Source organism: Amphiura filiformis, chromosome 3 (assembly GCF_039555335.1).
Source record: "Amphiura filiformis chromosome 3, Afil_fr2py, whole genome shotgun sequence".
NCBI lineage: Eukaryota > Metazoa > Echinodermata > Ophiuroidea > Amphilepidida > Amphiuridae > Amphiura > Amphiura filiformis.
Genome location: NC_092630.1, coordinates 24,749,137 through 24,821,225, shown reverse-complemented (window position 1 = coordinate 24,821,225; position 72,089 = coordinate 24,749,137). Strand labels below are relative to the sequence as shown.

The window sequence follows — 72,089 nt, the reverse complement described above, 5'->3', positions numbered from 1 at the left end:
TACCCCCTCCCCTATGGTCATCTTTGACCGGTCCTACATCCGGGTCCTGGGGTAAAACTTTTATCACTTAAATGAGCGCAAAGGATGGATCTACGATTAGCTTAGATCGCTTGGTCGAAAACGCGTTCATTTTTTTGCGTGACGGATAAAAAAATCTGGGGGTGGTAGCCCCCACACCCGCGTGGTTCTAGATTTAATTTAGGATCTACCATCAAATTGTTGGCAGATTTATGTACAAAAAAGCATTTTGGAGATTTGTTTCTTATAAAAGCCCTTGTTCTCGCAATCATCAAGCGCTTAAAGGTCATGCTCTAAGCCCTTTGCTACATTGTAAAGCTATTTCACTAGTTTCAGTATCGAAAAGGGTTATCAAAATGCAAAAATATCCCATGAAACACTTCCTACCTTTTATAACGCTTACCCGTCAAATTACAGGTAGTGACGTATTACCTTTGTGGACTACTGAGCATGCTGGGTAAATAATATTTTCTTCGATCAAGCAAATAGGCACTCGCACGACGCTACAGAAGAAACCAAGATGATGTACTGATATATTTAAAAAAGGGAAATGAATCATGAAAGTACTCTGTCCCTTGGAGGAGACTTGGAAGTGTGCTTGCGTAATACTTGCATAGAAGTATTTTGCAGTAAGTTGGTTAGAGAACAAAAGTATTATTTTATCACCTGATACAACAAGGTATATACTATTATTTTAAGTGGACTAACGAGGTGGGATTTTTTGAAATTAGACATCCCTGAAAATCTTTGCTCGACATCAGAAGTAGAAGTAAATGAGTCTGAAAACTGCAGACATGATCAAAGATGTAATTGGTTCTTTGGCAATCCAAGGCGAAAAAAGAAGCAATTGCTTTCACAAGAATGACACCGTAACGGGTTTCTCAATTGACCGACTATACAATGAGTAGTTAATAACCAAATCGGGAACAGGAATGGTACCATTTAGGACTGAAACCTCGTTACCTTTTTCTCTGTGCCAATTCCACCTTTATATTGGACATAGCTAGTAATTGCACGCACGAGTTCTCTTCATTTATTACCTTCTCTCTAGTTACTATAAATCAATAAGGTCCTCTTTTTATTATTTGTTAAATCGCATTGACCAGTATTGTGGATATGTTTTAAATGCCACTCAAGATGAAGAACATGAAAATGTCATCTCCGGTCTAGGTTTTTTTCGCTGTCTAGGGCATTAGGTAATATCACATAGAGTTTGTTTGATGACATTGATGAATAGATTAATGACATTCGTTACAGGAATTGTAAGTGCCCATTGGGAACATCGAGTATTACATTTATGGAAACGGTCGTTTATCGTGAAGTGAGTATAAAATTGACCGTGATACTATCTATGAATTCATGTTTGCTCTTTATGTGAACTAAAATTAAATTTGGTTAAATTAAATATTCTATATATAAGTACCGAAGTACATTTTTGCAATCTTAACATCCTTTACATTCATACTGATACTGTATTACACAATATATACTATTAGTATCACAGACGAACTAACTAAACTAAATAAAATATTAACCTTTAAGGCTGGCCACTACTTTTTAAAATAAACATTTTTTTTTACATTTAAAAAATAAATAAAAAAATAACGTGGTACGAAAAAATTTGGGCAATAAAAGGTTTTTTTAGTTTTCTCCAAAATAAAGCATTTTGACCTAAATTTGACCTCACAGATGAATTCATCAAGTCTTTGCCATTCTAAATATGTATACATTTCCATACTTAAGACCAATAATTTAGCAGTTCTGAAGCCCAAAAGTTCCCATGGTTCCAGAGTTAAGACCACCCTTAACGTTCCTGATATATCAAATCCATTAGTGGATTAACAGCAGTGAAATAAAATATTTGGTCATGCATTGCATCGTTTTTCGTTATTCCTTCAATTTGAGAAGATCGATCCTACATCGTCAGAGAAAAAACACATTTTCAGAAAATGAAAAACAACTATAATATTCACTTCTATACAAAGTGCGATACAACCCCGTGAGTTCAAACAGAAATAGGTTTACGAGCTTGCGGATATATATTACACGAGTTTTGGTTTAAATGTGCACAAATCTATTTTTAAGTACTTTTTTTAATATACTTGTGAAAACGTTTATTCATGTGAACAGTGAGAAAAAAATACAAAGTAGACTTGATGTCAAATTACGGTAAGAATGACCCGAGGCCGCTCCTTACTGAGCTCGGTCGGCCTATTGTGTTATGTGAATCTCGAAGTATCTCATAGTTTCTCGCTCGTAATCCGTGTACAATAGTTTAGATGAAAACACGCTTAGCACTGGCTGACCTAAAAGATAAGGTGTATATTGGCATCTGTTTTGGAATAACAATTTTGTACAACCCTAGAGCAATAATCAGCAAAGAAAAAAACTGGCAGAACCATCTAAGTTATCAAAACAATTGTTTCCAGCAGTGATTAATCAAAGTAATCATTCAATACAAAACCATCAGAACATTAATTCTGGGTAAGAAACATCTGAATTCCTATATATATATAACATTGTCTGTCTCATATGTTAATAGAAAAAAATTGTAATTGTCTTGTCTACTTCTGTTGACGTTACGTCACAAAACTTTTAGGTTGCCATACGAAACTTCCAGTTTGCCATTTAGGCCAAAAAAAAAAAAATTGTTTGTTTGTCCTCCACAGCTTTGAAAGAGGACGTCGGGCGGGCGGATTTTTTTTTTCGGATTTGGCGTATTTCTGGACCTTGCTAGAGCTAAATGCAACAATCATTCATGGTGACTTAAAAAAAACCAACATTTTGTTTCTTTAATATGCAGTTAAAGTTATAATTTGTGTTCATGTCATCGTCTTTTAATGATTTGGTGGGCTTTTTTTAATTTTCAACCATGAAAGATCTTAGCATTTAGCTCTAGCTAGGTCCAGAGATTCTCCAAATCTGGAAAAAAAATTGAATTTTACTTGTTTTTATTAAAAAAAAATGAAAAAAAAATATATTGGTCAGGCCTTCATCTGAGAGCGGGCGGTGGAGGACAAACAAACAACTTTTTTTTTGCCTTATCTATATGGCCCATTCCATGTCAACTCCAGGGATGTGCACCGCAATACCTCTTCAATTTTTTCTTTTTCTGTGTGGTGGTAGATATTGATGAGAAAGTAAAATCCTGAAAATTTGAGCTTCATACTCCATTTCGTTTTCCCGTGGCATCAATTTGAAATTTAGGGGATCAGCGTAAAAATGTGTCGCAACGCGAAAGACGACGTTGGAGGTCCATAAATGTATAAAGGGAACCCTTTAAAACTTTGAAAAAAGTATGTATCCTGGGGTACTTTTTTTGGTGTAGAATTCAAATCTGCTATCAGAAAACTTTTAACTCCTTTACTTTAAAAGATATAGGGCCCTCAAAATGCAACTTCGTCCAACCAGGACCAACTTTGGGGGGGTCAGAACTCCAAAAGTAAAAATAATTTTAGCGTCAATTTTTTGCCAGTCAGAGCCCTTTGGTAGGACATTACTCTTATCAATATTGAGCATATTAGAATACATTTAGCTGAGATATTACCCATGGAAACCACTTTTTTTTTTGGCAAAAACATGTCAGACAATTTGACACCCCTGAAAACCAATGTCAGACATTATTTGCCCCACAATCTTTTCAGGAGTTATGTTGAAGATATCCTTCTTGGACAACATTTCTGAAGATATTGGCTTTAGTTCTTGATGGCCAACACTTTTAAAGTAAAGGAGTTACAAGTTTTCTGATAGTAGATTTGAAAAAAAAAAAAAAAAGTACCCCAGGATACATACTTTTCAGAGTTTTGTACATTTATGGACATCGTCTTTTTGATTTTGCATGACCCCCTATCAAAATGTATGAATTTCAGGATTTTACTTTCTCATCAATATCATGTACAACAATTCTCAATGTTGTCCAAGAAACATATCTTCAACATACCAATGGTGGGGCAAATTGTCTGACATAAAAATGTAAAATAAGTGGTTTTGTATGGGTATGGCTAAATGTATTCTAATATTAAGAGTCTAAAAGGGCTCTGACTGGCAAAAAATTGACGCTAAAATTATTTTACTTTTGGAGTTCTGACCCCCAAAAGTTGGTCCTGGTTGGACGAGATTGCATTTTTGAGGCCCTAAAAGGAGTTACAAGTTTTCTGATAGCAATTTGAATTTACACCAAAAGTACCCCAGGATACATACTTTTCAGAGTTTTAAAGGGTTCAAACTCCAAACATCGTCTTTCGCGTTGCGACACATTTTTTACAGAAAAAAATGCCAAAAAATTGAAGAGGTGCTGCAGGTGCACATCCCTGGAGTTGACATGGAATGGGCCATATATAATAATGTTTAGAAGGCAAAAGATTTTAATCAAACTCTACATTACGTGAGTAACATGAACCAATGTATATCAAGCGTAAACTAAACAAATTTCACCAGTCACATAAATGTTGTTTTGTTTCGATTTATGATCATATCAGTGTCATGTGAAATGAAAATCTAAGCCTGAAGAAAACAAATATCTCATGTTATTATGTTTCGTAGATACACAATCTGTCGATCGCTTTTTATAAGTAAACTGATGTAAACACACACAGACGAAAATCACTCTGTTGCAACTCATTTCAATCAACCTGGACACACACTTAAAATCACTTAAAAGTTACCGGAATTGAATATCGTTTAAATAAAACTTTAATTACATTTTTTGGCATCACAGTAGTGTTTCTAAAGTCTGCACAAAAAGTAACTCAGCTGTTATAAATACGCCTATAGCTTCAGAACTAATAATTATGTTCACAATATTTCAACATAAAAAGAAGGATGATTTATTTACGCGCATTTTGATACCCAATTTGTCCAATTTTGTTCAATATTAACAATGTAACAAAGATACCCGATTTTAAAAGTTGCAGCTATTTGTATTGATTTGAAGTAAGCGCGAAGATAATGGAGGGCTTTACGCGCTACAGTGCTAGCATAATAACCATTGATCGCTGTAAATTGCAACTTTTAAATTCGGGTATTCTTCTTTAATATCACTACTGTTTTGTTAATATTGAACAAAATTTGACAAATGGGGTATCAAAATACGCGTAAATAAATCACCCTTCTCTCTATGTTGAAATATTGTAAAAATAATTATTAGTTCTGAAGCTATAGGTGTATTTATAACAGCTGAGTTACTTTTTGTGCAGACTTTAGTTTTTTTTTTATCACTAGCACCTCCATTGACGCCTTAGCACTAGCCGAAAGCTGAGGTTAAAAACGGATTGTTTTTGTACTGTTTACCCCGGATCTTTTTCAGTAGATCCAACCAGTATGTTTTATAGAACACTGTGAAATTGTTTGTGGACCTTTTGGATACAATATCGATTATATAACATTTTTACTCCATTAATAGTAAACGTATATAAATAACATACAACCCTGTACTAAAACCCCATTATACATATGTTTTTACCAATGGATTCTCTTCTATCAAGTGATATCAATAGAAGTACCAACATTTTCCATATCACTACAACATGGATAATACCCTAAGTACACCCTTGGGAAATTCTATTTATTCAAAAAACATTTATCAAAATTCGTACAAGCATGTAATTTTTGTTCTCGTTACAACAAGCGCAATGGATGACACCAAGATTATTTGAGTCATTTGGTAGCTTATTGGAGAGTTTGTAGTGCACCAGGAAAAACTCCTATGCAAGATTAGTCTTAAATATACATAGAGATAAAGAGCAGTCTGTTGGTTTATTATATACTATACCTGAAGTAGCATATGCTAATGCAAGAATATCAAATTACTTAAGGCAGCTGTGTACTCTCAGACATGCATGTAGTAAAAGTACAATAACTTTGTAATTATTCGCGCAAGACATATAAAAGTATACATTTTTATAAAGGCAAGACATCAATGAATCTTAATATAAATATAGATTTGGTGTAAAAACAACAGTTTTGAAGAAAATCCCAAAAAGTGAGTTTTTGGCAATATTTGTTCGGTACATCATAACAAAAAACACTCTTTCCAAAATATTTTATTTTGTTTTTATCTCCATCTTGAGGCTCCATTCCAAAAACGGTTTCTTTAGTTTTTTGATATTGGCCTTATTTTTGGAGATATTGACCATATAAGGCATCAAAATGAACTTTTTAAAATTCACAAACGCCTATTTGCACAAAATGATGTCTAAAATCGGAAATAGACCAAAATATAAAAAAATGGGAAAACTGGATCATATATATTTGCTTACCTATAGATGCTGTATTTATTGAGTTATCGTGTACCTAAATCGTCATTTTACCGAGAAAATGAACATTGAAATAATGGCCGTTGAAGTTTAAAGTGGTCACATTTTGCACTTGGATCGGAGCTCACAGGAGAATGCGGCATTTCTCGTTTTTCTACCTTACATTACATGAACATCGGGTAAATACACGGCCCCTTGAGAAGTTTGAGCGAAATCCATTCATAACTTGATATTTAAATCGGGGGAAAGAACTTGAAAAAACCCACATTTTATCAACTAAAACGGAGCCATTTGACCACTAGGTTTTTGTGAAATCAGTGCTTCCGTGGTGTTTCCATATTGATGCGCCGCGCATGCAGATAAGCGTCGCGTATGCGTAGCGTATTTGTGCGTTAACAAATTGCGCGATACGCAACGCGATGCGTTGTTGCGCGCGTGTACCCTGGCTGGTACAACAAAGATTTTCTTTCTTTTTCAATTTCAAACACGAGTGGAATAGTGAAATAAAATCCTTAAAATATTGTAGTTGGAGTTTACAAATCTGGATTTTCATTCTTTGTATTTATAAAAAACATAACAAAGTATAAACATATCAAAAAAACTCAATTTCGCGAAAGAAACAATGTCTATAGTACACAGCCGCGTTAACCAAATAAAGAAACAACTATTTGTCCCTATTTGGCGCTTTGTATTCAATAACCCTTTTTGAAATATGGCGGGAACAAAAGAAGAGGTCGTACTTTGAAGTGAGTAATCGTTTGTCAGCTGAGAAGGCTTATTGCCATTTTCCTAATTAGAAGCATATACCGGGTGTCCCAAAAAAGATTACATGTAGATTTTTGAAAATAATCTTAATTAATGTTAACAAATATAAATATTCTTTTCATGACATAATCTATGTACCTCTACTAGTACCCCTGAGAATGTCGAGTTCACAACTTACGAACTTAATCCGCGTTCCACGCATTCCTGAGCAAGCTCTTTACATGACATAATGCAACACGAAGTTCATTATACCACCGTCACAGCCACCGTGCATTTGGCGGGGCACTTGAATAGAACTTGTTCAGTTTTACTTCAAGAGTTCAGTCATAAATGTAAAAACAAACAGCAGCGATTTCAAGTCAACAAAAGCCAAACAAGGCCTAAATGCAAACGATTGTTATTCATTTCACTATGTTGATGCCATAAGATACAGAAAATGTTGATGACATGCGTGCAGAACTGCTTTCACCAAAGAAGTCAAGAAGTTCTAAAACTGATTTATTTTCAGTGTAGGCCCTTCAATATTTTATTTTTCAATACGTTTCTTTTGTTCAATAAGTTCAACAATGAAAAATAAGAGAAACATAAAAGGCAATAAAGACAAAATCTGAAAACAAAGGTGGGCGTGTGCTCAACTTTCGTTGTGCGATATTTTGATGGTTAGCCACTCTTGACACCCTTGTCATCTAGCGCTCATAAGTTAAGTTGTTTTTAAGATACGGAATTGAATAATATCTGAAAAAATACATTGTTTTGTTGTACCGTACCATCACAAAATGCGCTTCATTTTTTACATGTAAACTTTTTTGGGACACCTTGTACTTCATAGCAAATTAAACTTTATCAGCGTTTTGACCATACAACCTTCATTTAAACTGAGGGGCTGTGCAATAATTATAAGCCCGGCATGTAAAATACGAAAAAATACGAAAAAAGTACTTGCCTCCCCCATTTGAACACGCACTTTTAGGGTTCCCAATATCATGAATATTCATTCAAACCTTAAATGGTCCAGATGCATAATATTGCGAGCGTATCGAGCATGATATTATGCATAATATTATTATAACGTGTTTGTACTATTTTCCTAAACTTTCTAGAGCGTATTATGCGCAAATTTGTTATTCACCCCCTCCCCGAATTTATAACCTTCCTCCAGGGCTCATAATTATTGCACAGCCCCTAATGAACAACTTCCTGGTCAGTCCCTTTTCCTGAACGTGTTTTTGTTTGTTGCAAGAAGACAATAAGTTAATTATCAATAGGCAAAACTTCTATCGGATATTCCCCTGAGAGTAACAGATAACAATTTCACGTTTTCTCCTAATACCTAGATATCTATAAATCTTGCACAAATATTCTTCTCGCATTCTTACTCGGGTGTCATATTACAATAGGACGAGTAAGTAATATGGCTCTTACTTGTTTAATCAAAGATTTGTATAACAAAGTATTTACATAAGTGATCAAGTATACTCCAATCAATGGTCTCTTGTATTGAATTGTCTACTTAGGAAGGTTAGACTGCAATAATCTATTGGTGAGTATAGACAGTTGGTAAATTTTGGAAGACACTGACCTGTCTCCTTCTGGAGTAGCTACGAGGTTTTATTTTTAATAATGAAATTGCTTATATGAAATGAGAAATTATCTGATTAAATGGGAACAAAGATTTACCTGAGATGACTTGCTTAGGCTACAGAGATCGGGTGTCGGTAAAACAAAACGAAGACCTCGAAAACGAAGACCCCGAAAACGAAGACCCCGAAAACGAAGACCTCGAAAACGAAGACCTCGAAAACGAAGATCTCAAAAACGAAGACCTCGTAAACGAAGACCTCGAAAACGAAGACCTCGAAAACGAAGACCACAAAAACGAAGACCTTGAAAACGAAGACCCCGAAACTTGGTTTGATATGCATGAAAAAGCATTCTAAACCTACACCAACACCCCATACACACCCCACGCACACACCCCACACCTTTTATATTTCCGTTGTGCACCCCCCCCCCGGTTCCGAAAACCGGGCTCATGGTTGAGCATTGATTGCTGTGATTACATAGATGTTTCATAGAAATTTCAGTTATCTAAGGCGGTTGCCAGGCTGTATAGCCCGGGGCTATAGGTTAAATACCACTAATAGGCCTGGGCGATACATTGAAATACGTCGAGTAACTGTTTGTTTTCATGGCATCTGAAAAGACTGCATTAAAATCGCTGAAATTGATCAAGTTATATAGCCAAAAAAGTACTTTTTGGGGTTCGATGCTTCAAAATGGTACATTTTCTCTCATTATATGACATTTTTGTTGTAATAGTACCAAAATTCATATGCACGGCTTCGGTTTTTAGTAAATATTCGCCCTACCATATTGTAACTTTTAGCTTCGAGGGCGTACTGTCATTTTAAGGTGTTTACGGTTCAGTGCGTTAAAACAAGAAAAGTCTCAGGTCAACCTATGTTGAATTTTTGATCATTTGGCATCTAAATCATATAGTTTCACCTGATATTAGTGACATTTAACTGTGAGAGTTCTGAATAATGAGAAAATTCCACCCGAAATTAGCCATTTTCCCATTGAAACCTATAGGGAAGTGAAATCAGGGAGGGCAGGATGCTCTCTTGGAAGAAATTGAGAAAATATTTTAGGTATGTACTTCTGTACAACGCTTTTAGGTGAGATTGGTTTGGGGCACCATATTATGTAGTTCTTATTACGAATGTGAAAAGATAACTAATATTTAATAATACGAGAAGGGAGCACGGTGGCTCTTTTGGAATTGACTATAGGAATCATAACAGCCAAAATGCTTCTAATAAACTACAAACGCAAGTCGCCATATTAAGTAGTAAATTCTTTCTACGTGGTAAATTAATAGACACAAGATGGATAGTGAAATGCGCGCAACCCGGAGAGTGTCTGATGCATTTTATATGTATGTCTATCTCAACCATGTTATTTGTTATTAAAAATGACTTAATCTGCATCAAATGAAAATCAAATTACCTCGAAAGAGCAACAATAATTTTCAATATTAGTGACTTAATATGTTTGCAAAAATAACTCATTATTTCAAATATGTGACAATAAATTAAATAACTTTGCTTTAATTTCATCTTCTCATAAAAAAATTGTATTGAAATGAAGGAGGTGAACTCCAGTTTCCAGTCACCATATATCCGTACTTTTATAAGAATAAATTCCCATAATTCCAAATTGTAAAGTTCTTTTTCTATCACCTTTTACCTCGTAGCAGACTAGACGTGCTTTATTCCCAGCAAGCAGAAAAATAATCTTAATGATCCACCAAATTCAAAAAAAATTCTTCAAAAATAAAATCACCAGAGTTGGTGCAAGATCAACCAAATTGTCCTCAAATCTACCCAATTTTGCATATCCAAATGTTATTTTTTTCCAAACTCCGCCCTCCCTCAAGAATAATCCTGGCTACGGTCCTTAAGGTTATTAATTATTTTAAACTGTTGTGATTTGGTAGTTCACAACATCTTACGAATTGTAGTGAGCTTTGGCAAAAACTACATTGCTCAATTCATAGCGAGCGTGTAGAAGAATTAAAATATCACAGATATACTTTTATAAGTGCTGCGGTTCTTGAGTTACGTTGTAAAGAGGGCTGAAACAACACTTTTGTAAAACGTTCATAACTCATTAACAACAATAAATTAAGCAAGTTGGCAAAGTATACGATTTTTAGAATGGACTTTTTCAAAACATCAAGGTGTTAATGTTCTATAATATATTGATCTAGATAATGAAAATCAATTTTTAGGTTGCTTCGACCAACAATACCTCGTCAACCCTTAACACGATTTAAAGTAGATTTTATGAAATAGAAAAGGTTTTATTGCATGGAACATACGCAGATTAGTTTCTTGTCTAGTATGTTTCTAGGGTACTTGAAATGTGTCTCATAAAGTGTGGTTGAACTTTGAAGTGTTGGAGTAATACCTTAGAATTAGTCTCGAGAAATTACGAATTCATGTGTTACCAAATTTCAAAATTGATTTCAAAAGTATGTTAGTATGGAGGACTTGACACTTCTTGTAGACTTAAAATTGGATGAATGGTGTATAAACAATTTGTTCATGATTATTTTGATTAATTTGAAATGATAATTGTCTTAAATCGGCATTGTGATTTAAATTTTGGGTGAGGAAGCTGATTTATTGTATGTTTAAACTACAAAATATCGTTGCATCATTTCGTTAAGCTTTAAATCCTTTAAAGAAACCATGATGGGCGATTTTGTCAAACCGACAAATGCTCTTAAATGGACAAGTGCATTGATAACATTACATTTCCAAGTACTTCAGCTTAACTGAACAAAACGTGAGGAGCATCAGCCTATATTTCGAAGGCGTATAATGTGGTCATATGGCCAGACAAGCAGTACTGAATGTGACAGAGAGTCCAACAAATGTCTGAGCAATTTGAATCGCTTAGTTAGTCCTGAGCCACTGCGTATAGTATAATATCAGTGCGTATCACATAATTTGGTATTTATAATGTTTTAAATGTAGGCTACTATTACACTAGCATCATAAAATAATGAAATCTTCAATTAAATTCTTTATTTTGTAAAATTAATTCCCAAAAGGAATAACACTCGAAAACCCTTGGCAATAGTGTAACATGCACTCTAATTTGTTTACAACAATGATGGTAATTTTATTTGCAGCGAATATGTCAATGATAAATTCAATAACGCACTATTGTAATTCAGGCAATATAAGCAACAAAACGACTAAATTAAATCAGTAGTGTCCGGGTCTCCCTATAATTTGTTAATAATAGCTAGCCCCGACATTTGAGGGTTACCGGTAAAGGCATAGTTTAGTTTACTTACTAAGTGGAACCATTAAAAACAAGTTGGATTTGATCCATATTAAACTGGATAGAAAGGCATTTTTTAAACATAAAGAACTGCTCTGAACTGTATTTTTTCAAAGATTAAAATAAAATTGTGCGTAATTACGGCAGCGGTTTTGATACAAGAAGCTGAAACGTGCCTAACAATGCTCCATGGGCCTGATAGGATAGTACATACACTTCATGTCAGTACGGCTTATGCCCTACACACCCATCAGACCCGGTGCCCCCAATCATGGTCGGTGCCCCCCCCCACCCATGTGATGACCCACGCTACGCCACTGCTTCCCGTTTGGTTACCACAATTCATCACGTTTTTGTTCACATCTTGTATATAAAACCAAACCTATCTGAGGCGTAAATATTTACCGGGGTAATGGGGAAAGTATGATCTTTCTTCTCATACCAAAATCTCACTTTCGATAGAGAAAAATGGGAGCTCATGGCTGTCGATCGGTTCACACCTTTTAATTGAGTAGGTTAAAGTACATTGTTCGATATACCTTCTGTTTTCAACATATCAGAATGAGAGCATTTCAAAACTGTCTTAGATCCACTCAACCTACTTCTTTAGGGAGCTGAACCGAATTTATTATGGTTGCAACGCGCTGTGCATGGATGATAATTAGAACCTTAAACAGGTGATGTGGTATCTCTATCTCTCTCTCTCTAGGTGCCATATCCTAAGACTTTGGCGATCATGTCATGCCACAATTCTCTGTTATAAGCCATCTCCAGAAGCTCTGTCGCTTTATGTTCAGCTCCCCTTTCTTTTAGCCAGTCTTTCAGATTTGATAACCACATCACTCTCTTCCTGCCTCTGCTCCTTGTTCCTTCTATTCTTCCTGTCAATACTAGGTTCTCGAAACCATCCTTTCTGAGGATATGACCAAGGAATTTCAGCTGCTTAACTCTGATTTCAAGTAACAGCTTCCTGTTCACATTTGCTCTACTTAGGACATCGTCATTAGACACTTTATCAGTCCACGGGATCTTCATCATTCTTCTAAGGAACCACATCTCGCAGCTCTCCAATCTTCTTTTAATGTCTGTTGTTATTGACCATGCTTCACTTCCATACATTAATACAGGGATGACATAGCAGTTGAGTACCCGAATTCTGGTCTCTATACTGAGGGCACTGTTTTTAGGATCTTGTCTAATTTTGAGAACGCAGACTTAGCCAGTGCAATCCTTCTCTTAACCTCCTTAATACATCTGGCATCTTCTGTGATTAGACTGCCAAGGTAGTTGAAGGAGGAAACTTGCTTAATTCTTTGATCTTTCACCTTCAATATGCATGTTGGGCTTTCAGTCTTTGATACCACCATACATTCTGTCTTCTTGCAATTTAACGATAAACCTTTCCTCTCACTTTCCTGAACCACCACATCAAGAAGCCTTTGCAGATCCTCCTCAGACTCAGCTAATATGACAGTGTCATCTGCATATCTTATGTTCGTGATGTTATGTCCACCTATACCGAGACCATTTTCCTTTTCTAGCTCCCTTAGGATCAGCTCACTGTAATAATTAAAGAGATCTGGTGACATCACACATCCCTGTCTGACTCCTCTCTTAATGCTTGTATATTCACTACAATCTCCATCCACCCTTATGCACGCTGTTTGGTTCCAATAAAGGTTCTGCAACAGTCGTAGATCCTTTCCATGCAGGTCTAGCTTACCAAGATCTTCAAAAAGCTGATCATGTCTCACCTTGTCAAAGGCTTTTGAGTAGTCAATGAAACACATGAAAACATCCTTCTGCATCTCTACCGCTCTCTCTGTTATCATTCTCAAGACATAAATCGCATTCCTGGTACCAGCATCTTCTACAAAGCCGAACTGCTCTTTACCAATCTCAGGTTTTATTCTACTTTCTTGCACGGAGTAACAGGATTCTTAGAATTATCTTTGTAACATGGCTCATAAGGCTAATTGTACGGTGTTGTTCACAATCCACAGCGCCAGGTTTCTTGGGAAGAGCAATAAAGATTGATTTGCTCAGGTCTTCCGGAAATATCCCATCATCATACATTCTGTTGATGACTCCTGCCAGTTTCTCAATTCCATGTGGTATATGTTAACGTGAATGCCAGCCATGCGTTGGAATGTTTGACAACTTTTTAATACCATATTCATGTTCTCAGTGTTCATAGTGTAGTTATGCTGCACAGCAAACACGATTCGACCTGTGCAGTACTTAAACCTGGATAACAGAAAATTACTGCAGCAAAATCAATCGATAAAGCCCATCCTCCACATTGAATGGTGGACTGCACTTATGCCCAAATGTGACACTTGCCAATCAATAATCACCGAATTGAAATCCCCTGACTCGCTCCACTGACCAAAGTTAAAGTTATGGGACACATAATGGAGTTGTTTTTGCTGTCATCTGTCATTTACATATCAGGGAGGTACGAACATTTGCAGATGCCCCACCTACTCAGTTTATAGCCTAAATGTAATGTCTACATTACTCTTGATTGACAGCAAGTACAAAAAATATCCGTCAAGTGGTTTAACTTTAATGCCTTTCGGAAGAGAGCGGTTCACAAGTGAGTGATAGTCACTAAAAGTTGCATTCGATTTACATAGGGAATTTTATTAAAACACCAAAGTGCGACTATTTCTAAACATCTAAATTAGCTAAACGTTTAGGACATGATACAAAACTATATTTTCTAGAATTTCAGAGAGTACAAAAAATATTGGCCGATTATTTTTTACACAGTGAAGTTAATTAGGCAATGCCCTATACCTCTAACATACACTGTTTGTAGAGGTCACACGTCAATGGTGAGAGCACTGTGTGTTGTGTATAGGAAAATGAACAGTAACTATAATATGATATACTAGAAAAAGAGTGTTTGAAAGTTTTCAACACGGTTACTTGAAGAGTGTGCCTTCTCTGAATGTGTATCTCATTACCAGAAGAAATCCATGATTGGGTTGACGATAGAGTAGAGTCGCTATTGATCTTCTCTTAATATTCAAATCTATTCAACATGTTCAAGACAAATTGAGGACATGACAACACACAATGTGCAATTCCCTAAAGCTATAGCGCCCAATAGGTACATAATGTACAGTAATACCTTCATTTAACATTCCTCTGCGCCATTCAAAAGAATCTCCTCCATAATTCCCAAAATGTACCCGAATTAAACACCCCGGGATCTATTTTTAGTACATTCAAATCTGTTTTGTAAAAGGCAAATTCGTTGGTCGTTTCATCTCACGCTTTTACAATTAAATCATGTTACGTGCTCGCTGTTGTTTTATTTAGAATTATGTTGATTACATAGGACATTTAAGGCTGGCGCCGAGTGTTCTGTAAAGAGACTTGCATGGAACATACGCAGATTAGTTTCTTGTCTAGTATGTTTCTAGGGTACTTAGGTATGTAAATAAGGATAGAGATTAACTTAACAACAGCTCTTAATGTTCTATTTGCAGCTCACAAGGGACATGAAGAGTCTTTGTGAGGATTAGATAAGATTGAGGCACATTTTAAACATGTTAAAGGTAATTTTTATCCTGTGCTTGAATTTTAATACAGTTGTGAAACATACAAATTCTACTATTGCTGAGCAATAAAACGCTATTATAAACGAATGTAATTTCGTCATTGGTATACTTCCTGTTCAGAAATGATAGATTCAATTATGCTCAATTAATTCCGTTAAAGGTTCTATCAGTTACCCCGCGAAAGATCAAACTGAGAAAAAAGTAAAGTTATGCCATACAAAATGTTCCGCTTGTTCCTTTCCCTCTTTTCTCTCTCACTTTCGACTTTTTTTCATAGCACCAAAATATTTAGTACTACAGATTAGCGAATCAATTGAGCCCAAGGTGATGTAAGAAACAGAATTGGGATATAATCTAGTAGTTGGTCACTTATTAGGAAAAATACGTAATTCCAAGGTCAAAGTTTTTACAGTGGTAAAATTTGACATTTTGTTAAAACTAATCCCAATATTTCCTATTAGTTGAGTTTCCTGTAGATAACCCAATGTCCTAGATAGGGCAAACGATTCTTTTTCTATTATTTTTTTCTATTTTTCTATTAAAAGACGAAAAATTTAAGACCATTTTCCTCCAAAATCGGAATAAATATTGACCTTCGACCTCTTTGCTCATAGCTTCGGAACGATAAGCCGTAGATAGGTCAAATTATACATTTTCTGAAACTTTTTGGAAATATTTAGGAATAAGGTTTAATAAAAATTTTGGGCAAGTTTAAAATGTTACCCCTGTATAAACTTTGACCTCAAAGTTTGGGATTGCATAAATGGCTAACGTTGGCTAACATACACATTCTAATTAATGACCCACAAAGATAGTATATGCCAATTTTGTTGCTTGTATCACTTTGGCTTAAAATGTGGCACCAGATTAATCTGCAGGTACTAATCATTCAAGTCGCTTAATAGTTGTCTAAAGAAAGTAACAATACAAGTAGCATCCATCTGAGAATGAAATTAGCCAACACGCTAATCAAAAAGAATTGTGAATAACACCTGTTTCGCGCCGCAAGTGTGCATCTGACAAACCAAGCATGTAACCATAGATCTTTAGTTTGTAATAAGTCGCTTAGCGACGAGCGATTGGCCGTTGACCTCTAAAGTGTAACGTCCTTTAGTCAAAAGTCGCTCGTCACTTGGCGACTGAGTATAAATTTACCTTAAGGCGAGTAGGATGGCAGGAGCTATATTTCTCCAAAACCTGCGTTGTGTTTTTTATTATTATGTTATATTTATTATTTGAATATTAAAATACTTTAATTTGATAGAAAATAGATCAAGAAAGGTGTATTTCCATAGGTGCCAAGGCCAATAATATAACTATATAATAATAATTATTAAAATTATATATATTAAAATGGGAAAAACATCATGCATATCAGGCGGAGATAACACCCCTCATAGCCTTGTGATATGTTTTATAGAACCCATACTATCCCTCTTGTATTTCGGCTTTATTTGTTTCTTTATTGGACAACCTTAAAAGGTGATATACTACAAGTTACAAGTATTGAAATTATGTGATTAGATTTGGAAAAGCTAAAATTTGGGAATAATTATGCAAGGACGTGTTTATCGGAAGTTCTAGTTGATGCTGAAAAATATATTATATTTTAATTTCTTAAAAACCGGTAAAGAAATGTATTTCTATGCGATTTTAATATGATAATGCTGAAGGAATGGGCAAAGGAATCTTTCCTTCACACTCATGAACCAACTTATACGATTTGCGACATCTGAAAGAAAACAAGTGCGTATAGGGATACCGGACCGGGGAGGGGGGGGGGGGGATTCCACAGGCTCGAAATACTTTTACCAATTAGTATTATAACAAACAATATACGCAATAATACGTTCTTAATGCTAAAATTATTAGAACCATTATGGTCAGTACAGGTTTTCATCAATTCTTCTCGGTATTTACATCATCAATTTGGTATTTTGAGCCGGGTGGGCAATAAGCCATCCAATCTGCTACGGAAACATTTTACACGATTTCAAAAGTATCAAATGCAAAGAGAAAGAGATAACGAGAAAAGAGACGAAAAAAAAGAGAGAATAATATCTATCGTTATTTTAAACGTTAGTCTAGCTCTTGATTAAATCACACGGATTCCTATTCCGGATATCAGTACTACCCCCCCTCCCGAGATAACCATGCAAGGTAATGTCAGTTAATGAATCCATAATGATATACATGGGCAAGTTAATGTCAAGTAAACGAGTGCAACGATACGGAAGACAAGATGATGTAACAATGTTCAGGGATATCGATTTTGCTTTTTGATTATCAAACTTAAACATACCCGCTGGAGAAAAGTAGGTTAACTCACAATCACCTGAAAATGTTTGCTCGTTACCACACTGTAGAAGTTACCAAAGGAGTGAAAACTGCAAACCTGATCAACAACGTCATTGGAGCTAGGGACTGAATGTGAAATTTTTATATTTGTTCCGTGTAATGGTTTGATTTTCACATCAATTTACTTTAGGCAAGAATTTCGACAAAATGGGAAAATGTCTGGCAACACTGCATAGAAAGATCCAAGTTGAGAAACACCTATATTTCAAATAAATGTTATAACCAACCCTGACACCTGCTGACTTTTATACTTTCAATGCAGCATCTAAGTATCCATCTATTCATAGCTTGTAACGAAAATATTACACAAATATTCTGCTTGTTAGTAACACAGGTTTGAACTTTGAATGATGGCAACGCGATATTTTTCCGAAATGCATTCCATGTGTGTTAGTTTAAAAATATAAAGGAAATCCATTTTCGGATCGTGTTTAACATTAACAGTCCGAAGCTCTTAACACTACAAGTCGGGAAAAAACCCGTAATTGGTCCAGGTTCGCGTAACAAATTTCGCGGTAACAATTGACCACCGCTGAGCCGTTTGCCATCCGTTAGCTTCCGTTGGTGAACACAGCTACCAATAACTTGCAAGTTAGCATAATCGGGGAACTTGAAAATAAGCCCTTCTTGTCGGTCAGTATCACCAACCACATGTTAATTTATCAGACACGAGCACAAATAACAGTGAATAGTAAAGACAGTTACAAAGTGGCTCCGAAAACTAATCGTCAGCTGACCGACTGTACAGTATACCACGCTGTTTGTACACAATATTATATAATAGAAGTAATGCTTTCACTGAATGTCACCGTAACCAGTTTCTTACCAGGTCGACCATAGTTAACTTTGTCTATGTCCAATTTCCAACTTGTTGGACATATCGCGTAATATCACGGGTTCTCTTCATACATTATCCTCTGTCCAAAAAGGTCGTCTTTTTTCCTGTTAAATCGCATTGACCAGTAAGTATGGAAGTTTTTTAAATGCCACTCAAGATGTAGTACATGAAAATGTCATCTCCTGACTAGGGTTGTTTCGCTGTCTGGGCCAAAAGGTAATATAACATGTAAACATAGTTTGTTTGATGACATTGATGAATAGATTAACGACAATCGTTACAGGAATTGTAAGTGCCCATTGGGAACATCGAGCATTAAATTGATGGAAAGGGCCATTCTATAAATGTGGTTTCATAGTCAGTAGAAAATTGACCGCGGAACTATGGATTCACTGACGATTACCATATTTGCGAATAGGATTATATTAACTGCTTCAGCATTTTCGGATGGATGTACCGTATATAATCTTGGCTGAAAAACTTGTCTGCACTTGCTAAAATAACTGAAATGCGTGCGTATTTAAAGAATATATGCGATTGAAACAAGTATGTCATGTATTCGAAAAACAGACACTGTCCTGTAATACTCAAGCTTCTCAGAGGCCGAAGGGTGTTGATGATGATGCTGCCAACATAGGTTTGTTAAACAATATTGCGTTGACAGAGATTCAAAACAGTACGCTCAATGTTTGCCAACATTTTACAACGATTGAAGACTATTGTAATATGAATCCATTAGAGCCGTTTAATTCCCCCAACTTGTTTGTATGATACTACTTTTTGTTGAAAAAACTTAAATGAAGCCGTCTTCTTTTAAAATATTCAGTTTAAATCAGTAGTAGTAACGGTTGCCTTTTCCAGAGGTCTATACTTTGAATTTGTTTCAGTTTAAATCATATATAGTAAAAGGTTATATACATGTGAATAAAGTGCGTTTTAGTTGTTATGATTGCCAACCCATTTTAACACTAAAATATTAATTTGCTTAATGTTATGTAAGTAACTAAAACAGATTAACATTTTAGCAATCTTAAACATCTTTTACATACAGTATTACACAATAGAGCTATTAGTTACATCCAAAATCTTAAACCATATTTTTGTTCACAAAACAGTGCTAAAATATTTACCGTTGACGATTCTGTTATATCAAATCCATTAGTGGATTAACGGCATTAAAATAGAAATTTGTCATGCATTGGTTTTGATATCCTTATTCGTTGTTACTTCAGTTTGAAAAGACTGATCCTACGTTGTCAGAGAGAAAAAAACATGTGATGACAAAGAAAAACAATTATGATACTCACATCTAGAGAAGGTAAGATACAGCAACACGATTTCAAATATAAATAGGTTGACAAGCGTATGGATATAATATTACATGTGCTTGGATTTAAGTGTCGACAAATCTGCCTTTTTAAGTACTTTTTTAATCTACTTGTGAATATGTTTATACATGATAAACAGTGAGGAAACACGATCAAAGTATTATGATCAAAGAAAGAATAACATTCATGACTATAGCGAGAGGCAAAATGACAAGGAGGATTTTTACCATTTGCACAAGCAGTTTTTTAATTAATGCCTCTCGAGAAGACTGACGCTCATTCTTGGATGGAAAAACGGGATGGTAGTAGTTATATGTAACTGAAATAACCCACAACGTAGCAGCTTATAGCTACTAAACTGGCCTCAAAAAGAAACTAATAATTTTTCACAAGGTTATATCTTAAAATCCTCTTCATAAACATGAACAAAAATTGCACACAGGATTACTTCAATCCTAAACACTATCCTAAACACTGGTCAGTAACCAAACAGTTGTCCAACTGACACAACAGCAAAATGCACTGACATGGAACACCTTCCTGGACCAACTTCACAGCACAACAGATTTCTATTGCTGGGTTCCAATTATTCGCCTGAAAATTGATTTCAAAAGTATGTTAGTATGGATGACTTGACACTTCTAAGTTCTTGTAGACTTAAAATTGGATGAACATGATGAATGGTGTATAAAAAATATGTTCGTGAAACTTTCTCCATGATTATTTTGATTAATTTGAAATGATAATTGTCTTTTAATTTTTGGATGTGGAAGCTGATTTATTGTATGTTTAAACTACAAAATATCGTTGCATCATTTCGTCAAGCTTTAAATCCTTTAAAGAAACCATGATGGGCGATTATGTCAAACCGACAAATGCTCTTAAATGGACAAGTGCATTGATAACATTACATTTCCAAGTGCTGCAGCTTAACTGAACAAAACTTGAACAGCATCAGCCTATATTTCGAAGGCATATAATAAAAGCCACGATTTCTCCCGGAATTCACGGAATTCGGGGTTTGCCTACGGAAATTTGAAAATTCCACAAAATAGTAAAAAAAAACACTATACGAGTGGATATTCATACGTAGTGGTAGATAAAATGACTAAAGAGTTTAACTTCAACACTACACTGTTGTGATGCTGTGATCAGTGAAGGTTACCCCGATCGTAGACAAGATATCATCACAGCATCACCATCTGCTGAAGACACTAGTCGAACTAGTGAAAACGTTCCAGGTGAGCGAAAAATAGTGCAGTGTTGAAGTTAAACTCTTTAATCAGTAAAAAAACTGTGTAAAATGTCTACCTTTTTTTTTGTTGATTTGCAAAATAAAACAAAGAAAAGTGATTATTTAGCAGTAATCAACCATTAAATTCTAGGCCTACTACAGTAAAGGGTAATACAAAATACACAAAACATGTTTGTTTTCACTTTTCAGTGCTTTATATGGGAAAAACGGAAAATCACGGAAATCGTTCAATTTGTAACACGGAATTGTGATTTTGTAACACGGAGATATCGTGGCTTTACGTATAATGTGGTTATGGCCAGACAAGCAGTACTGAATGTGACTTAGAGTCCAAAAATGTCTGAGCAATTGGAATCTCTTAGTTAGTCCTGAACCACTGCGTATAGTATAATTTCAGTGCGCATCACATAATTTGGTATTTATAATGTTTTAAATGTAGGCTACTATTACACTGGCATCATAAAATGATAAAATCTTCAATTAAATTCTTTTTGTGAAATTAATTCCCAAAAGGAATAACACTCGAAAACCCTTGGCCATAGTGTCAATGTTGGGTGAATGTGGCCACATACATTATTTTGACGTATTGAAAGACTGTTAGAATTGTTTTAGGTAGCATGCACTCTAATTTGTTTACAACAATGATGGTCATTTGCAGCGAATATATCAATGACAAATCCAATAACACACCATTGTAATTCAGGCAATATAAGCAACAAAACGACTAAATTAAATCAGTAGTGTCCGGGTCTCCCTATAATTTGTTAATAATAGCTAGCCCAGACATTTGAGGGTTACCGGTAAAGGCATAGTTTAGTTTACTTACTAAGTAGAACCATTAAAAACAAGTTGGATTTGATCCATATTAAACTGGATTGAAAGGCATTTTGCTCTGAACTGTATTTTTTCAAAGATTAAAATAAATTTTTTTTTTTGTAATTACGGTAGTGGTTTTGATACAAGAAGCTAAAATGTGCCTAACAATGCTCCATAGGCCTGATATGATAGTACATACACTTCATGTCAGTACGGCTTACGCCCCACACACCCATCAGACCCGGTGCCCCCAATCATGGTCGCCCCCCCCCCCCATGTGAGGACCAACGCTACGCCACTGCTTACCGTTTAGTTACCACAATTCATCACGTTTTTGTTCACACCATGTAAAACCAAACCTATCTGAGGCGTGAACATTTACCGGGGTAATGGGGAAAATATGAGCTTTCTTCTCATACCAAAATCTCACTTTTGATAGAGAAAAATGGGAGATGATGGCTGTCGATCGGTTCACACCTTTTAATTGAGTAGGTTAAAGTACATTGTTCGATATACCTTCTGTTTTCAACATATCAGAATGAGAGCATTTCAAAAGATCTTAGATCTTAGATTCTTAGATCCACTCAACCTACTACGTTAGGGAGCTGAACCGAATTTATTATGGTTGCAACGCGCTGTGCATGGAAGATAATTAGAACCTTAAACAGGTGATGTGGTATGTTAACGTGAATGCCAGCCATGCGTTGGAATGTTTGACAACTTTTTAATACCATATTCATGTTCTCAGTGTTCATAGTGTAGTTATGCTGCACAGCAAACACGATTCGACATTTGCAGTACTTAAACCTGGTTAACAGAAAATTACTGCAGCAAAATCAATCGATAAAGCCCATCCTCCACATTGAATGGTGGACTGCACTTATGCCCAAATGTGGCACTTGCCAATCAATAATCACCGAATTGAAATCCCCTGACTCGCTCCACTGACCTAAGTTAAAGTTATGGACACATATGGGAGTTGTTTTTGCTGTCATCTGTCATTTGATTATCAGGGAGGTACGAACATTTGCAGATGACCCACCTACTCAGTTTTTAGCCTACATGTAATGTCTACATTACTCTTGATTGACAGCAAGTACAAAAAATATCCGTCAAGTGGTTTAACTTTAATGCCTTTCGGAAGAGAGCGGTTCACAAGTGAGTGATAGTCACTAAAAGTTGCATTCGATTTACATAGGGAATTTTATTAAAACACCAAAGTGCGACTATTTCTAAACATCTACATTAGCGAAACGTTTAGGACATGATACAAAACTATATTTTCTAGAATTTCAGAGAGTACAAAAAATATTGGCCGGTTATTTTTTACACAGTGAAGTTAATTAGGCAATGCCCTATACCTCTAACATACACTGTTTGTAGAGGTCACACGTCAATGGTGAGAGCACTGTGTGTTGTGTATAGGAAAAGAGTGTTTGAAAGTTTTCAACACGGTTACTTGAAGATTGTGCCTTCTCTGAATGTGTATCTCATTACCAGAAGAAATCCATGATTGGGTTGACGATAGAGTAGAGTCGCTATTGATCTTCTCTTAATATTCAAATCTATTCAACATGTTCAAGACAAATTTGAGGACATGACAACACACAATGTGCAATTCCCGAAAGCTATAGCGCACAATAGGTACATAATGTACAGTAATACCTTCATTTAACATTCCTCTGCGCCATTCAAAAGAATCTCCTCCATAATTCCCAAAATGTACCCGAATTAAACACCTCGGGATCTATTTTTAGTACATTGAAATCTGTTTTGTAAAAGGCAAATTCGTTGGTCGTTTCATCTCACGCTTTTACAATTAAATCATGTTACGTGCTCGCTGTTATTTTATTTAGAATTATGTTGATTACATAGGACATTTAAGGCTGGCGCCGAGTGTTCTGTAAAGAGACTTCTTAGGTATGTAAATAAGGATAGAGATTAACTTAACAACAGCTCTTAATGTTCTATTTGCAGCTCACAAGGGACATGAAGAGTCTTTATGAGGATTAGATAAGATTGAGGCACATTTTAAACATGTTAAATGTAATGGATATTTATCCTGTGCTTGCATTTTAATACAGTTGTGAAACATACAAATTCTATTATTGCTGAGCAATAAAACGCTATTATAAACTAATGTAAATTCGTCATTGGTATACTTCCTGTTCAGAAATGATAGATTCAATTATGCTCAATTAATTCTGTTAAAGGTTCTATCAGTTACCCCGCGAAAGATCAAACTGAGCAAAAAGTAAAGTTATGCCATACAAAATGTTCCGCTTGTTCCTTTCCCTCTTTTCTCTCTCACTTTCGACTTTCTTTCATAGCACCAAAATATTTAGTACTACAGATTAGCGTATCAATTGAGCCCAAGGTGGTGTAAGAAGCAGAATTGGGATATAATCTAGTAGTTGGTCACTTATTAGGAAAAATACGTTAGCGTTGTGCAATCCCGTAATTCCAAGGTCAACGTTTTTACAGTGGTAAAATTTGACATTTTGTTAAAACCAATCCCAATAAGTCCTATTAGTTGAGTTTCCTGTAGATAACCCAATGTCCTAGATAGGGCAAACGATTCTTTTTCTATTATTTTTTTCTATTTTTCTATTAACAGACGAAAAATTTAAGACCATTTTCCTCCAAAATCGGAAGAAATTTTCTGTTTTGACCCATGTGTATTCTAAATATTGACCTTCGACCTCTTTGCTCATAGCTTCGGAACGATAAGCCGTAGATAGGTCAAATTATACATTTTCTGAAACTTTTTGGAAATATTTAGGAATAAGGTTTAATAAAAATTTTGGGCAAGTTTAAAATTTTACCCCTGTATAAACTTTGACCTCAAAGTTTGGGATTGTATAAATGGCTAACGTTGGCTAACATAGACATTCTAATAAATGACCCACAAAGATAGTATATGCCAATTTTGTTGCTTGTATCACTTTGGCTTAAAATGTGGCACCAGATTAATCTGCAGGTACTAATCATTCAAGTCGCTTAAGGTTACACGAAGAAACGTATAAAAAAGTATAAAAGACGTATAAAGTTGTTCTCTAAAACAGAGTTTTCTCAGTTATCAAATATCGCAGCAAGTAAAATGTTGGTGCATTGCATGTAGCTTAACATTTTTCTTGTGTGTTTATACAAATTTTTAGAATAAATGTGAAAATCCTTCGTTTAAAGCCGTTTTACGCACCATGTTCACAAGATCAAAAACACGTTCCATGACGTTTTTCTCAAATGCGCGCTCCGTATAAAACCACGCCGAGTGATTGTTTTCTTCTTTTGTATTGTACTACAAATCGATTAAAGAAATAATGTTGCCATGGGGAAGAACCAAATACAGTACCGATTAAATTTTAAAAGCCCGTTTTTGGGGAACATTTTCGAGAATCTTGCCTGGGAAAAAACTGTTTTGTGAAATTATCGATATCTTGATTACGGGACGTTAATTTAGACATCTGAATACCTACATTATTTCTCAACATTCTGCCAATTGCTATCCCATTTGATTTTCACTCCAAATTGAAGCTAGTATTGCAAAACACGAGGGTTTCCTCCATCAGTTCGTTCAAAATTTCAGCGCCGACATGCGTGTTTATTCTAAGAGCCATTGTGCGGACGCGATTGTAATCACGTAATTGCATCAAATTGTAGTTATATCACCGCTTCGAGAACAGGCAATTGTGTAAGCTGATGTATGGCCGAGTTGATAGAGCGTTGGACTGCGAATCTGTTATGAACCATTTTTGTGGGTTCGAATCCCCGTGTGGCTGAATTTTCTTTCTATTTTCTCTTTTCTCATTTTTACTTCCTTTCTTTTCTCTTTTCTTTCTCCTTTTCTTTTTTCTTTTTTTTTCTTTCTTTCTTTCTTTCTTTCTTTCTTTCTTTTTCTTTCTTTCTTTCTTTCTTTCTTTCTTTCTTTCTTTCTTTCTTTCTTTCTTTCGTTCTTTCTTTCTTTCTTTCTTTCTTTCCTTTTCGTTCTTTTTCTTTCTCTCTCTTTCTCTCTCTTTGTTCTTTCTCTTTTTGGGTGGGTGCGGCGTGCCGCACCCACCCTGTATTCTCTGACTATTGACCTACTTTTTCACATGCCGCAGTGTTGAGAAAATATTCGTGCCGGTTATATCCCAAACACCCACAGAGGTGATAGTTTACGGCGAGTTTTGTAATTATTACTTGATTTTGATATGTAATTAATACGATAAAGTCGTCATAGGCAGTAATGTGTTTGTATTAACAGAAATAACAAAAATAATTATTTAAGTAATAGAAATACTATTTGGAAATTGCAGCAAGATTTGCAGATGTTTTTATTTGAACAGTACCAGTTCACCAGTTTTGCTAGTTTTCCTAATCTTTGGGCTAAATTAATAGCATCGTGAAGGTCATATATATCATTTTATACTGACAGCTTCGGCATGTAATTAAATACAGCTTGTATGTGCATTGTGTTCAGTGTGTACATAGGCTATTTACTTTTCAAATCTTGTGACAAATAGTGGTTGCTGATGCTTGTATAAGGTATTATAGACAAATTATTAGAATGCATGTGCACCAGTAGAAATGGCCCAGGTTGAATAAAATAAATAAACATATGAATGAATATTTTATTCCCTGGATTATTTTTGTTGGGACAAAATAATGATATAGTTTGACGCTTTGAAATACAGTTATGTTAATCATAATAAAGTTACAAAGTTAAAAAATAATATCGAAATATTGTAAAATCAAACATTTCCCCTCATAAGTTGCAATACAACATATTGAGGAAATTGATATGACAGATTTTTAAACTCTGATATGGAAAGATACCCCAGCACTGTTGTCTCACCAGAGAAGATGAGCAGAAGTCTTTCTAGCTGATGATTAAAAAAACTCTAGGTATGATTACGAAAATGTTTTAAATAACGATTATCTACAAAAGTTTTATCATGTTTTATATAAAATGTTAACATAAAACGTCTTGTGTTATGATGTGAAGGGTTAATATAAAAACAGGGAAAATCTGTTCCAAATGACCAGCAGAGAACAAAGGATAAGCAATAGATCAGATTAAAATCAGGGAAATATGACACAACCTCCAATGGGGGCATAACAAACGTATAAACGTATAAAGTTAAAAACTCTTTTAACTTTGTTTATACGTTTTGTGTTATTCCCCTATTGGAAATCGATGTTGTGTCATATTTTCCCTGTTTTTAATTGTGAACTTGACTTACTCATTCTTTCATTTCTCTTGACAATTTTTCATTTGCCCACCCTATTCCTTTTAAAGGAATTTTTATTCAGCATTTCTTTATTCTTTCTTGCTACTTTCTTTTTGGTTTTATTTGATTGATTCGCTGACTGCAGTGAATCGTGATTTTCACTTTTTATAATTCAGAAATTTGTAGGCCTGCTAAGTCTGTCTTGTTGAATATTCTTCCCAAATTCGATTTGCAAATAATTGCTTTTTGATATTGTTGTTGATGTTATTGTTGTACCCTATTACATTGTAATCAGGGTAATAGCAGCATTGATTTATTTCATCAAAGATATCAAGGCTATACATTCAAAATCAACACATTTTCCAGGACGTAGCTTGACGAAAGTGCCCCCAATCAATTTTAAAATTTATAAAATCCTTATGAAAATTGCCGAAAACCCCGGCATCCGACCCGGCATGCCGCCCCTCATGACAACCCCCCAGACTCACGAGCTCCGGGCACGAGCTAAGCCAAGTTTCATGTCTTGACCGTGGATCGATATTCTATTGTAAGTAGGCCTACGTCCCGGTACGCTTGTTCATTTTCTGCATGGCTGTTTCTGTTATGAACTTACGCCCTCTGAAATCAAGCGCATGAAAAACTCTCGGCTAACCTTAATAGTTGTCTAAAGAAAGTAACAATACAAGTAGCATCCACCTGTTTCGCGCCGCAAGTGTGCATCTGACAAACCAAGCATGTAACCATAGATCTTTAGTTTGTAATAAGTCGCTTAGCGACGAGCGATTGGCCGTTGACCTCTAAAGTGTAACGTCCTTTAGTCAAAAGTCGCTCGTCACTTGGCGACTGAGTATAAATTTACCTTAAGGCGAGTAGGATGGCAGGAGCTATATTTCTCCAAAACCTGCGTTGTGTATTTTATTATTATATTATATTTATTATTTGAATATTAAAATACTTTAATTTGATAGAAAATAGATCAAGAAAGGTGTATTTCCATAGGTGCTAAGGCCAATAATATAACTATATAATAATAATTATTAAAATTATATATATTAAAATGGGAAAAACATCATGCATATCAGGCGGAGATAACACCCCTCATAGCCTTGTGATCTGTTTTATAGGACGGGGATTTGCCATTTGGTATAATACCATTTGGTCTAATATTAATTTCGTCTATATCCATTTCGTCTAAACCCATTAGGTCTATATCCACTACGTCCAATAATCATTTGGTCCTTTAACCATTTGGTCCGATAACCATTTGGTCCGATAACCATTTACTCTAATAACCAATAAGTCTAAAACCATTTAGTCTAACAACCATTTAGTCTAATACTCATTTGGTCTATAACCAATAGGTCTAATATTATTTGGTCTAATACCCATTTGGTCTACACACCATTTAGTCTTACAAGCATTTAGTTTATTAATAAATAGACGAAATTGTATTAGACTAACTGGTTATTAGACCATACGAGTATTAGACCTAACGGTTATTAGACCAAACGGTTATTAGACCAAATGGTTATTAAAGAAATATTAGCCCAAACGGTTATTAGACTATATGGTTAGTAGACATACCAGTTATTAGATCAAACAATATTAGACTAAATGGATATTAGACTATATGATTATTAGACTAAGTGGCAATTAGCCTGTCTGGTAATAGACCAATTGAATATAGACTAAACGGGAATTAGACGAACTGGTATTAGACCAAATGGCAATAGACCTATAGAACCCATACTATCCCTCTTGTATTTCGGCTTTATTTGTTTCTTTATTGGACAACCTTAAAAGGTGATATACTACAAGTTACAAGTATTGAAATTATGTGATTAGATTTGGAAAAGCTAAAATTTGGGAATAATTATGCAAGGATGTGTTTATCGGAAGTTCTAGTTGATGCTGAAAAATATATTATATTTCAATTTCTTAAAAACCGGTAAAGAAAAGTATTTCTATGCGATTTTAATATGATAATGCTGAAGGAATGGGCAAAGGAATATTTCCTTCACACTCATGAACCAACTTATACGATTTGCGACATCTGAAAGAAAACAAGTGCGTATAGGGATACGTCACCTTGGTCTGGGGCGGACATTTTAAAAATGAATTTAGAAGAGCAGCAACGACATCACTTGCATTACATTCCAGATGTTAAATCTACATCATATGCAAAATTTGAGGAAATTCGCACGAGTCCATTTTATCTTAGGGCCATTTGTCTATAACTGGTCTTTACATGTAGCCCTATGGAGAGAGTGCCCGTTGAGGGCGCTATAACCCCCATTTTAGGAACAAAATTGTGATAAAAAAAACCGGACTCGTGCGAATTTTCTAAAATGTTCAGAGTATGTAGTATGAACATGTAGAAATATAATCAAGTAGTTGCCCTACCTGCTCTTCTCCGAAAAAATAAAAAGTCATATACCTCAATGATAATGAAACCTAGGTGGGACCGGGGAGGGGGGGGGGACATTTCACAGGCTCGAAATACTTTTACCAATTAGTATTATAACAAACAATATACGCAATAATACGTTCTTAATGCTAAAATTATTAGAACCATTATGGTCAGTACAGGTTTTCATCAATTCTTCTCGGTATTTACATCATCAATTTGGTATTTTGAGCCGGGTGAGCAATAAGCCATCCAATCTGCTACGGAAACATTTTACACGATTTCAAAAGTATCAAATGCAAAGAGAAAGAGATAACGAGAAAAGAGACGAAAAAAAAGAGAGAATAATATCTATCGTTATTTTAAACGTTAGTCTAGCTCTTGATTAAATCACACGGATTCCTATTCCGGATATCAGTACTACCCCCCGAGATAACCATGCAAGGTAATGTCAGTTAATGAATCCATAATGATATACATGGGCAAGTTAATGTCAAGTAAACGAGTGCAACGATACGGAAGACAAGATGATGTAACAATGTTCAGGGATATCGATTTTGCTTTTTGATTATCAAAATTAAATATACCAGCTGGGAAAAAGTAGGTTAAATCACAATCACCTGAAAATGTTTGCTCGTTACCACACTGTAGAAGTTACCAAAGGAGTGAAAACTGCAGACATGATCAACAACGTCATTGGAGCTAGGGACTGAATGTGAAATTTCATATTTGTTCCGTGTAATGGTGAAGTTTGATTTTCACATCAATTTACTTTAGGCAAGAATTTCGACAAAATGGGAAAATGTCTGGCAACACTGCATAGAAAGATCCAAGTTGAGAAACACCTATATTTCAAATAAATGTTATAACCAACCCTGACACCTGCTGACTATTTTTATACTTTCAATGCAGCATCTAAGTATCCATCTATTCATAGCTTGTAACGAAAATATTACACAAATATTCTGCTTGTTAGTAACACAGGTTTGAACTTTGAATGATGGCAATGCGATATTTTTCCGAAATGCATTCCATGTGTGTTAGTTTAAAAATATGAAGGAAATCCATTTTTGGATCGTGTTTAACATTAACAGTCCGAAGCTCTTAACACTCCAAGTCGGGAAAAAAACCCGTAATTGGTCCAGGTTCGCGCAACAAATTTCGCGGTAGCAATTGACCACCGCTGAGCCGTTTGCCATCCGTTAGCTTCCGTTGGTGAACACAGCTACCAATAACTTGCAAGTTAGCATAATCAGGGACCTTGAAAATTAGCCCTTCTTGTCGGTCAGTATCACCAACCACATATTAATTTATCAGACACGAGCACAAATAACAGTGAATAGTAAAGACAGTTACAAAGTGGCTCTGAAAACTAATCGTCAGCTGACCGACTGTACAGTATACCACGCTGTTTGTACACAATATTATATAATAGAAGTAATGCTTTCACTGAATGTCACCGTAACCAGTTTCTGACCAGGTCGACCATAGTACCATTTGGGACGGAAACCTGGTTAACTACTTTGTCTATGTCCAATTTCAAACTTGTTGGACATATCGCGTAATATCACGGGTTCTCTTCATATATTATCCTCTGTCCAAAAAGGTCGTCTTTTTTCCTGTTAAATCGCATTGACCAGTAAGTATGGAAGTTTTTTAAATGCCACTCAAGATGTAGTACATGAAAATGTCATCTCCTGACTAGGGTTGTTTCGCTGTCTGGGCCAAAAGGTAATATAACATGTAAACATAGTTTGTTTGATGACATTGATGAATAGATTAACGACAATCGTTACAGGAATTGTAAGTGCCCATTGGGAACATCGAGCATTAAATTGATGGAAAGGGCCATTCTATAAATGTGGTTTCATAGTCAGTAGAAACTTGACCGCGGAACTATGGATTCACTGACGTTTACCATATTTGCGAATAGGATTATATTAACTGCTTCAGCATTTTCGGATGGATGTACCGTATATAATCTTGGCTGAAAAACTTGTCTGCACTTGCTAAAATAACTGAAATGCGTGCGTATTTAAAGAATATATGCGATTGAAACAAGTATGTCATGTATTCGAAAAACAGACACTGTCCTGTAATACTCAAGCTTCTCAGAGGCCGAAGGGTGTTGTTGATGATGCTGCCAACATAGGTTTGTTAAACAATATTGCGTTGACAGAGATTCAAAACAGTACGTTCAATGTTTGCCAACATTTTACAACGATTGAAGACTATTGTAATATGAATCCATTAGAGCCGTTTAATTCCCCCAACTTGTTCTACCTACGTATGCTTGTATGATACTACTTTTTGTTGAAAAAACTTAAATGAAGCCGTCTTCTTTTAAAATATTCAGTTTAAATCATATATAGTATAGGTTATATACATGTGAATAACGTGCGTTTTAGTTGTTATGATTGCCAACCCATTTTAACACTAAAATATTAATTTGCTTAATGTTATGTAAGTAACTAAAACAGATTAACATTTTAGCAATTTTAAACATCTTTTACATACAGTATTACACAATAGAGCTATTAGTTACATCCAAAATCTTAAACCATATTTTTGTTCACAAAACAGTGCTAAAATATTTACCGTTGACGATTCTGTTATATCAAATCCATTAGTGGATTAACGGCAGTAAAATAGAAATTTGTCATGCATTGGTTTTGATATCCTTATTCGTTGTTACTTCAGTTTGAAAAGACTGATCCTACATTGTCAGAGAGAAAAAAACATGTGATGACAAAAAAACAATTATGATACTCACATCTAGAGAAGGTAAGATACAGCAACACGATTTCAAATATAAATAGGTTGACAAGCGTATGGATATAATATTACATGTGCTTGGATTTAAGTGTCGACAAATCTGCCTTTTTAAGTACTTTTTTAATCTACTTGTGAATATGTTTATACATGATAAACAGTGAGGAAACACGATCAAAGTATTATGATCAAAGAAAGAATAACATTCATGACAATAGCGAGAGGCAAAATGACAAGGAGGATTTTTACCATTTGCACAAGCAGTGTTCTAATTAATGCCTCTCGAGAAGACTGACGCTCATTCATGGATGGAAAAACGGGATGGTAGTAGTTATATGTAACTGAAATAACCCACAACGTAGCAGCTTATAGCTACTAAACTGGCCTCAAAAAGAAACTTAGAATTTTTCACAAGGTTATATCTTAAAATCCTCTTCATAAAAATGAACAAAAATTGCACACGGGATTACTTCAATACTCTATCCTAAACACTGGTCAGTAACCAAACAGTTGTCCAACTGACACAACAGCAAAATGCACTGACATGGAACACCTTCCTGGACCAACTTCACAGCCCAACAGATTTCTATTGCTGGGTTCCATTTATTCGCCTGAAAATTGATTTCAAAAGTATGTTAGTATGGAGGACTTGACACTTCTAAGTTCTTGCAGACTTAAAATTGGATGAACATAATGAATGGTGTATAAAAAATCAATTTGTTCGTGAAACTTTCTCCATGATTATTTTGATTAATTTGAAATGATAATTGTCTTTTAATTTTTGGATGTGGAAGCTGATTTATTGTCTGTTTAAACTACAAAATATCGTTGCATCATTTCGTCAAGCTTTAAATCCTTTAAAGAAACCATGATGGGCGATTATGTCAAACCGACAAATGCTCTTAAATGGACAAGTGCATTGATAACATTACATTTCCAAGTGCTGCAACTTAACTGAACAAAATTTGAACAGCATCAGCCTATATTTCGAAGGCATATAATAAAAGCCACGATTTCTCCGTGATGCGGAAAATCGGAAAAATTCACGGAATTCGGGGTTTGCCCACGGAAATGTGAAAATTCCACAAAATAGTAAAAAAAACTATACGAGTGGATATTCATACGTAGTGGTAGATAAAATGACCAAAGAGTTTAACTTCAACACTACACTGTTGTGATGCTGTGATCAGTGAAGGTTACCCCGATCGTAGACAAGATATCATCACAGCATCACCATCTGCTGAAGACACTAGTCGAACTAGTGAAAACGTTCCAGGTGAGCGAAAAATAGTGCAGTGTTGAAGTTAAACTCTTTAATCAGTAAAAAAACGGTGTAAAATGTCTACCTTTTTTTTGTTGATTTGCAAAATAAAACAAAGAAAAGTGATTATTTAGCAGTAATCAACCATTAAATTCTAGGCCTACTACAGTAAAGGGTAATACAAAATACACAGAACATGTTTGTTTTCACCTTTCAGCTTTATATGGGAAAAACGGAAAATCACGGAAATCGTTCAATTTGTAACACGGAATTGTGATTTTGTAACACGGAGATATCGTGGCTTTACGTATAATGTGGTTATGGCCAGACAAGCAGTACTGAATGTGACAGAGAGTCCCAAAATGTCTGAGTAATTTGAATCGCTTAGTTAGTCCTGAGCCACTGCGTATAGTATAATTTCAGTGCGCATCACATAATTTGGTATTTATAATGTTTTAAATGTAGGCTACTATTACACTGGCATCATAAAATGATAAAATCTTCAATTAAATTCTTTTGTGAAATTAATTCCCAAAAGGAATAACACTCGAAAACCCTTGGCCATAGTGTCAATGTTGGGTGAATGTGGCCACATACATTATTTTGACGTATTGAAAGAATGTTAGAATTGTTTTAGGTAGCATGCACTCTAATTTGTTTACAACAATGATGGTCATTTGCAGCGAATATGTCAATGATAAATTCAATAACGCACTATTGTAATTCAGGCAATATAAGCAACAAAACGACTAAATTAAATCAGTAGTGTCCGGGTCTCCCTATAATTCGTTAATAATAGCTAGCCCAGACATTTGAGGGTTATCGGTAAAGGCATAGTTTAGTTTAGGTCTGGGTGCTTAATCTCGCCGATAAAGTCTGCGGCGTGCCCGCAACCCAAGACGCAGACCCAAGCCGATGCGCCTATGCTGAGTAGGGTGATTCACAAAAAATGAAATTGGTATTTTTCAACGGGACACCCCCTCATTTTGTTCATTTTGGTAATAAAATTATACCTGCAAAATATGAAAAAAAATTCAAAAAAGTTTAGGGGTGCTACCGGTCAATGAACTTTTGTACACAAAGTCAATGGGATTTTTTGTCAAAAATTTCAAACGCTTATTTCAGGGCCTAAAAAGTCTACCAGGCTTGCAAAACTGAAGTAAATGTTCAATGATATACCTAACTTTGTGAAAACATGGGTTTTTACCAAATTAAAGTTCATAGTGACAGAGGGAGTGTAGCTCAAGAAAAGAATACCCTGGGATATCCCCTGGAATCCCACCAGGCACCCCAAATTGATACCTTATTGAACTGAACTGTTGATAAAAAAAAGATTAAAATTCTTCACATATTAGTTTACCCCAATGGTGATACCAGCTTTTGAAATCTTATGTAATAGTAACTATCAAAATCCATACATCTGTTTCAGGGGTGGTCATTATGGCCATACCTGATGAAGATTTGTATTGTTTGAATTGAATGACCACAGGAAGGATTAGATTCACCATGGTTGAAAAGAAATGTATATAAATTGGGGTCACAACATTGGATAGTGGCCAGTTCAACACTACACCTTGTGCAAGGTACTGAATAGCCAAGTACCATAATATTTTGGCTGTTCCAGCAACTGCCTTGCCCCAAATGTAACAGTTTTCACAAAAATGCAATTTTCTGGAAAGCGAGTTAACATTTTACAATTTTCTTTAGCATTTATTTTAAGGACATTACTCACACTATGATCAAATATTTTTGGCACAATCAGGGAAAATTAACATGGCTTTTTTGTGTTGTAAAGAAAATGGCTCATAAATCCCATTGACTTTGTGTACAAAAGTTCATTGACCGGTAGCACCCCTAAACTTTTTTGAATTTTTTCATATTTTGCAGGTATGATTTTATTATCAAAATGAACAAAATGAGGGGGTGTCCCGTTGAAAAATACCAATTTCAATTTTTGTGAATCACCCTAATGCTGAGAAATAAAATACTGTTGCGATATGCACTGACAAAATGTGTGTCTGCTCGATGAAAAGCCATGTTCAGTCACCCGTTCATCGGCTTGATCGGCCCAACTCCTACATTTCTCGCAACCGGCTTATAACACTTGACAACAATACCCTTACAAATTAGTGTCCTTGAGTGCGTTGATTCTTTGCCGGATTATATCGACTGATCCGCAAATTGCTCACGGTGAGTAAACTCAAGTACGTACTACAATAAACATTAATATAAAGTTTTGAGTAATGAATGGCAAACCGCAGAGCAAGAAGATGGCAAGATGTTGCGAACTCGATGCCCATAACTGCTCGCGAATTCGCAACCAGGTATATGGCTACACTATATTAATTCATCGGCGTGCTGCGGCTTGAAACTGCAAGACGCAGTAGAGCCATCGAAATGCTGCGAGACGACGCAGAGGTAATCGGCGAGATTAAGCACCGGGTCCTTACTTACTAAGTAGAGCCATTAAAATCAAGTTGGATTTGATCCATATTAAACTGGATAGAAAGGCATTTTTTTAAAATAAAGAACTGCTCTGAACTGTATTTTTTCAAAGATTAAAATAAAATTGTGTGTAATTACGGCAGCGGTTTTGATACAAGAAGCTAAAACGTGCCTAACAATGCTCCATGGGCCTTATAGGATAGTACATACACTTCATGTCAGTACGGCTTATGCCCCACCCATCCCCCAACAGACCCGGTGGTCCCCCCCGTGATGACCCACGCTACGCCACTGCTTACCGTTTGGTTACCACAATTCATCACGTTTTTGTTCACATCATGTAAAACCAAACCTATCTGAGGCGTAAATATTTACCGGGGTAATGGGGAAAATATGAGCTTTCTTCTCATACCAAAATCTCACTTTCGATAGAGGAAAATGGGAGATCATGGCTGTCGATCGGTTCACACCCTTTAATTGAGTAGGTTAAAGTACACTGTTCAATATCCCTTCTGGTTTCAACAAATCGGAATGCGAGCATTTCAAACGTGCCTTAGATCCACTCAACCTACTTCGTTAGGGAGCTGAACCGAATTTATTATGGTTGCAAAGAGTATATACGCGCTGCGCATGGAAGCTAATTTAGAGCCTACAGATCTCACACCACCAAATCAGAGTACCATAGAGATATGTGCTAAATATGCCTTGATAAAACGTCATTTTTTCTTCACAGGAGTGACTCAGTTTTTAGCAACAGCTATGATGGTTGAAATCAGCCCTTGCCTGATCACTCTGCATGGCTGGGAAAACAAATAGGTTGACCGTCATTACTTTTTCGACTGGCCCTCGAAGTCTACGATGTCCGGGAATCACCTAATGTACATGAAAAATCATGCCAGTGTTTCTGTAAAGAAAAGGCTGCTTAAAATCAGCTTAAAAACTTGCAGTATTTAACATTTCTAATCATGACCAATCCAAATTTTGCCAAAATTATGCAAATTTCTGCTCATTTTAATGCTGACTTTAGCTATCTCTGAGTTTTTCTAATAATTGAAATTAAGGGCGCACAACCATATTATTCTATAATTCTATTTGGTGGTGTGAAATCTTTAGTAGGCGATGTGGTATGTCAACGTGGATGTCAGTCATGCGCATTTTTGCGCTGGAATGTTTGACAACTTTTAATACCATATTCGTGTTCTCAGTGTCATATTCAAGAAAAAGAGCCTTTGAAAGGTTCTTGAAGAGTGTGCCTTCTCTGAATGTGTATCTCATTACCAGAAGAAATCCATGATTGGGTTGACGATAGACTACAGTCGCTATTGATCTTCTCTTAATATTCAAATCTATTCAACATGTTCAAGACAAATTTGAGGACATGACAACACACAATGTGCAATTCCCTAAAGCTATAGCGCACAATAGGAACATATTAATGTACAGTAATACCTTCATTTAACATTCCTCTGCGCCATTCAAAAGAATCTCCTCCATTATTCCCAAAATGTACCCGAATTAAACACCTCGGGATCTATTTTTAGTACATTCAAATCTGTTTTGTAAAAGGCAAATTCGTTGGTCGTTTCATCTCACGCTTTTACAATTAAATCATGTTACGTGCTCGCTGTTGTTTTATTTAGAATTATGTTGATTACATAGGACATTTAAGGCTGGCGCCGAGTGTTCTGTAAAGAGACTTCTTAGGTATGTAAATAAGGATAGAGATTAACTTAACAACAGCTCTTAATGTTCTATTTGCAGCTCACAAGGGACATGAAGAGTCTTTATGAGGATTAGATAAGATTGAGGCACATTTGAAACATGTTAAAGGTAATAGATTTTTATCCTGTGCTTGCATTTTAACGCAGTTATGAAACATACAAATTCTATTATTGCTGAGCATTAAAACGCTATTATAAACGAATGTAAATTCGTCATTGGTATACTTCCTGTTCAGAAATGATAGATTCAATTATGCTCAATTAATTCTGTTGAAGGTTCTATCAGTTACTCCGCGAAAGATCAAACTGAGCATTAAGTAAAGTTATGCCATACAAAATGTTCCGCTTGTTCATTGCCCTCTTTTCTCTGCCTCTTTCGACTTTCTTTCATAGCACCAAAATATTTAGTACTTTCTTTCATAGCACCAAAATATTTAGTACTACAGATTAGCGAAGCAATTGAGCCCAAGGTGACGTAAGAAACAGAATTGGGATATACTCTAGTAGTTGGTCACTTATTAGGAAAAATACGTTAGGAATTTGTGCAATCCCATAATTCCATGGTCAAAGTTTTTACAGTGGTCAAATTTCACATTTTGTTAAAACCAATCCCAAAATAAGGATTAGCAACATTTTGACTCCACATGGGTCAAAACAGAAAAAGGAATTAAGGAATAGTTTGCAATATCTGAGATGTTTTGTTACGAGTCAATTATACCCAATAAGTCCTATTAGTTGAGTTTCCTAGGTAACCAAAATGTCATAGATATGACAAACGATTCTTTTTCTTGATTGCTATTACAAAACAAGAATTTGAGACCATTTTCATCAAAATCGGAAGACATTTTCTGTTTTGACCCATGTGTGTTCTAAATGTTGACCTTCGACCTCTTTGCTCAATAAGCCGGAACGATTAGTCGTAGATAGGTCAAACTATACATTTTCTGAAACTTAATGACCAGAGAAATATTTTGAAATAAGGTTTAACAAAATATGGGCAAATTTGAAATTTGACCCCCTGTATAAGCTTTGACCTCGAAATTGTGGGTTTACACAAATGGCTAACATACACTTTCTAATAAATGACCCACAAAGAGAGTATATGACAATTCTGTTGCTTGTATCACTTTGGGCTCAATTGTAGCACCAGATTAATCTGCAGTACATGTACTAATTATGCAAGTCGCTGAATTGTTGTATTAAGAAAGTACCAATACAAGTAGTATCCTCTGAGAATGAAATGTAGCCAGTAGCCATGCTAATCAAATAGTGGAAAAGAACTGTGAACAACACCTGTTCGAAAGTTTGCACCAGACAAACCAAGCATGTAACCATAGATCTTAGTTTGTACCAAGTCGGTTAGCGACGAGCGACTGGTCGTTGACCTGTAAGGTGGAACGTCATTTGGTCAAAAGTCGCTCGTCACTTGGCGACTGAGTATAAATTAACCTTAAGGCGAGTGGTATGGCAGGAGCTATATTTCTCCAAAACCTGTGTTTCTTATATTTATTATTTTAATATTCAAATACTTTAATTTTATAGGAAATGTATCAAGAAAGCAGTATATTTCCATAGGTGCTAAGGCCAATAATATAATTATATAATAATAATTATTAAAATTGTAAATATTAAAATGGGAAAAACATCATGCATATCAGGCGGAAATAACACCCCCATAGTAAGCATTGGGATCGTTTTTATAGAGTTATAAGTTTTGAAACCATGTGATTAGATTTGGAAAAGCGAAAATTTGGGAATAATTATACAAGGATGTTACACGATTTCAAAAGTATAAAATGCAAAGAGATTGGAAATATGAGAAAGAGATAACGAGAAAAGAGACGAAACGTTAGTCTAGCTCTTAAAGCCATATTATAACATTTGCTGAGGAAGACGCCCGCACTGAATTTTTAAAATTCCTTTTTTACACGATTAAATTGTACTTTATTAAACCAATATACCCTGCAAAAATCAAGACTCTAGGTGCTGTAGTTTTGTCAAAATCCGAGATTTTGAATATAAAACGCCGGATTCGGCGCTTTATTATTACGATGGAATTATTAGTCGAACGCATACACGATGTTCATAACACACATACGTACACGGCGTGCGGACGGTGATATACACAACAAAGGGTCGTACCACAGCATGACCGAAGGATTGGTACGTATTGGCGACATGTGCGCTGGTAGTAAATTCCAATTTTCTTTGCTTTGCCGTAGTTGTTCGGTTCAAAAATAAAAGGGATATATCTGACAGTAAAAGCTAACATTTTATGGCAAAGAAATGCTAATCTATTTTGTTTGAAAATGTTATAATATGGTTTTAATTAAATCACACGGATTCCTATTCCAGAGATCAGTGCTACCCCCAGAGATAACAATGCAAGGTACTGTCAGTTAATGAATCGATAAAGATATACATGGGAGAGTTAATGTCAAGTATTAAACGAGGGCAACGATACGGAAGACAAGAAGATGTAAACAATGTTCAGGGATATCGATTTTGCTTTTTGATTATTAAAATTAAACATACCAGCTGGGAAAAAGTAGGTTAAATCACAATTATCTGAAAATGTTTGCTCGTTATCACACTCGGTCATTTCAAATGTATAGTTTTAGTTTTGGTTTTGGTTTTGGTCACGTGGTTTCCTATTATCCTGCCTAACCACTTGACTCACAAGATATCGAATTCTTTGTTTCTACCTTTTGTTAAAAACTGAACATTTGTATCAGGCAGATTCGGTTTTCGTTTCAGTTTCTTATAAGTGGTGTGAAGAAGAAAATTATTTGGTTTGAAGTTACCTGATCTAAGTATACAAAAGAAATGTTTAAATGTCGCAGTGCAATATTCAAGAGGAGAGAAATCGAGCATGTCGAAAAACGTGGTTTAGAAAAACCAATAAGCTAGGGCTGTTTTAACTGTGGAAAATTATAGACCATCGAAATATTTGCATTCGACGTTACAAAAGCGGCGACTGAAGTGTTATAAACAAAATCGATCCATGTCCTTAATCCCATGTACCGGAATCAATGGAAGGCTATTATAATATGACTGTGTGGGGGAAAAGAGAGAGAGAGAGAGAGAGAGAGAGTGTGTGTGGGGGGGGATGTAAGGGCAGGGAGAAAGGGAAACAGATGGGAGAGAGCATTGGAAGTGAAAAGGGAAGGGGGAGGAGAGCTCAAGATAGAGGAGATATCGCATATAGGGGAAGCGAGGAGAGGGAGAAGGAGACCCTTAGGGAAGAGGAGATTATATAAGTGGGGGAGAGGGGAGCCTAGGTAAAAGGTATGAGTTGTGCTTACCGGGGATAATAAACTAATTTATAGTTATGCGCATTGCAATCGCCAACACAAGGTCCGAGGGATGATGAGACCGTAGGCCAAACCCAACACACTGAATCTCACCTATACATAGTATAGGTGAGAAAAGGGAATAATTTGCCCGACCGGGGAAAGCAGCTGCTTCAACATAGTGAGGAGACCAGTGGATCCCTAGTGAGCAAAACGGAGTGTCAGGTTCCACTGATCTGGCTATGGGAAGCGAAGTGGGGCCTGTGAAAAGGCACCAAGCGCTGACCCGATCGCCCAAGCAACCGCTTTCCCAAAACAAAAAGAAGATAACAAACTCTGAGCTAAGAGCGCCAATGAGGGCATAGCTAAATGGGAGGAGAGGGCGGGAAGTAGCAGCTAGAAAACTGAAGATGCTAAAAATGGAACAGTCAATAGTGGAATCTCGACAATAGAGGGCGACAAACGTAGGTAGCCAGAGGGGCTCTGCACTGCTGAACAATAAAGCTAGTTAGCAATACTAACTTTCCCTTATAGTTATGCGCATTGCAATCGCCAACACAAGGTCCGAGGGATGATGAGACCGTAGGCCAAACCCAACACACTGAATCTCACCTATACATAGTATAGGTGAGAAAAGGGGAATAATTTGCCCGACCGGGGAAAGCAGCTGCTTCAACATAGTGAGGAGAACAGTGGATCCCTAGTGAGCAAAACGGAGTGTCAGGTTCCACTGATCTGGCTATGGGAAGCGAAGTGGGGCCTGTGAAAAGGCACCAAGCGCTGACCCGATCGCCCAAATTGGCCCAAGAAATATGTAGTAATAATGATAATAAAAAAATATATATATATATTAGCCCACCAGCCCAACTAATTGGAACGGCAAGCGTGTATGAAGAACGCTGAATACTTTATTAATCATAAAACATGACATTAAAATACAAGCTGACATAACAGACAAATGGGTTCATAGACTGAAAACTTATACTGTGCACTAATAACTACAAGCCACCACGGGCTGAACAACTACTTTAATTGGTCATTAACAAACAAGACCCACAATATCATTGGTAACTCAAAACTTATAAACTTGAAAAAACAGTGAGTTGAAAAAAGAACACTTGACCACTATGGAAAGTCTAATGGCTGATAATATAAAATGTCTTTAACAAACATGAAAACCGTGGTTGTAATGTACTTTAAAAAAAACTATTATGGATAGTCTGACAACCACCTCTTAACGATAAATGACTTACGCATAGTTGCTCACTAATATACAACTTTCACACTGACTGTGTTAAATTAGCCATTATCTTTGCTAATAACTGATGTCTGTGACTTGACTAAAAGAAATTTGCTTACATATATCAAAGACTGAAAGCAAAACGCTGCTGACCGAGATTCAAAGTCCCATACCTTAGCATGAAAAAAATAAAAATTATCAATATTGTGTGCACTCTGTGGGCGCATTGACAAGCTGTTGCGGTATGTTAGCTAGCACTGAGGGTGGTGTAGTGATATACAATTGGTAAGCATCGCTAGCCCACCGGCCTTGGGCTTTAATCAACCAATCTGGCAAGCCTGCCGCCGCTGCCGTTGTAGCGGAACCTGACCGGAAGCTGTGCGACGAAAAACGTGTAGGATCTAGACCTAGGTGACTAACGGCCGTTTTGATAACGCAGTTAAAATGGGAGGGGGAGAGGTGCTGGCCGCTACTGAGAACAAAAAGTGGGCCAGCAGGGAAACTCGCTAAGCGGTGTGGTAGGTAGCAGGAGAGGGCACGTACCGGACATAGCGGGGAATCAATTGGCTTGATCAAAATATCTATACCCACGGAAAACCTATCTGTTTTGGAGTGACGAAGGTGTAGGCGGAGCCAATTATCATGAAAATACACATCTCCAGTTTGAATATTACGGAAGCAGCCAAAAAATGCCAGCGAGCAACAAGACCAAAGACAATGTTGGTCAAACAGATTGATGGTGGAAGTGGCAAAATAATGATGTATTCCTTGTAAAATGGGGACAGTGATTGGTAGGCGAGATGCCACGGAGGTGATGTGTGGCGAAGGCCACAGAGGGTGCGCTGGAGGATGGGCATGGATGGTAGGTCTAGAGCAAAACCACGTAAATTGTGGGCAAACGTAATTGCGGCAAGGTAGGTCCTAGCTGAAGAGTAGCTATACCCATAGAGGGATAGGTGGGCGACAAAGAGATAAAGGCTTCGTTCGGTTGCGGGAAAAATGCTAATAGAGTGCCAACGACAAAATTTCTCCCACATGTTGCTGCCTGTTTTGTAAGTGGCATTGGTTCCTCTGGCAACACTGTGCTCCAAAAGCCATTGAGATTGCTGAATTAGGTGTTGCGGAATAGGTCCGCCGTCATTGATGCTGGGATCAATATGGGATCCTGATCCGCTTCTGGCGCCACGATATGGAACTGGGCCTGTAGATTACGAGAAATTAAATCGGCAAAAGTGTTAGTGTGACCTGGGATGTGGGTCATGGCAACATGAAAATTGTATTGTGCTGCGGTGAGAAAAAGCTTGCGGACGAGAGACATGACCAGTGGGGCCCGTTAGGACTGCTTATACCAGATATCAACAACTGCTCTATTGTCTGTATGGAATAGGACTCGTTTACCGAACCAAGCACTGCCCCAGACTCTTGCTGCTACTACGATTGGGAAGAGTTCCATCCATGTGATATGGATGGACTCATTGTCCTTGATCTCCTGGGACCACGGAATGAAGAACCACCTACCCATGAAGTAAGCACCTGCTCCAACCGATGCAGCTGCATCTGTGAACAACTGCAAGGAGTCAGCTGGTGTCCATGTAGGTTCGATGAAACGGGCTGTGCCATTCCATTCTGGAAGGAATCGGGCCCACCAGGCAATGTCCTGTCTTGCCTCGATGGTGAGATCCAGATGGTGGTGATGTAACTTCTGTGCCTTCATAGATAGGTCTATGAGCCTACGGAAGAATATACGACCTGCGGGAATGCACTTGGAAGCGAAAGATAATTTCCCTATTAAGGATAAGAGATCACGTTTGGTGCACTTCTTCCTGTTTCGGTCCCATTCGCTTAGTTCCTGCTGCAGCTGTTGAAGCTTCTCAGGTGGTAAGGACAGGGATTGATGGGGTGCATTCAACTCAATGCCCAGGAATGTGATGATTGGGGTTGGGCCTTCTAATTTGCCAGGGATAATGGAATGTTGAGCTGATTACAGACATGTTTGAAGGTGATGAATGTCTGCAAGCACTTGTCCTTCTCGTCGCCACACCAGAAATCATCAAGGTAGTATAAGATTGTCGAGGACTTACACAAGCTAATAAGGAAGAGAATTGAGTGAAATGGAATGGGCTGGACCTGAGACCAAAAGGAAGCCTGGTATGAAAGAAATACTCTCCTTCCCACTCATATCCGAGAAGAGGCCAATCTTCACAGCGCACAGGAATCAATCTAAATGCATCCTTGATGTCAAGTTTACACATGTAGGCATCTGGGCTCACATGACTTAGGATGGCAGTAGCATCATCAACACCTGCATATTCTAAGCTGTAATCATCTTTGCAGATGGCATGGTTAACTCCTTCCTCAGGACGAGAGAGGTCTGTTATCATCCTGAAGGTACCAGACTTCTTGGGGACAACCCCGATAGAATTGACAACAAAATCAGGAAAAGGGGGTGAATCAAAGGGACCCACTGACCAACCAGACTCAAGTTCTTTCTGTATCGTAGCTCGAATCACTTCTGGGTTATCAAAGGCAGAGCGCATGTTGGGGGTGCGCAACGCAGTGCGGAGACCACGGAAACCAATATCCACACCATTGCGAAGTCCATCGCAGACGTTGTTGACCAAAATCTGATCAGGGTGGGACTGAAGCATATGCTCAAAGGAGTCAACCTGAATAGGAGTTGAAGGGCAGAGCTGTTGGATTGTGGACTGGTGAAGTAGGGGAAAAGTGGTGGATAGTTTAGAGGAAGTTAAAACTTCCTCTGTGGCCCGTTTTTTGCCTCCGACTGGCGTGGTTGGTAGGCGCGCTGTGGTGTACGACTTGTAAGGGCATAGTGGTCCGCGCCTGGGTGGGGCTTCCCACATAAGAAACACACATGTGGGCGTGAGCAGCTGCTGGTAGAACACTGCTTGATATTGAAACGCTTGCATGGTTCATCCTTGCTAGTGGGCTGTGCTGCCACGCGCTGGTCTTTGCGTGCAGGCTGATAGGAGGGCTGAGCTATGCTTGGGAGAGCCAAGGGGCTGCTGAAAGACATGGACTGGATGTCCTGGTCTGGACATTCCCAATGCATAACTGCTGGGTATCTACTCATACGCTTCCTAAATTCTGTGTCATATGATAAGCAGGCCTGCAAGGGATATAATGTGAGCTTGCTTGCCATGAATGCTTGATAAGAAAACAAACCTAAGGCCAAGTGTGGGAAGTAAAATGCATGGTAAGCTGCAAAAATGCTAAACGCTTGGCACCATTGAGCAGAAGTAGTAATGGCTGCCGTAGGCCTGGCTGATGAAACCGTCGTGGCACCCTCATCGTCTACTATGATTTTGCAGGTGGTGCTGTTCTGCTCGACCCTATGGCCCTGCGGGGCAGGCGTGCCAAGTCGACGAACCTGTTCCGTGATTGCAGAGCATGCAGGATCTTATCCTCGATGTATGGCAGACGCAAGTCCATAGGTGGTAGGGATGGAGCTGATAAAGCTGAAAGTGAGAAAGTTGAGAGTGCAAGCAGCAGTTAGGAACTGAGAACATAAGGCAAATGTTGCTTGTGGTTAGCTGAATGAAAAAACTGAGATATAACAGGGGTACTGATAGGGCGCCCCCTGGTTATGCCAGGGAGCAAAGGCATAGGTACAAGTTTGGATAAGTGTAACTGTAAGTGCACAGTGAATATAAAAGAGTAGGTAGAGAAGGTAACTTACCATGAGGTGTAGCTGGGGGCACTAATTGATAGGGGAATGATGACATCAGTGGACTGGCGGATGGTTGCTGGGCCGCCATTGCCATGGTAGATGGTTGGGTATATGCAGCTTGGAAGGTCGGCTGAGTTTGGCCATACGTGTATGACTGTGCTTGGCCCATCTGCATCGGCTGCTGCTGCCCCGGATGTGGCAAGGGCACAGTGCAATGAGCAGTGCCATTGTTAAAAACCGGTGGTGTCGGTTGTGGGCAGGCCATTTGCATCACCTGTTGCTGCTCCCGGGGTGGTAAGGGGGTCATGCAATGAGTGGTGCTAGTGCTCTGAACTGTTGGGGTTGGTTGAGGGCAGGCCATTTGCATCACCTGTTGTTGCTCCAGGGGTTGTAAGGGGGCCGTGCAATGAGTGGTGCCAGTGCTCTGAACTGTTGGTTGCAGAATTGCATTGGCTGTTGCGGCTGCCTGAAGGGGCGGCTCAGACTGTTGCCCTGATGGTGACGGTAATCGCCGGGTTGATTTTCTTCTCACTGCAGATGCTACAATGAAGGGAAAAAAAATAGCCTGATAAAATATGTAGTAGCAAGGATATGCCAAGGTGGACATTTTGGCATAGGTTTAGCATAACTGAACGTGACTAGTAGGACTGCAAAATTGAACGTGACTAGTAGGTCTGCAAAATTGAACAGTGAGCGTAGGCATAGCCGTAAATGATGCACAAGGATATGACATGTACTAGAAGATCTATACGCGAATGGCATAGGTGAAGCCGAATCATACATGCATGCAAGCAGAAATGTAGACACCTACGTAACCGTACACAGGAACAAACAGAATATAAATTATGTACGTCTACAGCAAGATACGGGAATGGCGTAGGCAAAGCCGTACCATTATAAACTGATGTGAACAGCGAGCGTAGGCGTAACCGTACTCATACGCGAATGGCGTAGGCGAAGCCGTACCATGTATAGTGAAGTGACCATGAGCGTAGGCGTAACCGTACTCATACGCGAATGGCGTAGGCGAAGCCGTACCATGTATAGTGAAGTAAGCAGTGAGCGTAGGCGTAACCCAACTCATATGTAAATGGCGTAGGCAAAGCCGGACCATATATACTGAAGTGAATGGTGAGCGTAGGCGTAACCGTACTCATACGCGAATGGCGTAGGCGAAGCCGTACCATGTATAGTGAAGTGAACATGAGCGTAGGCGTAACCGTACTCATACATGACTGGCATAGGCAAAGTAGCAGCTAGAAAACTGAAGATGCTAAAAATGGAACAGTCAATAGTGGAATCTCGACAATAGAGGGCGACAAACGTAGGTAGCCAGAGGGGGCTCTGCACTGCTGAACAATAAAGCAAGTTAGCAATACTAACTTTCCCTCATAATCAAATCATCTCCATGCATCGTTTATGTTTCATACAAACACACAAAGCCCCCCACCCCACCCCTTAATATACGCGCATGTATATGATTTCTAGGCCTATAACTCGGGGTGTAATGTGCCACCTTCGACAGAGAGCATCAACTGTCGTCCGCGGGGATAGATTTCCGATATCAATCATGATAATAATTATGTTAGCACAATAGGCTATTGTATACTTCTGGTTATATACCCTATACTGTGTCCTCCCAGCATAATAGTGCTATGATTGCAGACCAGATCTGCTCTACTTTTTAATCCCTTGATTTTTGGTTTCTGAACAAAAGAGAAACCAAAACTAATGATTTGAAATGAGAGACTGTAGAAGTTACCAAGAGGAGTGAAAACTGCAGACATGATCAACGACGTCATTGGTGGAGATAAGTTAGGGACTTTTTGGGACTGAATATGAAATTGTCATATTCCGTGTGATGGTAAAGTTTGATTTTCACATCAATTCGACAAAATGGGAAAATGTCTGGCAAACGCAGCATAGAAAGAAAGAAGTATTTTTCCCAAAGCTCAAATGTATTTTTCATATAAAGACCAATGTTTTGTCTGTGATATGGTCGATGTTGACCTTGGAGCACTACCATATAGTTTATGAGCTATGCAATGTTGGTGCATTTTAATACTTTGAGAAAATCGAAAAACATCCCTATTTCAAATAAATATTATAACCCTGACACCTGCTGATTATTGTTACACTTTCCATACAGTATCGAAGTATCTACCTTTTCACATATTCTAAAGATTTTCGGTTAAAAGTTCATGGGTTTCAATTTTACTGGTTAAAATATACTTAAAATAGTAATTTGGCTGTTACCATGGCAACGCTATATTTTCCCGAAATATATTCCATGTGTGAATAGTTTGAAAGTATGAAGGAACATCCATTTTTGGACTGTGGTAAACATTTAAAAATGGCCAAAGCTCTTCAATCCAAGTCGAAAAAAATCTGCAATTGGCCCAGGTTCGATAACACTGTATAACAAATACGGTAGCAATTGACCACCGCTGAGCCGTTTACCATCTGTGGGTGAACCCAGTTACCAATAACTTAGCAAGTGAGCATAATCAGGGAACATGGAAATTAGCCCTTCTTGTCGGTCAGTATCACTATCACCAACCACAGCATTAATTAATCAGACACGAGCACAAATAATAAAGACAGTTACAAAGTGGCTCCGAAATCTAATCGCCAGCTGATCGACTGTATACCACAATATTATTCAATAGAAGCAATACTACCACTGAATGGTACCGTAACCTGTTTTTTAACTGGCCGACCATAGCTTATAAGCAGAGCCAGAAGCAGATATGTCCATTTGTTTCCTCAATTACATGTTACTCATTTCGGCAACAAATATACGGATAATTATACCTTCCATAATAAATGCAAATGACTTTGAACAGTTAGTTAGACGAAAGTGACCATGCATATACCCCAAAGTCACTTACATTTTCTTATGGAGGGCAGAATTAACCGTCCATTTGTTACCGAAATGAGTAACATGTAATTGAGAAAACAAACAGCAATAATACCATTTGGGACTAAAACCTGGTTACCTCTGTCCAATTTCCAACTTGTTGGACACAGCGCGTAATATCACGGGCTCTCTTCATTTATTATCCTCTCCCATGCTGCTGTAAACCAATCAGGTCGTCCTTTTTATTTTTCCTGTTAAATCATATTGACCAATTAGTGCTGAAGTTTCTTAAATGTCACTCAAGATGTAGCACATGACAATGTCATCGCCTGACTAGGGTTGTTTCGCTGTCTGGGCCAAAAGGTAATATAACATGTAAACATAGTTTGTTTGATGACATTGATGACTAGATTACCGACAATCGTTACAGGAATTGTAAGTGCCCATTGGGAACATCGAGCATTAAATTGATGGAAAGGGCCATTTTATAAATGTGGTTTCATAGGCAGTTAAGGTTTATCGTGAAGTGAGTAGAAAATTGACCGCGGAACTATGGATTCACTGACGTTTACTATAATATTTGCGAATATGATTATATTAACTGCTTCGGCATTTTGGGATGGATGTATCGTATATAATCTTGGCTGAAAAACTTGTAAACTTGTCTGCACTTGCTAAAATAACTGAAATGCGTGCGTATTGAAAGAATATATGCGATTGAAACAAGTATGTCATGTATTCGAAAAACATACACTGTCCTGTATTTCTCTACCCTAACTGACTCAAGCTTCTCAGAGGCCGAAGGGTGATGTTGATGATGCTGCCAACATAGGTTTGTTAAACATTATTGCGTTGACAGAGATTCAAAACAGTACGTTCAATGTTTGCCAACATTTTACAATGATTGAAGACTATTGTAATATGAATCCATTAGAGCCGTTTAATTCCCCCAACTTGTTCTACTAGTATATGATTGTATGATACTACTTTTTCTTGAAAAAACTTAAATGAAGCCGTCTTCTTTTAAAATATTCAGTTCAAATCATAGTAAAAGGTTATATACATGTGAATAAAGTGCGTTTTAGTTGTTATGATTGCCAACCCATTTTAACACTAAAATATTAATTTGCTTAATGTTATGTAAGTAACTAAAACAGATTAACATTTTAGCAATCTTAAACATCTTTTACATAACTACTAATACAGTATTACACAATAGAGCTATTAGTTACATCCAAAATCTTAAACCATATTTTTTTTCACAAAACAGTGCTAAAATATTTACCGTTGACGATTCTGTTATATCAAATCCATTAGTGGATTAACGGCAGTAAAATAGAAATTTGTCATGCATTGGTTTTGATATCCTTATTCGTTGTTACTTCAGTTTGAAAAGACTGATCCTATGTTGTCAGAGAGAAAAAACAAACATGTAATGACAAAGAAAAACAATTATGATACTCACATCTAGAGAAGGTACGATACAGCCACACGATTTCAAATATAAATAGGTTGACAAGCGTATGGATATAATATTACATGTGCTTGGATTTAAGTGTCGACAAATCTGCCTTTTTAAGTACTTTTTTAATCTACTTGTGAATATGTTTATACATGATAAACAGTGAGGAAGAACGATCAAAGTATTATGATCAAAGAAAGAATAACATTCATGACTAGTGAGAGGCAAAATGACAAGGCGGATTTTGCTACCATTTTCACAGGCAGTGTTCTAATTAATGCCTCTCGAGAAGACTGACGCTGATTCTTGGATGGAAAAACGGGATAGTAGTAGTTATATGTAACTGAAATAGCCCACAACGTAGCAGCTTATAGCTACTAAACTGGCCTCAAAAAGAAACTTGTAATTTGTCACAAGGCCATATCTTAAAATCCTCTCCATAAAAATGAACAAAAATTGCACACAGGATTACTTCAATACTCCACTCTAAACACTGATCAGTAACCAAGCAGTTATCCAACTGACACAACAGTAAAATGCACTGACATGGAACACCTTCCTGGACAAAATTCACAGCCCAACAGATTTCTATTGCTGGGTTTCAATTATTCGCCTGTGAATGTGGTCCCGGAAGTTGTTCCGTGTCAGTGCATTGTACTGTTGTGTCAGTTGGACAACTGCTTGGTTACTGTCATGTAGAGTATTGAAGTAATCCTCTGTGTAATTTTTGTTCATGTTCAGTTTATGTTTTATGCGATAAGTTACACCGTTGACGAATGTTCGTGAACAGTTACTCAAGAAGTAAATATAGAATGGTTCTGGATGATAACGGTTGCCTATTGACAGTATAATGACTTCCAACTCTATTTTAGGGAATGGGCTTTACTGGTGGGCTTATGGGTTATTAATTATGTTAAGTGTCATTAATTTAGGCGGAATTGATGTGAGATGGGACTTCTTTTGCTATACTTGCAATTACTTATGTTTTTCTCGTTTATTTTATGCCTTATGTTTCTTACTTTCTTACTTTATTGTTTCTTGCTTTCTTTTTATTGACAACATATTAGTCATTTCTCTTTTTGGAATAAAAGGTAGACATGAAAAGGGCTGTTTAGTTTGTCTTTGGATCTTTTGAAGTGAGTTTACTGTGCTGCTCTGCCCTTTAACTGGTTGCCTCCTTGACGAATACAGGTTTCAGCCCCAGTCCCCATTGCATCAGCTGCGTTGCGTACCATCCTTGTGCGCTGAATATTTGCGAAACTAGTCATTTTCATTACTTCTCCCCAGAACAGGTTGTATTTGTTTAGTATACTCCTTTTATCTGTGTCAATCTGCAGAGGAAGATTTCTTCTTTGAAGTTAGTAGTATTGTACGACAAAAGTTTTGCCTTCAATAAATATTTTATCTCATTCCAGAAAAATTGCTCGACAGAAGAGATTTGCTAATGATCTTTTTTTAAAGCTTCATTTTCCAGACAAATTTGAGGACATGGCAACACACAATGTACTCGATATTCCCGAAAGCTATTGTATTCAAAGGAACATACTAATCAGTATTGTCTTCAATTAACATTCTTCTGCGCCATTAGACAAAATCTATTCTATTATTCCCAAAATATACCCTGAATCTATTTTTAGTAAAAACAAATCTGTTTTGTGGAAAAAGCATATTTGTCGGTCTTTTCAGCTCCCGGTTTTACAATTTTAGCAGGATTTAAAAACCCTGCTACGTGCTCGCTGTTTTTTTTAATTTTCCATTCTGTTAATTACATAGGACCTTTTAGTATGACGCCTAGTGTTCTGTAAAGGTTAGTACTGGCTGCTGGGAAGATTATATCAGGGACGTGTAGGGTCTTTATTAGGATTATATTAGATTTAGTTACATTTTGACATTTAAGGTAATATTTTTCAAGCTCGAAATTTGGACGCTAAATGGAAAATTAATACATATTTCGTATCATTTTAGTTTATAAAAGAGGTATGGCTATAATGCGTTTGAATTGTTTAAATTAATCAACATCAGTGGAAAGTTGCCCATGCTAAGTTATTAGTATTTACATGGAGAAAAGAAATACTATATTGAAAGTTGTTTGATTTGTAATACAAAAATTTCAAATAGGAGACAGCGAATACGATTTTGTAAATGGTTATAGTTTTACAATTAATGAAACGATTTAAATTGATATGAACATTTTCATTATTGTTGTTTAATATGTTTATCAGAGATACTTAAGGTTTACCTATGAATTATTGGAGTAGCTCTATATAATTATTCTCATGTAAATTGCTGATAAGTTTCTTTTACAATGGTTTGGTGGAGGAGCACACCACCATGGGGTCCCGAATGGCCGATTGAATCAGGTCGTATATGGCACGTATTTTGCTCAATGGAAGAGAAAAACATGTTTTTTTGGTGATAAACCAGGTTTTGCGAGAGATAAACCTATAACTATTGCACTTACCCACTTCTGGCACTGAGTAGTCGATTTACTGATAGATGACGCCTTGTTTTTTGTCCAACTCACTGAGCAGTTGAAATATTGCAATAATTCGTTAAGTTTATAGCTCTCTTATTATGTCAGTCGGGGTAGAAGAAGAGCTCTTCTTAAAAGTTAGTTACACAGTACAAAAGTTTTGCCTTTAATGCATATTTTATCTCATCCCAGAAGAAAGTTCAAGGCGGAAGAGCGTTGCTATTGATCTTATTTTAATATTCAAGACAAATGTGAGAACATGACAACACACACTCTGCAATTCCCGTAAGCTATATTACGCACAGTAGAACATAATGCACGGGTAATACTTTTATTTTACATTCCAGTGCGCCATTAGACAGAATCTACTCTATTATTCCCACAATTCCGAATTAACACCTTGGGATCTATTTAAGTACATTCAAATTTGTTTTGCAGAAAAGGCACATTCGTTTGTCTTTTCAGCTCACGCTTTTACAATTAAATCCTGTTACGTGCTCACTGTTGTTTTATTTATCAGGACATTTAAGTCTGGCGTTGAGTGTTCTGTCTTCGGTATTTTAATTAGGATAGAGATTCACTTAACAACAGTAGGCCCTACTACGACAAAATGCTTGGAATATTCTATTTGAAGTTTACATCAAGGGACATGAAGATAAGATTTGGGCACAATTTAAAGGTAATGTGCATGTGCTTGTATTTTTATCTTGTAAATTTGCCTCAGCAGGTGATATACTGCAAGATATAAATAAATATAGGGGTACTAAAAATATGGCTCTCAAGAACTTTGCGAGCGCGTGAGCGTGATTCTCGCTCCAAAAAGCTGGTACCGCACACACCTCTCTCGATAGTATACTATCAACAGAGCCATAAAGTAGTGTTATCGGAATGCATGTGATAAAGTGAAAATGTGGAAAAAGTTAAAATGGGGGAACAACTATGGGAATACCTGTTAACCCTAGAACTACGAAGATTTTTTAGCTGTCACAAAAAACGCGCCGGACGCGATTTGTTAAACGGTGACACACGATTGAATCCCTTTTAACAACGAAAACAAATGATATGATTCAAAAATTATTTCGTGAGGAATGACATTTAGCCGCTACCTCCAAAAAATACGGAATTTAATTTGTAAGTGTTCCAGGTTCCAGGCATGACGAATTTACGCGCTTACGCGTAACGCGTATTCGCGCTTGCTTTCGCGTATACGCTACTGCACAAGTGTGGATTCATCACGGATTAACAACGGTTGACTCCTGTACAAAGGTATAGGAAGAGTGGTTGAACACGGAATATCCTTACGTCAAACAATCTTGGTCCTTCATCTCAAGTTTGATAAAGGCATTCGGAAACCGACTGAGAATATTTCCGACATCTAAACGGTAACATTGGCGTGATTTCAAACTTATAAGAGGGGGAAGAGAGTGAGAGTGGAAGGGAGAGAGAAAAGGAGAAAAAGAAGAAAAAGACGAAATGTAGAGAGAATAAAAACAACATACAATTCACGGAACTATCGTTATTTAAACGTTCGTCTACCTCTTGATTCAATCACACGGATGCCTACTCCAGAGACTGTTTATACACGAATGATATCCCTAGAGATAACAATGTCCCTAAAACCTTGGTACCAAAATAACTATGTAATATAATGTTAGTTAATGAATAGATGAAGATATACACGAGAGAGTTAATGCCAAGTTAAAGAGTGCAACGAAATGAATGACAAGAATATGTAACACGGCTCAAGGATACCGACCCTGCTTCACGGCGTATATTAATCCTCTTTATATTAATTACGGGATTACTAGTCTGGGAAGCGATGAAATTACGTTATTGACGGAATCTCGAAAAAAAAAAGTCAAGTTTAGAACGGCAGACAACGGTCCATAGTTATGAGACGGAAACTAGACTACGTCCCGCCATCGACGTCTATGCGTTGATCAGTGATGCCAGGTTGTGACAACGCCGCGATGAAGGAGCCCAATTGCGATACTTGTTGCTGAGAGAACTGACAATCGTCAATACCGTAAAACGTAGCCCGAATAAGCAACTTTGGAAAAAGAAGACGTTGTAGAAGAAAAAGGTACATACCTTAAAAGGAGGCCATCAAATTGTTGACAGAATTATGGGGAAAACTTATGAAATATTTTCGGAAATGATATTTTACTTACCAGATTTTGACGAAATGATAGAGTAAATGACATAACAGATTTTATTGTAAGATTTTCACGCATTAATGAAGGTATTCCCTGCTTTTTTTCAATCATCAATCATTCAAATCCTGAAACTTTTTTGAAACAAACTTAATAACCTACTAATGAGAACTATTTGTCATAAAGGGTTAGTACCGCACTGGAATTGGAATTAATTAATTTCATACTGATTCGCTTTCGACAAACAATTTATGACGACCAATGAAGGTGATCATAATCATTTATCGATGAGATTTGATTTTCAAGGTGCGATTGTTCGACACTAGAGAAGAAACCAAGTTAATGTATTGTTAAATTGGTTAAGTGTTCATTCGTGTATAGAGTGGAAAACCTACATACAAATTGTACTTCGCAGTAATTTTGTTACATTAAAAACTTTTGGACTGTTTCGAAGAATGTACCCAGAATCACATTACACTCGCTATTAATATATATGATGATGTTTATTAATTGAGACAAAATGATCAAGTTTGCTAGATCGTTACTAGCCCGGGAAACTGGCACGGTCAAGAAGAAAGCTATCAATATTCATATGGTACATCACGAAGCTCTATTCCATTAACTTCTGAGTTCCATTTTGATTGCAATTTTATAGTTAGAACATGTCTAAAGTGACGCTTTAAATTTGGTTCAACTCAAGTTTGGTTGTGACGTAGGTGCGTATTTTGCTTGCCGCAGTATCAAATCGCGCGCGTAAAGTTAAACGCACTTAATCTCCACGCACGCGTACAGGGGCGGTTTGTCGCCACGCTTGCGGCGCAACCGCGAAAAGGCATTGACGTCACTACCGAACTTCATGTGAACCAAATTATATATGGTTGGCACTTGAGCCATCCAAAGCAGTGACAACTTCACGTTTTTATAACTGCATACCTTTATCAACATTACTGTATGGAGCACACAGCTAAATAAACTTTTTATTGAAATATAATTAAAAAATACAATGTAAGTTTTAACCCAATATACTAATAATATTTTAAAATTTCAACTGGATTTTCTTAAAGTATGTACTATCAAATTTGACCTTTTGATACAAGTTATAGCAACGTTTTGAGCTATGTATACCTAAACAGCGCTACTCTTATTTTTAGCTGGCACAAAACTTACCATGTCCGCTCGCGGATTAGTGCTCGGGCACCCAACGGATTGACCAGATCAAGATGCACCATTTTGTGATATTCTGAACATTAAACGAGTCAATTTCGCGTTTGAGCTAGACAAAATTGGAACACCAATGTTTTTGCCTGCTAGTGACTCTAAACACCGTCCTGAACAACATATCCAAAAACTAGGACAACAAAGGACATATGGGAAAAATGGTAATTTGCATATTTTCAAAATGACCGCTAATGCAGGGCTCAAATGTCACAAAGGTGCAATATAGACTTAATTAATGAAATTTATTTCGAATTCACACTAAGGTGCAGTTTAAACTTGAATGCAAGGGTAAATTGGTTATTATTCTATCATTTCATCTGTCATATCCTGGTTAAAGCAATAATGTGTGATTGGCATAAAGAATAGATTCTTATTTAAATGTTGGTTTTCACTGATCACATTATCCCCTTTTAATTTCGAGCCAAACAAATGAGGTATAACGAAGAAAATTACGATTTCATTCCAACGCCTACAATGCCTGTACTACGCTCGCCGATCGTAATACATGTAACTGCACGGAGCATCGCGCTCGATGTGTGTACATTCAAGCTGACATCCACGGTTACGTACATGTTAGCAACCACTCGCTCGTTAAACTCTGAATAAAACCGGGTCGACCCGGTTTTATTACAAAAAGTTAAATTTTACTGTTATTAAAGCACTTCAGGCTTAGTCTTTTACGTGGTATTTTAGTATACCACTGGGCATTATAATTATGCAAAAAGTAGAAATGCGAGTAAAATTGAAGGCGTCGCTATGAAGCAAATCACACATTATGGCTTTAAGCTGTATTCAATGTCTGTTCGGGGTTCTGTCCATAGGCCTATCAATACTACCTTTCACGTGTTGCACGGAGTGTCAGTTAATTTTACAACTGGGATCTTGATCGATCGAGAACAAACGCTATACAATAAGGTAGAGTATTGCCAACGTCGCGATTAAGCTTCACCAAAATATATGACTATTTAAAATAAGTTCCCGGTTTTGGATATTATTTGGAAGTATTTTTGTTTGTAAGTCCCTTTGTGAGACCTTTTATAAGCCCCTTGGGAGCAAAAACTCAAGTCAAAGACAGTATGCTGAAACGACTTAGAGCGTGTTTCTACAGGCGCACCGCTAAGTTACCGCTAAATGGATAACGCTATCTTACCGTTATCTTACCGTTTAACCTGCTGTTTCCACAGACAGGTTTTTGCCAAGTGGCGTGTTCATACCGTTTAATCTGAATGACAAACATGTTTTAAAACATGTTTGTCTTATACCTTTTACGGTAGTATTGCCAAAATCTTGCATCGCAGGCCTAGAATTAATGCTAGAATGGAATGTTTAATGGTTGATTATTGCTAAATAATCATTTTTTTGGTTATATTTTGCAAATCAATAGAAAAGTTTTACATTTTACACAGTTTTTCACTATTTTGGACGTAGCATTGACAAATTTCCGTGAGCAAACCCCGAATTCCGTGAGTTTTTCTGATTTTCCGTATCACGGAGAAATTGTGGTTTTACATAATAGTTTGGACTTGTTATGTTGCCCAGGCTGTTACTAACGTTTTTGTCATGTCGTCTGTCCAATTAACATGTTGATTAACAGCCATTTTGTTTGATTTTGCTCAATAATCGGCAAGTTACCGCTTAGTTCTGTTTCCACAGAAAATCTACCCGCTTCGTCAACGGCAAAAACCTACTCCAACGAGGTTTCCGTTGGCGATGAAAAGGCGTTGCAAAAAGGCGTTGGAGGCTGTTTCCACAGGAGTGATTAACGGTTCCATACCGTTTCCAAAACGGTATTTGGCTCTGTAGAAACACGCTCTTACATTATAGCAACTAAGAACACGGGAAAGGCAAAGGGAAGACAGAAGCTAAGGGGCATGGTGACCTTACTGCTTACATGGGATCTACATGGACAAGAAATGCAAGTAAAACTTGGTGACATTTAATTTGTCTCTGTCTCATTTCAACCTTATTAGACACGATGCGTAATGCACGTGTTCTCTCCATTTATTACCTTCTAGTTGCTATAAATCAATAAGTATCTTTGTTTATGATATTATTCCTGTTAAAACGCATTGATCAGTGATTGTGGAAGTTCTTAAATGCCAATCAAGATGGAGCACTTGAAAATGTCATCTTCTGTCTAAGGTCGTTTCACTGTCTGGGACATAAGGTAATATACGTCGTAACGTAGACAAATAGAGTTTGTTTGATGACATTGATGAATAGATTTACGACATTCGTTACAGGAATTGTAAGAGCCAACTGGGAACATCGAGCATTAATTGGCGTCTTTAAATGATGAGAGATGACCTCGTAACTTTATATGGATGTACGTTTGCTGTATATGTGATGCGATCAAGCAAAATCAGTCGGAACTCGGAAATATTGATTTTGAGATATAGTCAAACAACGGAAATATTTCCTTTTGTTTCCTATTGTTTTGGAAACCATTTAATTGCTCATATCTATGGAACGTGTTGTTCAATTTCAATGGGGTTTTCTGCAAAATACACCGGGAAAATACAGCTTTGTAAATGTGTTTTACTATCCTATAAGAAACTGAAAATTATTAAATATTTCCGAGTTCCGACTGATTTTGCTTGATCGCATCACATATGTGTACAAGATTAAAACACCTGCTTCTTTGGAGTGGATAGAGTAAAAGATCAGAATGTATTGTGTGCACAACTGATTTATTTACACACGTGAATCATCAATGGAAATATAAAATCCTGGCAAAAGGCTTGTATGTCCTTGCTCAAATAATTCAAATGAGTGCGTATCGACAGTACATGAAGGTGATTTGAACAATATATATCATTTTGTAAAACAAACACTATATATCACACCCTGCATGTCTTAAACTTTTACGGGATTCGTATGATCTTTCAATTGTGGACGGCTATCAATCAAACTTCTGTGGTGCCCGTCTTCTCTGTTCAGTACTCTCTTCCTTACCCTGACTCTAAGGGCTTCCGTGTTGCATACCTTCTCAAGAACTATTTTAAGCATCTTTTCATCGATTTTGTTAACTGCATGGTCCGCAACCTCTGATTTGGATGGTTCCTTTACCGATTGTTTTCCTGTTTGGCAAGTAACGATTCCGTTGGGCTATACTTTATCTGTTTCTTCCCTGTTTTCATTCAGTTCTAGTCTCAAGGCGACGCCCAGAACATAAGTACTCTCACAAGTAAATACAATTCATAATGCTCATGGGGTTTCTTGTGTCCTTCGAAAGAACCAACACTTTTCTCAATGTGGTTCGGGGATGGAATGTGGTGGCTATACCATGTTTGAACACAATTGAACAGAAATCGTATATTATGACTTAAAAGGTCATCAATTAAACTTCTGTCCAATAACGGAGGGCGTACTAGCCCTCAGAAGTGGTTCGTATTAGTATCTAAGAGAATGTACCCGTCTTCTCTGTTCAGTACTCTCTTCCTTATCCTGACTGTAGGAGTTTCGGTGTTGCATACCTTCTCAAGAACTATATAAGCATCTTTTCATCGATTTTGTTAACTGCATGCATGGTCCGCAATCTCTGATTTGGATGGTTCCTTTACCGATTGTTTTCCTGTTTGGCAAGTAACGATTCCGTTGGGCTATACTTTATCTGTTTCTTTCCTGTGTTCATTCAGTTCTAGTCTCAAGGCGACGCCCAGAACATAAGTACTCTCGGAAGTAAATACAATTCATGATGCTCATGGGGTTTCATGTGGCCTTCGAAAGAACCGACACTTTTCCATGTGGTTTGGGGATGTAATGTGGTGGCTGTACCGTGTCTGAACACGATTGAACAGAAATCGTATATTATGACTTCAAATGAGTTTCGTATTCCATATTTTGCCTTTAATACAAATTTCAACATTTTAACAACGCCCCTTGTCCTTTTTACAGTTCAACTAAAATGTCTAAATCAATATATTATTGAAAAATAACACTTTGATGTTTTGCAAAAGTTCATTCTACAAATCATATACTTTTGAAAACTTTACAAAAGTGTTGTAGTTTCAGCCCTCTTTACAATATAACCACAGGACCTACAAAAGTATATGTGTGGTATTTGAATTCTTCTACACACTCGCACACTCGCTATAAAATGATCTATACACTTTTTGCCAAAGCTCACTTCCATTCGCAAGATGATGTGAACTACCAAATTGCAACAGCATAAAATAGTTGCTATTAACCTTAAATACATTTTAAAAGGTAAGTTTTCTAACCGGTTTCATTTTTAGTCACAAAGGTATGGAAACAAGTTCTGTTCCTGTATTTTATCAGTATTATATATCTGATAATTATAGTTTCTAAGCCTTAGACTACCAATTCGAAAATAATGTTCTGTCCCCTATAAGGCATCTTTACATTTTAATTATTCACCAAGTAACAGAGTGAAACACTTATAATTTTCAAGAAAAAAGATGAGCGCGCCGTCTTCTGCATTCCTAGGCATGCGTGAAATTCTTGGCCGCATGCCACTACACACCATTTAAACTAGATTTTATGAAGTACAAAAGGTTTTGTGATGTGATATGAACAGGTCATTATGTTGTCTAGTACATTTCTCAGGGGTACTTGAAGTGTGTCTCATAAAGAGTGGTTGAACATAGAAGCGCAGGAGTACTTCTCTGGAACTATTCTCATGAAATCACGAATTTATGTGTTGCCAACTATTTAAAAGTTTCTTTTGCAATAGTTTGTTGAAGGAGCACGTCAGTGTAGCATCCTGATTGGCCGATTGCATCAGGTCGCGAACCACCGGCTAGTTATCAACTGTAGAAGTATTCTCATTTATGTGGTTGTCACGTGCGACGAATGGTTCGGCAAATTTGAATCTCTCCAATTGAGATTTTATGGACGATTGCTGTTTTACATACAAACCGATTCGCATGAACTTAAGTTCATTTCATTGCAGGTAGAATGTTGGCGTTTGGCCAAAAATGTAGTCGTAAACTTCTTATTTTGTACAAATTTAATACGATTTAATAATGTTTCATATCAATTTGTAAGCGCTCTTTAGCAAAGTCATATAGTTCATTGAATTTACAGCCGTATGACAAAACAGGCGAAAATAGTAGTATTTCGCACAAGCTTAGCAATTTAAAGAGAATTGGCCATTGCTCATTGAAATGAAGCTAGTATATGGACAATATAAGTGAGCTCTTTCATTTAATGATATAAAACCTGAAAAATATTGTAAGGATCACTTGAGGTTTGGACTTTTCAAACCTACATTTTGGTGTAAAATTTTGCTTGGATAGGTCATTTTCAACAGATTTACCACATTCGCTTTGCTATAAACAATGAATTACGCTATCTGTTGACGTTATGAAAAAAGAGTTTTTAGGGGGAAGTGTTAGCTTTCGTTCGATATAAAAACAATTCTGATTGGATGAAGGGACCACTTGAGGTTTTGACTAAAACCAATCACAGATGCCTAATCTCCACTAGTCACCAGCTAGAATCTCACACTGCTCTTATGATGCTATAATGCACTCATCCTTGTAATGTAATCAAAGACTGTGTAGAGATAAATCACTGCTTGCTTAGAAGCTCATGGACGAAATTGTGTGCTCAGGTGTATCGAGGTGGAAACTGCACAGAGATGGTTTATAAGGGAATCGTTTTGTAGCCAAACCTTTCCATATGGAAGTGGCGCGTAATGTCGTTTGTGGTTGGAATTCCTTAAGATGAAAACTTCCTGAACTATTTCGAACTAGCTTTAAATTGAAATGGATCGATTAATGCAATATTAAAAATACATGTATTATCTACTTTTAACTCAGTCAGACACTCAATTACCATTTTTTCATAGAAAGAGACGAGCTGAAACAAGTCCAAACCTTCACCGACCTGGGATGAGTTATTACAGAGAACTCTAAGTACGGAAGACACTTTGGACTGGCTATGTTAATGGGTAGCATGCAAAGGTTATCTACAATATGTGACCTGATCTGATCCACTTAGCCTAAAGTTGAAAATTAAGTTAGTACCATTACTAACTTGCCCAGTATCTACACTTACTGATGTTGAATCCCCAGGTCTCTTGAATACTTGGTTGCAAAGCTATGAACATGTGATATATCCATTTTCTTGTGTTTTTTTAAATTTTTGTTTTCTTCTCATTTTTGCATATATCTCTGTTTCCTTATTGCCGACCTTAGCCTGATTGGACCTACACCTCTCCGTAGTCCACTTGCCAATTGTGCATACTCTGGCTATTACATTTAAACATAAAACTCTGATTTGATAGAATTTCACATCTGATCTTTTCAGCCATGGTACTCCTTATGTTTGTTAGCTTCCCAAAACTCGGGCTTTCACGAAACTGGAAGTATTTCTAAAATCAGAATTGTTCAGTATTGAAGTGAGCCATTATAATTTTGCCATTAAGATATGTTGCATTCAATAATAGATTATTACCTACGTATACTTTACTTTTACTGTCACAAATTATATTAACTTTTTTATAATCATTTACTAGTATTTTGATGCATTAGACACCAGTATAATTTCGAGGTTAACTGAATGCGTTCATCATGATTAATAAGATATTTTTATTTACCAAAAATCGACTATGGCATAGTTTAAATTGGACCAGATCGGGTCACATATGGAAGTCAAAGAAATTAGTGCAGACACAAAAATGGAACTCTATCAGGTGCTAATCTTATAGCAACATATGGTTCAGAAGCTTGGTCGCTCAAGGAATGAGACAAGAGGAAGACATCAATCAGGGAGACAAATAGCCAAGTCGCAATCATAGCTTAATCAAAGCCAAACAACTCTTCTTTTTTTGGACATGCCCTTGAAGGAAGAATGCTAGGATACAAGCCAAGAAGTAGACGACATAAAGCGCATCTGCTAAGAACTCAGGATTTCATTTTACAATGCAGAGGCATTTGGACTTTCATGGTGAAACGGCTGCTATCGCCAATGTTCTCTCTAGGATCCGAAGGAATGAAACCAATAGTAAAAGTCCAAAAGTAGTATCTACCTTCACATAGACACACACAGTGCACGCATTAAAACATGATAGCTTATTGATTGAGACACAATTGTCAAATTTACTAAAAAAGAAACTAGTAAGGTCAAGAAGAAAGAACTCGGCGCATTCCCATATTAATATTCATTACGTATTGTAGTCTGTTATATATTCCTTTTATATCAGATATTCGTATGGTACATCACGAAGATCTGTTCCATTAACTTCTCATTTCGATAGTATTTGATAGTCAGATCATGCCTCAAGTGTCGGTATGGTTGGTCCTTCCTAAGCAGCGATAACTTTTCATAACCACATTGCATCAGCTATACCGTAACCGATACTATGGCGACGTGTTATACAATATTGAACTTCCTTCCTAAAATTATGCAATTGTGGCTGCATTTTATTGAGCACATTTTAAGGGGAATTGGTTCACGTTAAAAACAAAAACAGCAGCAATTAAACAATCTACGATACACAACAAAGGATCGTACCGTAATACAACCAAAGAAGTGATACGTATTGGCGACATCGGCGCTGGTAGTAAATTTCAATTTTTGTTGCTCTGCCTTAGTTGTGCGGCCCACAATTAAAAGGGGATATATCTGACAGTAATAGCTAACATTTTATGGCAAAGAAATACTAATCTATTTTGTATGAAAATGTTATAATATGGCTTTAAGCACATGAAACCATGTCTAGGCTGTCTTGCCCATATCGCATATTTTGTTTGACTATATTGATGAATATATTGACGATTTTGTTAAAGGAACTGTAAGAGCCCATTGGGAACATCCAACATTAAATTGATGGAAAGAGTAATTCTATAAAGATAGCTTCGTGCATTCACTATGTTTCAGTTTTATTATTAATAGGCCATGAGACTAGATCTGTCTATAATGGTTTCAAGGTTTGTCATGTTTGAGGACTAGATTAAATTAAATATAAGTGGAGAAGATAAAGTTAAGAATTCTAATTTGACGTGTAGTCTTGATTTATTTACACAAATCGTGTTATTTATAAAACATGGAAATATAAAATGCAGGCAAAAAATGCCGCAATTGTGAAAATGATTCAAATGCGTGTCGAATAAAAAATATAAATAAGAGTGAAACAAGTCTGTTATGTAATTTTTTAAAGTATAAAAACTGAGCCCTGTATCACACCTAAACTGACCTTATTACATTTCCAATCGGTTATGATAGACCTATCCAAAGCATGAAATAAGATGAGGAACTAATATGTTTGTAGGCTTTCAGAAAAAAACACCTGCTTTAAAATCACCGAATAAGAATGAAACAAGTCTGTTATGTATTTCAGTGTATCATAAGCACTCTCATTGTTTGACATTTTTGCTGAAATACTATTAAAATTCATCCGCATCGGGTTTTAGCAAGGAAGTGGGTTTTAGTAAGTTTTGTGTGTATCTCTCAGAAGACGCAATCCCATTTTAAGGTTATATTTACAGTTTAGTGCGTCAAAAAAAAAAAGAAGAAGAAGAAGAATTCCAGGCCAACTTAGGTTGACTTTTTGGTCATTATTTTGGTACCTAAAATCTTCCAGTTTCATTTGATTTTTTATGGGGGGCGGGGAGGGGCTTATAACTTAATTTATAGTTCTGAATAATTATGAGCATGATTTGCACGAATTGCTCCTTGAAAAACAGGCAATTAGTATTGTTTTCCAATGTTTGCTTGCCTGCCCTTGTGAGGACTCGGCACGGATTAGGTATTATTATACGTATAGTTTAGGAACCCAAAGCATCAGGTACTAAAATCAGCAAAATTTTCGCTAACTGTCCTCGTATATCAACGCTGAATGATGCTACGTTCGCTAAAATACTTAATGTATTCTTAAACGTAAATCGATGTTAAATGTTATACAATTTGTGTTTTAGTTGGAAGGTTTATAAACCCATTTGAACTCTGAAATATTAATTTGCTTAATGTCCTTTAAGTAACTAAAAAGATTAATATTTCAGCATTCTTAAAATCGTAATATTCTTACTGATAGCGCACAATAGAAACTATTATAGAAACACAATAAAGTTGAAACAGTCTTTGTTTCCGATCAAACTGTGTGTCTGTGATAAAACTGTGTGATCCAATCCATTAATAGATTAATGTCAGTTGTAACATAAAGCATTTGTATTCTTTTGTTATGAAATACGATGTCAATGTCACTTCAGTTTGAGAAGATTAATCCCTCATCGGGATACATTTCCAGAAAAAACAATAAAACCTGGTATACACATATTTTTGCAAAAAAGAGCTATATCCGCACGAGATCAAATAGAAAAAGGCTCTCAAGTGTAGAGATATAGTACTAGGTTTTAAGTGTTTTTAGATTTTCTTTTTAAGTATGCTTTTAAATTACTCGTCAATGCATATTTGTGAATAGACAGTCAAACATGTGATCGAATTCATTGCAAATATTAAGCTGACAAATGTTGTACCTTTTCTGTAAACTAGGCACGATGTCATGTGTGTGCTTACGAATAACAAGATCAAATTATTTAAGAACAACATTCGTGACTGGCAAGAGGCAAAATGACCGGATAGGCAAAAGTAGGCTGTCCTTCCGTTTTGTTTCTTAAATGTCACACAAAAACCACCATAGGATATGTTCAAGCCAGCGTGATCGAGGTGGAAGAAATTACAATATGCTGCTAGAGGAACCTTCGCAAATATATGCAAATAAACTTGAAGCCCATTTGCTTTAATATTTTCAGGCGGTCGTATTCACATTTGTCCCTGTTTCGTGCCAGATGGTAGATTAACCTTTTGTTTGCTAAGTTATAAACCCCCGATTGCCTTTACTCTTAATGAACAGGAGCTGTTGTTACCTTTGGTTATTCCTTCTCTCTACTTGACCATTGAATAAAACAAACAAGCAAACAGTTATTTCCTTGATCACGGTTTGAAATCGGGGGCTCGTCTTAAGTTGAGAGTAACGCCATGTTAGATTTCGTAGTGGCAGATACAAATCGCGCTCGCTAATCTAATCACGCCGGGCGTATGTACACACGCGTTAAAAGTTGATTCATCCGTACGCTGGTGACGCAACCGCGTAAACGCACTGATTCGAGTTTGCCACTACAAAATCCAACATGGTGTTACTCTCAACTTGAGACGAGGCACAGTATAGACTTGCGCTCTTACTACATGTAACTAAGAATTTAAGAAAGCTAAGCCTAGAGGTATCAAGTCGTGAGTAAAATGATGATTGAGATCAAGTCGTTATCCCCTTACAGTTATGATAGTTTGATCAGTACAGCTGGAAAGAATATACACCGTCAATAATTTGGATTAGCTTCACATTTTCCATTAGCATTCTTACTATTTGGTTATTTTGCACCTGTTACTGACGTAAAGAAAAGCAGGGAAACTGTGCTGCGGAATTTTGAAGATTGATTTTGCAGACTTTATCTGAAAAATTGTGTAAATTCTTTTAAAGATCACATGCAATATGTTTGAAATGAGCTTGTTTTCATAGGTTGCTTGGGACGGTGTAGAAATTCTTCATAATAATTAGAAGAAAATTCTTCAAGAGTGTGGAACTTCATATGTATTTCGACTTTATACATGCATCATTATCAAAGCAAAGCCAATTCACAACACGAAACATGTGACGATATCAAGGGAAGATATTTATATTATTGTTGGCTATTTTTGTTGCTTAATACTTCCAGTTGCGTGTTTAAAAGCAATAAAACTTGATTCTAAAACGATGGGTCTAAATTTAGAAGCCGTCTACGTAAGTTGACGCTTTACCAACTACTTTTTAATATGAGTTTAAAGAGTGAAGATCAATGGTGAATAATGACGAGGGGACATAGGAAGATATTAGAGAGATTGCGAAATTTACGTGAAACGTGAAACGGGAACGGGAACGGCAAACTACATTAGTCAAAAATAGGTTAGTGTGCCCTCTAGAGGGTGAAATCTATTGTGAATTGGTCAATCGTGAAATTACCGTAAGGCGATTACGTTGCGGTTGGTAGCAAAAAAATGACGTTCCAAAATGACAAAAAGACGCATTATAAAATGCAGAAAAATGTTATGTTTGTCTTATTATGAGGCGAATCAAAGTATCCTAATAGAGCAAGTAGAGTCCGACATGTAATAACCCCCATTTTGGGGGTTACAATTTGACCTAGTATAGACCAGAAGAGGTGAGTAAATTTCGATTTTTTTCGACGCGAATTCGAACGGGAAGATTACCTATTCATTTGTGTGTGGAAAATGCCGTCCGAAAATCAGCTTGCGAAGAGGCGTTTTAGGCAAGATCGAGTCGTGTTACGGCAAATTTGCCGTTGAATTTTTTTTTTGGACGGGGGACAGAAGTTCATGCAACGCCATTTTTCGCCTTGCTTTTTCGTTGTGTTAAACAGCTGTCAGAGTGTTTTGCTTATGGATACTATTCAGCAAACATCAAAATATTTTTAAAACATGATCACGTGTTTTGGTTAAAACATTTTGATAAAATTTTATTAAAATACCAGGGAATGTAAAGGTCACGATACTGTAGGAAAAGCAATTTTGTAAAATATTATTTTGCAAACATTTAAATATTGTATGAACACTTTATGTACTAATAAGTCTATTGTGTTAGCCCTTTTTTTTATCTAGCTGGGGGGTTTACAACCCCCGAGCTAGGTACTGTTTTTCTATCCGATTCTTCTTTCTTCTGGCAACAAACTTTAAAATGCTCCTCCTCCTACATGTTACACCCTACAATTACGTAACTTGCACATATGTATCGGCTATATCCAGTGCCAATAGGGTCTAAACAGAATTGGGGTCAAAGGTCATTAAGGGGAAATTTCCGGTATTTAACCAAATACCTTCAAAATGCTACTAATGCTACATATTATAATTATAGTACAATGATGTCATTTGCATATATGGCATCGGCTATACCATACGCCTATAACTTGTATACAGAATTGGGGTCAAAGGTGATTAAGGGGCTAAATCTTACAATTGCATGATCTGGACATCTGTAAGGGGTATGGGGCTCAAACTCGGTGACAACAAATCTCATGACCAGGGGCACATTTTGCAGGGGTCAGGTCAAAGGTCATGCAGAGGTCAAATTTTAGAAACGCATTTCTTGGACATCTGTAAGGGGTACAGGGCTCAAACTTGCTGACAACAAAATTAATGACTAGGGGTACATTTTGGAACACTTTGCAGGGATCAAAGGTTATCTTGGGTCAAATCTTATAATTTCATTTTCTAGATATATGTAAGGGGTATGGGGCTCAAAAAGACTAGATGACCAGGGGAACATTTTTGGAACATTTTGTAGGGGTCATGTCAAAGGTCATCTGGGGTCAAATCTAAAAATTGCATTTTCTGGACATCTGTAAGGAGTACGGGACTCAAACTCGGTGACAACAAACCTCATGACCAGGGAAACATTTTGGAACATTTGCAGGTGTCAGATACCTCCACAACACCAGCAAGTCCCAGCTAGGTTTGTGGTCTATGACCACCATTTGCCACTAGTCCTTTATTTCTGCCCCTGTGTAATTCACTTATACTGTATTATTCTCCTTTTCTTTTCTTTTTTCGTTTGTTTATTGCAGTACCGTAGCGTCACAGGGGCATGTGCCCATGTGCCCACAATCTATTTAAAAATTTAGAAAATCCCATTTGAATATTGCCGGTAAACGTTTTGTGGCACCTGATCAGGTGAAGTGCCCCTAAACATGTTTGGTGCCACCCTGACACCCCACCCCATGAATTCTGGTACGACATTGGTCCATTCCGCCCATTTTCATATGTCAACATTTGATATATATAATATACTGTAGATCCTTAATTTTTGGACCAGTTATAACCAAACTTCCAAACTTGGGCAAAAGCTTCACTGCCCCAGCCGTTGCATTTGGCATGACCCAATTGGGGTAAAACATCACGGTTGAGTAATTTTACCAAAAATGCTTCTTCTCACATGTTCCATGGCACAGTAATGAGATTTGGCTATAGCTAGCCGGGGCCTATAGGGTAAACATAGATTTGGGGTCAAAGGTCATTAAGGGTGTATTTCCGGTACATAACAAACAGCTTCAAAATGCTTCTTTTCCTACATATTACATGGCACAGAGATGTGACGGACACGTAAGCATTGACATTAGCTGGTGCCTATGGGTAACCGATTTTGAGTTCAAGATCATGTAGGGATCAAACATATGTGATTACTGAAAACAACTAAAAAATTCACTTTTTGCTGCATATTAAGGGTTGTAATCATAAGAACAATGCCAAAATAGCTATAGCATTAGGTGCATATAGGCACTGAAACCCAAATCCGAGTCACAGTGACTCATAATCACGTGTCCAGCCCTATGTCTAAAATGTCCCAGTTAAGTGAGTCAGTAAAACGTTTTATTGACTCACTCAACTGGGTCATTTTAGACATAGAGTCAATGTGACTAACAAAGATGAGTCCAGACTTAACTCACATGGGTGAGTCAAGCTATGTCTAAAATTACCCAGTTAGATTAGTCAATAAAATATTGATAACACATGAAAAGTACCATAGCAATAGATAAATACAATTTTTGAATATGCATTGAACCATAATTATATGTCAAAGAAATGCTGATCACTCGCACCTGTAAGCTACCGTATCTTTAAAAAAGCGGTATTGTATTCAATCTGTGATTGCAGACATAAACAGGTGATGAGTGCAACCTGCTTGTAGTGTAGGGTGATTTATTCTAAAATTGAATTAAAATCTATTGCTATGGTAGTTAATCCGATTATTACGTCACTTCGACGGCGAATACGCTGGCGAAGTTACGTAATAATCGGATTAACTACCATAGCAATAGGTACAAACAATTTTTGATTATATCGCGCTGCACTACTACGTTCATGCAGTACCTCTGCATTAACCATAGATGTCAAAGAAATGCTAATCACTTGCACCTGTAAGATTAGTCTCTTTGTAAAGAGCGGTATTATATTCAATCTATTATATGATTGACGACAGGTGATGAGTGCAACCTGCTTGTAGTGCAGCGCGGTATATTCAAAATTGTTTGTACCTATTGCTATGGTAGTTAATCCGATTAATTACGTAACTTCGCCAGCGTATAGAGTGTGTCAGCAATTTATTGATGTGGCCCGTGGCAGCGCACCATGCGGAATGCGTATTGGGCTGTTCCATTTGATATCCAGAACCCCATTGAAGATATTATTCTTTTGCACAGGGACCTGGGGGCACTTCAATATGAAATGGATATAGGTGTAGGGCTGGCACTTTCGCAGTAAGCGACATTCGGTGAGAGCAAAATATACAAAATATGGGGTCATTGGGTGAGAGCATGTGTTTGGCTTTCGGTGAGAGCAAAATGTAACAAAATCAGCGATACATGACTTGTTGGTGATCAAATGAAAATATAAGGGTATTTGGGTACCAGATCGAAAGGACAGCTATGGGGTCTTTTGGTGACAAGAGCATGTGCTCATAACAAATATGGGGTCTTAGGGTGACAGCGGTGCTGGAAAAGGGGGTCTTAACAACCCTACATACGCGTCACCTCCAAAGTGGGAGTGCCCCCCGGGCAGAGGGAGTATGTATTTCAAATTGCTTTACCTGAATGGGCGACTCCATTAAAGTCTACAAGCCCTTTTGGATAAGGTCGTGTCCCGGGGGGGGCACTTCAATTTGAAATGGATATAGGTGTAGGGCTGGCACTTTCGAACTAAGGGGCATTCGGTGAGAGCAAAATACAAAAAATATGGGGTCAGTGGGTGAGAGCATGATTTTTGGCATTCGGTGAGAGCAAAATGTAAAAAATATGGGGTCATTGGGTTAGAACATGACTTTTTTTAACTGGAATCTTTGGGTGAGAGTCAAAACAGCGCAACAGAAACCTCGAAAATCGAATTTCTAGTTCTAAATGGCTTCAAGTTTCTTTGTTTTATCAAAATAAGTGACAAATCAGTGATAAATGAAAGTTGCTGTTGAATTGAACAAGTAAAGGTCTTTGGGAAAATAAAGGGGTCTTCGGGTGACAGAACATGCGTTCGTAAAAAATATGGGGTCTTTGGGTGACAGCGATGCTGGAAAAAGGGGTCTTAACAGCCCTACATACGCGTCACCTCCAAAGTTGGAGTGCCCCGGGGGGTCGTGTCTTCCATGTATGTGTATACACTAGGATCAACAATATGCTTATCTATTAGGGGAACAGTTCTTAAACAGTATGTTAAATCCCAATATATTTCTACATTCATTGAATGAACAAAAAAACTCATACTCTGCAAGGTCAAATTTTGCACTATGATTATGTAATTGAGATTATTGGACTATGCCATTGGGACGATGCTCTTGTGGTCCATAGTGATACTAGTATCGGGTTCCAAAAATATCCCAAAGGAATAGATTTCTCAGATTTGCCAATTTGGTGTTTTAATACGACCTATACAAAATAAATCAAATTTTGCAATCGAGTCAAAGCAAAATGTCCTTGGTTTGAATAATAGCGTCAAAATATAACATTTAATGTACAAGAAAATTGTCCGAACATTGCTTCAATTCATGTGAAATCAAAAATGGAAACGTGTATTTCGATCATCAAATCATCATATCACATTTTGAACATTGTCCAAGAATCTCATCAGTGGATTCAAATTCGTACAATCTGTATAAACTCAGGTTTTTACTAATCATACTCGCTTCGCCATCCGACACCAAACTCTTGTTTTTCGTTATTTAGACAAACCAGAGAAGATGTAAAGAAAGGAGATAGATCCAGCTATCCTCAAACAAAATATGTGTGTTGCCGCTCATTCAAAAGCAATCACGCTATTTAGGTTTAA

General features: G+C 36.9%; 1 protein-coding gene across 1 annotated transcript; it reads right to left on the bottom strand.

Moving 5' to 3' along the window:
• Positions 1 to 45,725: 45,725 nt before the first annotated feature.
• On the bottom strand, positions 45,726 to 47,512 carry LOC140147134 (uncharacterized). The gene is made up of 3 exons (XM_072168913.1): positions 47,482 to 47,512; positions 46,108 to 46,638; positions 45,726 to 45,886 (listed from the first exon to the last, which is right to left on the bottom strand). The coding sequence occupies exons 1-3, from the start codon at positions 47,510 to 47,512 to the stop codon at positions 45,726 to 45,728; spliced, it is 723 nt and encodes a 240-aa protein (XP_072025014.1).
• Between the last annotated feature and the right edge of the window lie 24,577 nt (positions 47,513 to 72,089).

Excerpts from the sequence above, each read along its gene's own strand:
- LOC140147134 (XM_072168913.1), bottom strand. The coding sequence starts at position 47,512 with ATGCATGGAGATGATTTGATTATGAGGGAAA. Across the intron at positions 46,639-47,481 it reads TGATTTGATTATGAGGGAAA|CATCTGCAGTGAGAAGAAAA; the intron begins GTTAGTATTGCT and ends CCTTCATTGTAG. Across the intron at positions 45,887-46,107 it reads GCCCCCAGCTACACCTCATG|CTTTATCAGCTCCATCCCTA; the intron begins GTAAGTTACCTT and ends TCTCACTTTCAG.